We start from the raw sequence: 72,089 nt of genomic DNA, 5'->3' as shown, positions 1-72,089 counted from the left end.
ACCTCATAACATGTGAAACAAGACCGAGACCACATCTTCGGTTATAAACACCTCATAACATGTGAAACACGACCGAGACCACATCTTCGGTTATAAACACCTCATAACATGTGAAACAAGATCGAGACCACATCTTCGGTTATAAACACCTCATAACATGTGAAACAAGACCGAGACCACATCATCGGTTATAAACACCTCATAACATGTGAAACAAGACCGAGACCACATCATCGGTTATAAACACCTCATTACATGTGAAACAAGACTGAGACCACATCTTCGGTTATAAACACCTCATAACATGTGAAACAAGACTGAGACCACATCATTGGTTATAAACGCCTCATAACATGTGAAACAAGACCGAGACCACATCTTCGGTTAAAAACGCCTCATAACATGTGAAACAAGACCGAGACCACATTTTCAGTTCTAAGCACCTCATAACATGTGAAACAAGACCGAGACCACATCTTCGGTTACAAACACCTCATAACATGTCAAACAAGACCGAGACCACATCATCGGTTATAAACACCTCATAACATGTGAAACAAGACCGAGACCACATGTTCAGTTATAAGCACCTCATAACATGTGAAACAAGACCGAGAACACATCTTCGGTTATAAACACCTCATAACATGTGAAACAAGACCGAGACCACGTCTTCGGTTATAAACGCCTCATAACATGTGAAACAAGACCGAGACCACATCTTCGGTTAAAAACGCCTCATAACATGTGAAACAAGACCGAGACCACATCTTCGGTGAAAACGCTTCATAACATGTGAAACAAGACAGAGACCACATCTTCGGTAATAAATGCCTCATAACATGTGAAACAAGACCGAGACCACATCTTCGGTTATAAATGCCTCATAGCATGTGAAACAAGACCGAGACCACATCTTCAGTTATGAACGCCTCATAACATGTGAAAAAAGACCGAGACCACATCTTCGGTTAAAAACGCCTCATAACATGTGAAACAAGACCGAGACCACATCTTCGGTTAAAACGCCTCATAACATGTGAAACGAGACCGAGACTACATCTTCGGTTATAAACACCTCATAACATGTGAAACACCATCGAGACCACATCTTCAGTTATAAACACCTCATAACATGTGAAACAAGACCGAGACCACATCTTCAGTTATAAACACCTCATAACATGTGAAACAAGACCGAGACCACATCTTCGGTTATAAACACCTCATAACATGTGAAACACGACCGAGACCACATCTTCGGTTAAAAACGCCTCATAACATGTGAAACAAGACCGAGACCACATCTTCGGTTATAAACACCTCATAACATGTGAAACAAGACTGAGACCACATCTTCGGTAATAAATGCCTCATAACATGTGAAACAAGACCGAGACCACATCTTCGGTTATAAACGCCTCATAGCATGTGAAACAAGACCGAGACCACATCTTCGGTTAAAACGCCTCATAACATGTGAAACGAGACCGAGACCACATCTTCGGTTATAAACACCTCATAACATGTGAAACAAGACCGAGACCACATCTTGTTATAAACACCTCATAACATGTGAAACAAGACCGAGACCACATCTTCGGTTATAAACACCTCATAACATGTGAAACACGACCGAGACCACATCTTCGGTTATAAACACCTCATAACATGTGAAACAAGATCGAGACCACATCTTCGGTTATAAACACCTCATAACATGTGAAACAAGACCGAGACCACATCTTCGGTTATAAAAGCCTCATAACATGTGAAACAAGACTGAAACCACATCTTCGGTTATAAACACCTCATAACATGTGAAACAAGACCGAGACCACATCTTTGGTTATAAACGCCTCATAGCATGTGAAACAAGACCGAGACCACATATTCGGTTATAAATGCCTCATAACATGTGAAACAAGACCGAGACCACATCTTCGGTAATAAATGCCTCATAACATGTGAAACAAGACCGAGACCACATTATCGGTTATAAACGCCTCATAGCATGTGAAACAAGACCGAGACCACATCTTCGGTTATAAACGCCTCATAACATGTGAAACAAGACAGAGACCACATCTTCGGTTAAAAACTCCTCATAACATGTGAAACAACACCGAGACCACATCTTCGGTTAAAACGCCTCATAACATGTGAAACAAGACCGAGACCACATCTTCAGTTATAAACACCTCATAACATGTGAAACAAGACCGAGACCACATCTTCGGTTATAAACACCTCATAACATGTGAAACAAGACCGAGACCACATCTTCGGTTATAAACGCCTCATAACATGTGAAACAAGACTGAGACCACATCTTTGGTTATAAACACCTCATAACATGTGAAACAAGACCGAGACCACATCTTCGGTTATAAACGCCTCATAGCATGTGAAACAAGACCGAGACCACATCTTCGGTTATAAACGCCTCATAACATGTGAAACAAGACCGAGACCACATCTTCGGTAATAAATTCCTCATAACATGTGAAACAAGACCGAGACCACATCTTCGGTTATAAACGCCTCATAACATGTGAAACAAGACAGAGACCACATCTTCGGTTAAAAACGCCCCATAACATGTGAAACAAGACCGAGACCACATCTTCGGTTAAAACGCCTCATAACATGTGAAACAAGACCGAGACCACATCTTCAGTTATAAACACCTCATAACATGTGAAACAAGACCGAGACCACATCTTCGGTTATAAACGCCTCATAACATGTGAAACAAGACCGAGACCACATCTTCGGTGAAAACGCCTCATAACATGTGAAACAAGACCGAGACCACATCTATGGTTATAAACACCTCATAACATGTGAAACAAGACCGAGACCACATCATCGGTTATAAACACCTCATAACATGTGAAACAAGACCGAGACCACATCATCGGTTATAAACACCTCATAACATGTGAAACAAGACCGAGACCACATCATCGGTTATAAACACCTCATAACATGTGAAACAAGACCGAGACCACATCTTCGGTTATAAACACCTCATAACATGTGAAACAAGACCGAGACCACATCTTCGGTTATAAACGCCTCATAACATGTGAAACAAAACCGAGACCACATTTTCAGTTATAAGCACCTCATAACATGTGAAACAAGACCGAGACCACATCTTCGGTTATAAACACCTCATAACATGTCAAACAAGACCGAGACCACATCATCGGTTATAAACACCTCATAACATGTGAAACAAGACCGAGACCACATCTTCGGTTAAAAACGCCTCATAACATGTGAAACAAGACCGAGACCACATCTTCGGTGAAAACGCCTCATAACATGTGAAACAAGACAGAGACCACATCTTCGGTAATAAATGCCTCATAACATGTGAAACAAGACCGAGACCACATCTTCGGTAATAAACACCTCATAACATGTGAAACAAGACCGAGACCACATTTTCAGTTATAAGCACCTCATAACATGTGAAACAAGACCGAGACCACATCTTCGGTTATAAACACCTCATAACATGTGAAACAAGACTGAGACCACATCTTCGGTTATAAACACCTCATAACATGTGAAACAAGACTGAGACCACATCATTGGTTATAAACGCCTCATAACATGTGAAACAAGACCGAGACCACATCTTCGGTTATAAACGCCTCATAACATGTGAAACAAGACTGAGACCACATCTTCGGTAATAAATTCCTCATAACATGTGAAACAAGACCGAGACCACATCTTCGGTTATAAACGCCTCATAACATGTGAAACAAGACAGAGACCACATCTTCGGTTAAAAACGCCTCATAACATGTGAAACAAGACCGAGACCACATCTTCGGTTAAAACGCCTCATAACATGTGAAACAAGACCGAGACCACATCTTCAGTTATAAACACCTCATAACATGTGAAACAAGACCGAGACCACATCTTCGGTTATAAACGCCTCATAACATGTGAAACAAGACCGAGACCACATCTTCGGTGAAAACGCCTCATAACATGTGAAACAAGACCGAGACCACATCTACGGTTATAAACACCTCATAACATGTGAAACAAGACCGAGACCACATCATCGGTTATAAACACCTCATAACATGTGAAACAAGACCGAGACCACATCATCGGTTATAAACACCTCATAACATGTGAAACAAGACCGAGACCACATCATCGGTTATAAACACCTCATAACATGTGAAACAAGACCGAGACCACATCTTCGGTTATAAACACCTCATAACATGTGAAACAAGACCGAGACCACATCTTCGGTTATAAACGCCTCATAACATGTGAAACAAAACCGAGACCACATTTTCAGTTATAAGCACCTCATAACATGTGAAACAAGACCGAGACCACATCTTCGGTTATAAACACCTCATAACATGTCAAACAAGACCGAGACCACATCATCGGTTATAAACACCTCATAACATGTGAAACAAGACCGAGACCACATCTTCGGTTAAAAACGCCTCATAACATGTGAAACAAGACCGAGACCACATCTTCGGTGAAAACGCCTCATAACATGTGAAACAAGACAGAGACCACATCTTCGGTAATAAATGCCTCATAACATGTGAAACAAGACCGAGACCACATCTTCGGTAATAAACACCTCATAACATGTGAAACAAGACCGAGACCACATTTTCAGTTATAAGCACCTCATAACATGTGAAACAAGACCGAGACCACATCTTCGGTTATAAACACCTCATAACATGTCAAACAAGACCGAGACCACATCATCGGTTATAAACACCTCATAACATGTGAAACAAGACCGAGACCACATTTTCAGTTATAAGCACCTCATAACATGTGAAACAAGACCGAGACCACATCTTCGGTTATAAACACCTCATAACATGTGAAACAAGACCGAGACCACATCTTCGGTGAAAACGCCTCATAACATGTGAAACAAGACAGAGACCACATCTTCGGTAATAAATGCCTCATAGCATGTGAAACAAGACCGAGACCACATCTTCGGTTATAAATGCCTCATAGCATGTGAAACAAGACCGAGACCACATCTTCAGTTATGAACGCCTCATAACATGTGAAACAAGACCGAGACCACATCTTCGGTTAAAAACGCCTCATAACATGTGAAACAAGACCGAGACCACATCTTCGGTGAAAACGCCTCATAACATGTGAAACAAGACAGAGACCACATCTTCGGTAATAAATGCCTCATAACATGTGAAACAAGACCGAGACCACATCTTCGGTTATAAATGCCTCATAGCATGTGAAACAAGACCGAGACCACATCTTCAGTTATGAACGCCTCATAACATGTGAAACAAGACCGAGACCACATCTTCGGTTAAAAACGCCTCATAACATGTGAAACAAGACCGAGACCACATCTTTGGTTAAAACGCCTCATAACATGTGAAACGAGACCGAGACTACATCTTCGGTTATAAACACCTCATAACATGTGAAACACGATCGAGACCACATCTTCAGTTATAAACACCTCATAACATGTGAAACAAGACCGAGACCACATCTTCAGTTATAAACACCTCATAACATGTGAAACACGACCGAGACCACATCTTCAGTTATAAACACCTCATAACATGTGAAACAAGACCGAGACCACATCTTCAGTTATAAACACCTCATAACATGTGAAACACGATCGAGACCACATCTTCAGTTATAAACACCTCATAACATGTTAAACAAGACCGAGACCACATCTTCGGTTATAAACACCTCATAACATGTGAAACACGACCGAGACCACATCTTCGGTTATAAACACCTCATAACATGTGAAACAAGATCGAGACCACATCTTCGGTTATAAACACCTCATAACATGTGAAACAAGACCGAGACCACATCATCGGTTATAAACACCTCATAACATGTGAAACAAGACCGAGACCACATCATCGGTTATAAACACCTCATTACATGTGAAACAAGACTGAGACCACATCTTCGGTTATAAACACCTCATAACATGTGAAACAAGACTGAGACCACATCATTGGTTATAAACGCCTCATAACATGTGAAACAAGACCGAGACCACATCTTCAGTTAAAAACGCCTCATAACATGTGAAACAAGACCGAGACCACATCTTCGGTTATAAACACCTCATAACATGTGAAACAAGACTGAGACCACATCTTCGGTGAAAACGCCTCATAACATGTGAAACAAGACCGAGACCACATCTTCGGTTAAAACGCCTCATAACATGTGAAACGAGACCGAGACCACATCTTCGGTTATAAACACCTCATAACATGTGAAACACGATCGAGACCACATCTTCAGTTATAAACACCTCATAACATGTGAAACAAGACCGAGACCACATCTTGTTATAAACACCTCATAACATGTGAAACAAGACCGAGACCACATCTTCGGTTATAAACGCCTCATAACATGTGAAACAAGACCGAGACCACATCTTCGGTTATAAACACCTCATAACATGTGAAACAAGATCGAGACCACATCTTCGGTTATAAACACCTCATAACATGTGAAACAAGACCGAGACCACATCTTCGGTTATAAACGCCTCATAACATGTGAAACAAGACCGAGACCACATCTTCGGTTAAAAACGCCTCATAACATGTGAAACAAGACCGAGACCACATCTTCGGTGAAAACGCCTCATAACATGTGAAACAAGACAGAGACCACATCTTCGGTTTTAAACGCCTCATAACATGTGAAACAAGACCGAGACCACATCTTCGGTAATAAACGCCTCATAACATGTGAAACAAGACCGAGACCACATTTTCAGTTATAAGCACCTCATAACATGTGAAACAAGACCGAGACCACATCTTCGGTTATAAACACCTCATAACATGTCAAACAAGACCGAGACCACATCATCGGTTATAAACACCTCATAACATGTGAAACAAGACCGAGACCACATCTTCGGTAATAAACGCCTCATAACATGTGAAACAAGACCGAGACCACATCTTCAGTTATAAACACCTCATAACATGTGAAACAAGACCGAGACCACATCTTCGGTAATAAATGCCTCATAACATGTGAAACAAGACCGAGACCACATCTTCGGTAATAAATGCCTCATTACATGTGAAACAAGACCGAGACCACATCTTCGGTTATAAACGCCTCATAGCATGTGAAACAAGACCGAGACCACATCTTCGGTTATAAACGCCTCATAACATGTGAAACAAGACAGAGACCACATCTTCGGTTAAAAACTCCTCATAACATGTGAAACAACACCGAGACCACATCTTCGGTTAAAACGCCTCATAACATGTGAAACAAGACCGAGACCACATCTTCAGTTATAAACACCTCATAACATGTGAAACAAGACCGAGACCACATCTTCGGTTATAAACACCTCATAACATGTGAAACAAGACCGAGACCACATCTTCGGTTATAAACGCCTCATAACATGTGAAACAAGACTGAGACCACATCTTTGGTTATAAACACCTCATAACATGTGAAACAAGACCGAGACCACATCTTCGGTTATAAATGCCTCATAGCATGTGAAACAAGACCGAGACCACATCTTCGGTTAAAACGCCTCATAACATGTGAAACAAGACCGAGACCACATCTTCGGTTATAAACGCCTCATAACATGTGAAACAAGACAGAGACCACATCTTCGGTTAAAAACGCCTCATAACATGTGAAACAAGACCGAGACCACATCTTCGGTTAAAACGCCTCATAACATGTGAAACAAGACCGAGACAACATCTTCAGTTATAAACACCTCATAACATGTGAAACAAGACCGAGACCACATCTTCGGTTATAAACGCCTCATAACATGTGAAACAAGACCGAGACCACATCTTCGGTGAAAACGCCTCATAACATGTGAAACAAGACCAAGACCACATCTACGGTTATAAACACCTCATAACATGTGAAACAAGACCGAGACCACATCATCGGTTATAAACACCTCATAACATGTGAAACAAGACCGAGACCACATCATCGGTTATAAACACCTCATAACATGTGAAACAAGACCGAGACCACATCATCGGTTATAAACACCTCATAACATGTGAAACAAGACCGAGACCACATCTTCGGTTATAAACACCTCATAACATGTGAAACAAGACCGAGACCACATCTTCGGTTATAAACGCCTCATAACATGTGAAACAAAACCGAGACCACATTTTCAGTTATAAGCACCTCATAACATGTGAAACAAGACCGAGACCACATCTTCGGTTATAAACACCTCATAACATGTCAAACAAGACCGAGACCACATCATCGGTTATAAACACCTCATAACATGTGAAACAAGACCGAGACCACATCTTCGGTTAAAAACGCCTCATAACATGTGAAACAAGACCGAGACCACATCTTCGGTGAAAACGCCTCATAACATGTGAAACAAGACAGAGACCACATCTTCGGTAATAAATGCCTCATAACATGTGAAACAAGACCGAGACCACATCTTCGGTAATAAACACCTCATAACATGTGAAACAAGACCGAGACCACATTTTCAGTTATAAGCACCTCATAACATGTGAAACAAGACCGAGACCACATCTTCGGTTATAAACACCTCATAACATGTCAAACAAGACCGAGACCACATCATCGGTTATAAACACCTCATAACATGTGAAACAAGACCGAGACCACATCTTCGGTAATAAACGCCTCATAACATGTGAAACAAGACCGAGACCACATCTTCAGTTATAAACACCTCATAACATGTGAAACAAGACCGAGACCACATCTTCGGTTATAAACACCTCATAACATGTGAAACACGACCGAGACCACATCTTCGGTTATAAACACCTCATAACATGTGAAACAAGACCGAGACCACATCATCGGTTATAAACACCTCATAACATGTGAAACAAGACTGAAACCACATCTTCGGTTATAAACACCTCATAACATGTGAAACAAGACCGAGACCACATCTTCGGTTATAAATGCCTCATAGCATGTGAAACAAGACCGAGACCACATATTCGGTTTTAAACGCCTCATAACATGTGAAACAAGACCGAGACCACATCTTCGGTAATAAATGCCTCATAACATGTGAATCAAGACCGAGACCACATCTTCGGTTATAAACGCCTCATAGCATGTGAAACAAGACCGAGACCACATCTTCGGTTATAAACGCCTCATAACATGTGAAACAAGACAGAGACCACATCTTCGGTTAAAAACTCCTCATAACATGTGAAACAAGACCGAGACCACATCTTCGGTTAAAACGCCTCATAACATGTGAAACAAGACCGAGACCACATCTTCAGTTATAAACACCTCATAACATGTGAAACAAGACCGAGACCACATCTTCGGTTATAAACGCCTCATAACATGTGAAACAAGACCGAGACCACATCTTCGGTGAAAACGCCTCATAACATGTCAAACAAGACCGAGGCCACATCATCGGTTATAAACACCTCATAACATGTGAAACAAGACCGAGACCACATTTTCAGTTATAAGCACCTCATAACATGTGAAACAAGACCGAGACCACATCTTGTTATAAACACCTCATAACATGTGAAACAAGACCGAGACCACATCTTCGGTTATAAACACCTCATAACATGTGAAACACGACCGAGACCACATCTTCGGTTATAAGCACCTCATAACATGTGAAACAAGATCGAGACCACATCTTCGGTTATAAACACCTCATAACATGTGAAACAAGACCGAGACCACATCTTCGGTTATAAAAGCCTCATAACATGTGAAACAAGACTGAAACCACATCTTCGGTTATAAACACCTCATAACATGTGAAACAAGACCGAGACCACATCTTCGGTTATAAAAGCCTCATAGCATGTGAAACAAGACTGAAACCACATCTTCGGTTAAAAACCCCTCATAACATGTGAAACAACACCGAGACCACATCTTCGGTTAAAACGCCTCATAACATGTGAAACAAGACCGAGACCACATCTTCAGTTATAAACACCTCATAACATGTGAAACAAGACCGAGACCACATCTTCGGTTATAAACACCTCATAACATGTGAAACAAGACCGAGACCACATCTTCGGTTATAAACGCCTCATAACATGTGAAACAAGACTGAGACCACATCTTTGGTTATAAACACCTCATAACATGTGAAACAAGACCGAGACCACATCTTCGGTTATAAACGCCTCATAGCATGTGAAACAAGACCGAGACCACATCTTCGGTTATAAACGCCTCATAACATGTGAAACAAGACTGAGACCACATCTTCGGTAATAAATTCCTCATAACATGTGAAACAAGACCGAGACCACATCTTCGGTTATAAACGCCTCATAGCATGTGAAACAAGACCGAGACCACATCTTCGGTTATAAACGCCTCATAACATGTGAAACAAGACAGAGACCACATCTTCGGTTAAAAACGCCTCATAACATGTGAAACAAGACCGAGACCACATCTTCGGTTAAAACGCCTCATAACATGTGAAACAAGACCGAGACCACATCTTCAGTTATAAACACCTCATAACATGTGAAACAAGACCGAGACCACATCTTCGGTTATAAACGCCTCATAACATGTGAAACAAGACCGAGACCACATCTTCGGTGAAAACGCCTCATAACATGTGAAACAAGACCGAGACCACATCTATGGTAAAAACACCTCATAACATGTGAAACAAGACCGAGACCACATCATCGGTTATAAACACCTCATAACATGTGAAACAAGACCGAGACCACATCATCGGTTATAAACACCTCATAACATGTGAAACAAGACCGAGACCACATCATCGGTTATAAACACCTCATAACATGTGAAACAAGACCGAGACCACATCTTCGGTTATAAACACCTCATAACATGTGAAACAAGACCGAGACCACATCTTCGGTTATAAACGCCTCATAACATGTGAAACAAAACCGAGACCACATTTTCAGTTATAAGCACCTCATAACATGTGAAACAAGACCGAGACCACATCTTCGGTTATAAACACCTCATAACATGTCAAACAAGACCGAGACCACATCATCGGTTATAAACACCTCATAACATGTGAAACAAGACCGAGACCACATCTTCGGTTAAAAACGCCTCATAACATGTGAAACAAGACCGAGACCACATCTTCGGTGAAAACGCCTCATAACATGTGAAACAAGACAGAGACCACATCTTCGGTAATAAATGCCTCATAACATGTGAAACAAGACCGAGACCACATCTTCGGTTATAAATGCCTCATAGCATGTGAAACAAGACCGAGACCACATCTTCAGTTATGAACGCCTCATAACATGTGAAACAAGACCGAGACCACATCTTCGGTTAAAAACGCCTCATAACATGTGAAACAAGACCGAGACCACATCTTCGGTTAAAACGCCTCATAACATGTGAAACGAGACCGAGACTACATCTTCGGTTATAAACACCTCATAACATGTGAAACACGATCGAGACCACATCTTCAGTTATAAACACCTCATAACATGTGAAACAAGACCGAGACCACATCTTCAGTTATAAACACCTCATAACATGTGAAACAAGACCGAGACCACATCTTCAGTTATAAACACCTCATAACATGTGAAACAAGACCGAGACCACATCTTCGGTTATAAACACCTCATAACATGTGAAACAAGACCGAGACCACATCTTCGGTTATAAACACCTCATAACATGTGAAACACGACCGAGACCACATCTTCGGTTATAAACACCTCATAACATGTGAAACAAGATCGAGACCACATCTTCGGTTATAAACACCTCATAACATGTGAAACAAGACCGAGACCACATCATCGGTTATAAACACCTCATAACATGTGAAACAAGACCGAGACCACATCATCGGTTATAAACACCTCATTACATGTGAAACAGGACTGAGACCACATCTTCGGTTATAAACACCTCATAACATGTGAAACAAGACTGAGACCACATCATTGGTTATAAACGCCTCATAACATGTGAAACAAGACCGAGACCACATCTTCGGTTAAAAACGCCTCATAACATGTGAAACAAGACCGAGACCACATCTTCGGTTATAAACACCTCATAACATGTGAAACAAGACTGAGACCACATCTTCGGTAATAAATGCCTCATAACATGTGAAACAAGACCGAGACCACATCTTCGGTTATAAACGCCTCATAGCATGTGAAACAAGACCGAGACCACATCTTCGGTTAAAACGCCTCATAACATGTGAAACGAGACCGAGACCACATCTTCGGTTATAAACACCTCATAACATGTGAAACACGATCGAGACCACATCTTCAGTTATAAACACCTCATAACATGTGAAACAAGACCGAGACCACATCTTGTTATAAACACCTCATAACATGTGAAACAAGACCGAGACCACATCTTCGGTTATAAACACCTCATAACATGTGAAACACGACCGAGACCACATCTTCGGTTATAAACACCTCATAACATGTGAAACAAGACCGAGACCACATCTTCGGTGAAAACGCCTCATAACATGTGAAACAAGACAGAGACCACATCTTCGGTAATAAATGCCTCATAACATGTGAAACAAGACCGAGACCACATCTTCGGTTATAAATGCCTCATAGCATGTGAAACAAGACCGAGACCACATCTTCAGTTATGAACTCCTCATAACATGTGAAAAAAGACCGAGACCACATCTTCGGTTATAAACACCTCATAACATGTGAAACAAGACCGAGACCACATCATCGGTTATAAACACCTCATAACATGTGAAACAAGACCGAGACCACATCATCGGTTATAAACACCTCATTACATGTGAAACAGGACTGAGACCACATCTTCGGTTATAAACACCTCATAACATGTGAAACAAGACTGAGACCACATCATTGGTTATAAACGCCTCATAACATGTGAAACAGGACCGAGACCACATCTTCGGTTAAAAACGCCTCATAACATGTGAAACAAGACCGAGACCACATCTTCGGTTATAAACACCTCATAACATGTGAAACAAGACTGAGACCACATCTTCGGTAATAAATGCCTCATAACATGTGAAACAAGACCGAGACCACATCTTCGGTTATAAACGCCTCATAGCATGTGAAACAAGACCGAGACCACATCTTCGGTTAAAACGCCTCATAACATGTGAAACGAGACCGAGACCACATCTTCGGTTATAAACACCTCATAACATGTGAAACACGATCGAGACCACATCTTCAGTTATAAACACCTCATAACATGTGAAACAAGACCGAGACCACATCTTGTTATAAACACCTCATAACATGTGAAACAAGACCGAGACCACATCTTCGGTTATAAACACCTCATAACATGTGAAACACGACCGAGACCACATCTTCGGTTATAAACACCTCATAACATGTGAAACAAGACCGAGACCACATCTTCGGTGAAAACGCCTCATAACATGTGAAACAAGACAGAGACCACATCTTCGGTAATAAATGCCTCATAACATGTGAAACAAGACCGAGACCACATCTTCGGTTATAAATGCCTCATAGCATGTGAAACAAGACCGAGACCACATCTTCAGTTATGAACTCCTCATAACATGTGAAAAAAGACCGAGACCACATCTTCGGTTAAAAACGCCTCATAACATGTGAAACAAGACCGAGACCACATCTTCGGTTAAAACGCCTCATAACATGTGAAACGAGACCGAGACTACATCTTCGGTTATAAACACCTCATAACATGTGAAACACGATCGAGACCACATCTTCAGTTATAAACACCTCATAACATGTGAAACAAGACCGAGACCACATCTTCAGTTATAAACACCTCATAACATGTGAAACAAGACCGAGACCACATCTTCGGTTATAAACACCTCATAACATGTGAAACACGACCGAGACCACATCTTCGGTTAAAAACGCCTCATAACATGTGAAACAACACCGAGACCACATCTTCGGTTAAAACGCCTCATAACATGTGAAACAAGACCGAGACCACATCTTCAGTTATAAACACCTCATAACATGTGAAACAAGACCGAGACCACATCTTCGGTTATAAACACCTCATAACATGTGAAACAAGACCGAGACCACATCTTCGGTTATAAACGCCTCATAACATGTGAAACAAGACTGAGACCACATCTTTGGTTATAAACACCTCATAACATGTGAAACAAGACCGAGACCACATCTTCGGTTATAAACGCCTCATAGCATGTGAAACAAGACCGAGACCACATCTTCGGTTATAAACGCCTCATAACATGTGAAACAAGACTGAGACCACATCTTCGGTAATAAATTCCTCATAACATGTGAAACAAGACCGAGACCACATCTTCGGTTATAAACGCCTCATAGCATGTGAAACAAGACCGAGACCACATCTTCGGTTATAAACGCCTCATAACATGTGAAACAAGACAGAGACCACATCTTCGGTTAAAAACGCCTCATAACATGTGAAACAAGACCGAGACCACATCTTCGGTTAAAACGCCTCATAACATGTGAAACAAGACCGAGACCACATCTTCAGTTATAAACACCTCATAACATGTGAAACAAGACCGAGACCACATCTTCGGTTATAAACGCCTCATAACATGTGAAACAAGACCGAGACCACATCTTCGGTGAAAACGCCTCATAACATGTGAAACAAGACCGAGACCACATCTACGGTAAAAACACCTCATAACATGTGAAACAAGACCGAGACCACATCATCGGTTATAAACACCTCATAACATGTGAAACAAGACCGAGACCACATCATCGGTTATAAACACCTCATAACATGTGAAACAAGACCGAGACCACATCATCGGTTATAAACACCTCATAACATGTGAAACAAGACCGAGACCACATCTTCGGTTATAAACACCTCATAACATGTGAAACAAGACCGAGACCACATCTTCGGTTATAAACGCCTCATAACATGTGAAACAAAACCGAGACCACATTTTCAGTTATAAGCACCTCATAACATGTGAAACAAGACCGAGACCACATCTTCGGTTATAAACACCTCATAACATGTCAAACAAGACCGAGACCACATCATCGGTTATAAACACCTCATAACATGTGAAACAAGACCGAGACCACATCTTCGGTTAAAAACGCCTCATAACATGTGAAACAAGACCGAGACCACATCTTCGGTGAAAACGCCTCATAACATGTGAAACAAGACAGAGACCACATCTTCGGTAATAAATGCCTCATAACATGTGAAACAAGACCGAGACCACATCTTCGGTTATAAATGCCTCATAGCATGTGAAACAAGACCGAGACCACATCTTCAGTTATGAACGCCTCATAACATGTGAAACAAGACCGAGACCACATCTTCGGTTAAAAACGCCTCATAACATGTGAAACAAGACCGAGACCACATCTTCGGTTAAAACGCCTCATAACATGTGAAACGAGACCGAGACTACATCTTCGGTTATAAACACCTCATAACATGTGAAACACGATCGAGACCACATCTTCAGTTATAAACACCTCATAACATGTGAAACAAGACCGAGACCACATCTTCAGTTATAAACACCTCATAACATGTGAAACAAGACCGAGACCACATCTTCAGTTATAAACACCTCATAACATGTGAAACAAGACCGAGACCACATCTTCGGTTATAAACACCTCATAACATGTGAAACAAGACCGAGACCACATCTTCGGTTATAAACACCTCATAACATGTGAAACACGACCGAGACCACATCTTCGGTTATAAACACCTCATAACATGTGAAACAAGATCGAGACCACATCTTCGGTTATAAACACCTCATAACATGTGAAACAAGACCGAGACCACATCATCGGTTATAAACACCTCATAACATGTGAAACAAGACCGAGACCACATCATCGGTTATAAACACCTCATTACATGTGAAACAAGACTGAGACCACATCTTCGGTTATAAACACCTCATAACATGTGAAACAAGACTGAGACCACATCATTGGTTATAAACGCCTCATAACATGTGAAACAAGACCGAGACCACATCTTCGGTTAAAAACGCCTCATAACATGTGAAACAAGACCGAGACCACATCTTCGGTTATAAACACCTCATAACATGTGAAACAAGACTGAGACCACATCTTCGGTAATAAATGCCTCATAACATGTGAAACAAGACCGAGACCACATCTTCGGTTATAAACGCCTCATAGCATGTGAAACAAGACCGAGACCACATCTTCGGTTAAAACGCCTCATAACATGTGAAACGAGACCGAGACCACATCTTCGGTTATAAACACCTCATAACATGTGAAACACGATCGAGACCACATCTTCAGTTATAAACACCTCATAACATGTGAAACAAGACCGAGACCACATCTTGTTATAAACACCTCATAACATGTGAAACAAGACCGAGACCACATCTTCGGTTATAAACACCTCATAACATGTGAAACACGACCGAGACCACATCTTCGGTTATAAACACCTCATAACATGTGAAACAAGACCGAGACCACATCTTCGGTGAAAACGCCTCATAACATGTGAAACAAGACAGAGACCACATCTTCGGTAATAAATGCCTCATAACATGTGAAACAAGACCGAGACCACATCTTCGGTTATAAATGCCTCATAGCATGTGAAACAAGACCGAGACCACATCTTCAGTTATGAACTCCTCATAACATGTGAAAAAAGACCGAGACCACATCTTCGGTTAAAAACGCCTCATAACATGTGAAACAAGACCGAGACCACATCTTCGGTTAAAACGCCTCATAACATGTGAAACGAGACCGAGACTACATCTTCGGTTATAAACACCTCATAACATGTGAAACACGATCGAGACCACATCTTCAGTTATAAACACCTCATAACATGTGAAACAAGACCGAGACCACATCTTCAGTTATAAACACCTCATAACATGTGAAACAAGACCGAGACCACATCTTCGGTTATAAACACCTCATAACATGTGAAACACGACCGAGACCACATCTTCGGTTAAAAACGCCTCATAACATGTGAAACAAGACCGAGACCACATCTTCGGTTATAAACACCTCATAACATGTGAAACAAGACCGAGACCACATCTTTGGTGAAAACGCCTCATAACATGTGAAACAAGACAGAGACGACATCTTCGGTAATAAATGCCTCATAACATGTGAAACAAGACCGAGACCACATCTTCGGTTATAAACACCTCATAACATGTGAAACAAGACCGAGACCACATTTTCAGTTATAAGCACCTCATAACATGTGAAACAAGACCGAGACCACATCTTCGGTTATAAACACCTCATAACATGTCAAACAAGACCGAGACCACATCATCGGTTATAAACACCTCATAACATGTGAAACAAGACCGAGACCACATGTTCAGTTATAAACACCTCATAACATGTGAAACAAGACCGAGACCACATCTTCGGTTATAAACACCTCATAACATGTGAAACAAGACCGAGACCATGTCTTCGGTTATAAACGCCTCATAACATGTGAAACAAGCCCGAGACCACATCTTCGGTTAAAAACGCCTCATAACATGTGAAACAAGACCGAGACCACATCTTCGGTGAAAACGCCTCATAACATGTGAAACAAGACAGAGACCACATCTTCGGTAATAAATGCCTCATAACATGTGAAACAAGACCGAGACCACATCTTCGGTTATAAACACCTCATAACATGTGAAACAAGACCGAGACCACATCTTCAGTTATAAACACCTCATAACATGTGAAACAAGACCGAGACCACATCTTGTTATAAACACCTCATAACATGTGAAACAAGACCGAGACCACATATTCGGTTATAAACGCCTCATAACATGTGAAACAAGACTGAGACCACATCTTTGGTTATAAACACCTCATAACATGTGAAACAAGACCGAGACCACATCTTCGGTTATAAACGCCTCATAACATGTGAAACAAGACTGAGACCACATCTTCGGTAATAAATGCCTCATAACATGTGAAACAAGACCGAGACCACATCTTCGGTGAAAACGCCTCATAACATGTGAAACAAGACAGAGACCACATCTTCGGTAATAAATGCCTCATAACATGTGAAACAAGACCGAGACCACATCTTCGGTTATAAACACCTCATAACATGTGAAACAAGACCGAGACCACATCTTCAGTTATAAACACCTCATAACATGTGAAACAAGACCGAGACCACATCTTGTTATAAACACCTCATAACATGTGAAACAAGACCGAGACCACATCTTCGGTTATAAACGCCTCATAACATGTGAAACAAGACTGAGACCACATCTTCGGTTATAAACACCTCATAACATGTGAAACAAGACCGAGACCACATCTTCGGTTATAAACGCCTCATAACATGTGAAACAAGACTGAGACCACATCTTCGGTAATAAATGCCTCATAACATGTGAAACAAGACCGAGACCACATCTTCGGTTATAAACGCCTCATAGCATGTGAAACAAGACCGAGACCACATCTTTGGTTATAAACGCCTCATAACATGTGAAACAAGACAGAGACCACATCTTCGGTTAAAAACGCCTCATAACATGTGAAACAAGACCGAGACCACATCTTCGGTGAAAACGCCTCATAACATGTGAAACAAGACCGAGACCACATCTACGGTTATAAACACCTCATAACATGTGAAACAAGACCGAGACCACATCATCGGTTATAAACACCTCATAACATGTGAAACAAGACCGAGACCACATCATCGGTTATAAACACCTCATAACATGTGAAACAAGACCGAGACCACATCTTCGGTTATAAACACCTCATAACATGTGAAACAAAACCGAGACCACATTTTCAGTTATAAGCACCTCATAACATGTGAAACAAGACCGAGACCACATCTTCGGTTATAAACACCTCATAACATGTCAAACAAGACCGAGACCACATCATCGGTTATAAACACCTCATAACATGTGAAACAAGACCGAGACCACATTTTCAGTTATAAGCACCTCATAACATGTGAAACAAGACCGAGACCACATCTTCGGTTATAAACACCTCATAACATGTGAAACAAGACCGAGACCACGTCTTCGGTTATAAACGCCTCATAACATGTGAAACAAGACCGAGACCACATCTTCGGTTAAAAACGCCTCATAACATGTGAAACAAGACCGAGACCACATCTTCGGTGAAAACGCCTCATAACATGTGAAACAAGACAGAGACGACATCTTCGGTAATAAATGCCTCATAACATGTGAAACAAGACCGAGACCACATCTTCGGTTATAAACACCTCATAACATGTGAAACAAGACCGAGACCACATTTTCAGTTCTAAGCACCTCATAACATGTGAAACAAGACCGAGACCACATCTTCGGTTACAAACACCTCATAACATGTGAAACAAGACCGAGACCACATCATCGGTTATAAACACCTCATAACATGTGAAACAAGACCGAGACCACATGTTCAGTTATAAGCACCTCATAACATGTGAAACAAGACCGAGAACACATCTTCGGTTATAAACACCTCATAACATGTGAAACAAGACCGAGACCACGTCTTCGGTTATAAACGCCTCATAACATGTGAAACAAGACCGAGACCACATCTTCGGTTAAAAACGCCTCATAACATGTGAAACAAGACCGAGACCACATCTTCGGTGAAAACGCTTCATAACATGTGAAACAAGACAGAGACCACATCTTCGGTAATAAATGCCTCATAACATGTGAAACAAGACCGAGACCACATCTTCGGTTATAAATGCCTCATAACATGTGAAACAAGACCGAGACCACATCTTCGGTTATAAACGCCTCATAGCATGTGAAACAAGACCGAGACCACATCTTCGGTTAAAACGCCTCATAACATGTGAAACGAGACCGAGACCACATCTTCGGTTATAAACACCTCATAACATGTGAAACAAGACCGAGACCACATCTTGTTATAAACACCTCATAACATGTGAAACAAGACCGAGACCACATCTTCGGTTATAAACACCTCATAACATGTGAAACACGACCGAGACCACATCTTCGGTTATAAACACCTCATAACATGTGAAACAAGATCGAGACCACATCTTCGGTTATAAACACCTCATAACATGTGAAACAAGACCGAGACCACATCTTCGGTTATAAAAGCCTCATAACATGTGAAACAAGACTGAAACCACATCTTCGGTTATAAACACCTCATAACATGTGAAACAAGACCGAGACCACATCTTTGGTTATAAACGCCTCATAGCATGTGAAACAAGACCGAGACCACATATTCGGTTATAAATGCCTCATAACATGTGAAACAAGACCGAGACCACATCTTCGGTAATAAATGCCTCATAACATGTGAAACAAGACCGAGACCACATTATCGGTTATAAACGCCTCATAGCATGTGAAACAAGACCGAGACCACATCTTCGGTTATAAACGCCTCATAACATGTGAAACAAGACAGAGACCACATCTTCGGTTAAAAACTCCTCATAACATGTGAAACAACACCGAGACCACATCTTCGGTTAAAACGCCTCATAACATGTGAAACAAGACCGAGACCACATCTTCAGTTATAAACACCTCATAACATGTGAAACAAGACCGAGACCACATCTTCGGTTATAAACACCTCATAACATGTGAAACAAGACCGAGACCACATCTTCGGTTATAAACGCCTCATAACATGTGAAACAAGACTGAGACCACATCTTTGGTTATAAACACCTCATAACATGTGAAACAAGACCGAGACCACATCTTCGGTTATAAACGCCTCATAGCATGTGAAACAAGACCGAGACCACATCTTCGGTTATAAACGCCTCATAACATGTGAAACAAGACTGAGACCACATCTTCGGTAATAAATTCCTCATAACATGTGAAACAAGACCGAGACCACATCTTCGGTTATAAACGCCTCATAACATGTGAAACAAGACAGAGACCACATCTTCGGTTAAAAACGCCTCATAACATGTGAAACAAGACCGAGACCACATCTTCGGTTAAAACGCCTCATAACATGTGAAACAAGACCGAGACCACATCTTCAGTTATAAACACCTCATAACATGTGAAACAAGACCGAGACCACATCTTCGGTTATAAACGCCTCATAACATGTGAAACAAGACCGAGACCACATCTTCGGTTATAAAAGCCTCATAACATGTGAAACAAGACTGAAACCACATCTTCGGTTAAAAACCCCTCATAACATGTGAAACAACACCAAGACCACATCTTCGGTTAAAACGCCTCATAACATGTGAAACAAGACCGAGACCACATCTTCAGTTATAAACACCTCATAACATGTGAAACAAGACCGAGACCACATCTTCGGTTATAAACACCTCATAACATGTGAAACAAGACCGAGACCACATCTTCGGTTATAAACGCCTCATAACATGTGAAACAAGACTGAGACCACATCTTTGGTTATAAACACCTCATAACATGTGAAACAAGACCGAGACCACATCTTCGGTTATAAACGCCTCATAGCATGTGAAACAAGACCGAGACCACATCTTCGGTTATAAACGCCTCATAACATGTGAAACAAGACTGAGACCACATCTTCGGTAATAAACACCTCATAACATGTGAAACAAGACCGAGACCACATCTTCGGTTATAAACGCCTCATAACATGTGAAACAAGACCGAGACCACATCTTCGGTGAAAACGCCTCATAACATGTGAAACAAGACCGAGACCACATCTACGGTAAAAACACCTCATAACATGTGAAACAAGACCGAGACCACATCATCGGTTATAAACACCTCATAACATGTGAAACAAGACCGAGACCACATCATCGGTTATAAACACCTCATAACATGTGAAACAAGACCGAGACCACATCATCGGTTATAAACACCTCATAACATGTGAAACAAGACCGAGACCACATCTTCGGTTATAAACACCTCATAACATGTGAAACAAGACCGAGACCACATCTTCGGTTATAAACGCCTCATAACATGTGAAACAAAACCGAGACCACATTTTCAGTTATAAGCACCTCATAACATGTGAAACAAGACCGAGACCACATCTTCGGTTATAAACACCTCATAACATGTCAAACAAGACCGAGACCACATCATCGGTTATAAACACCTCATAACATGTGAAACAAGACCGAGACCACATCTTCGGTTAAAAACGCCTCATAACATGTGAAACAAGACCGAGACCACATCTTCGGTGAAAACGCCTCATAACATGTGAAACAAGACAGAGACCACATCTTCGGTAATAAATGCCTCATAACATGTGAAACAAGACCGAGACCACATCTTCGGTTATAAATGCCTCATAGCATGTGAAACAAGACCGAGACCACATCTTCAGTTATGAACGCCTCATAACATGTGAAACAAGACCGAGACCACATCTTCGGTTAAAAACGCCTCATAACATGTGAAACAAGACCGAGACCACATCTTCGGTTAAAACGCCTCATAACATGTGAAACGAGACCGAGACTACATCTTCGGTTATAAACACCTCATAACATGTGAAACACGATCGAGACCACATCTTCAGTTATAAACACCTCATAACATGTGAAACAAGACCGAGACCACATCTTCAGTTATAAACACCTCATAACATGTGAAACAAGACCGAGACCACATCTTCGGTTATAAACACCTCATAACATGTGAAACAAGACCGAGACCACATCTTCGGTTATAAACACCTCATAACATGTGAAACAAGACCGAGACCACATCTTCGGTTATAAACACCTCATAACATGTGAAACACGACCGAGACCACATCTTCGGTTATAAACACCTCATAACATGTGAAACAAGATCGAGACCACATCTTCGGTTATAAACACCTCATAACATGTGAAACAAGACCGAGACCACATCATCGGTTATAAACACCTCATAACATGTGAAACAAGACCGAGACCACATCATCGGTTATAAACACCTCATTACATGTGAAACAAGACTGAGACCACATCTTCGGTTTTAAACACCTCATAACATGTGAAACAAGACTGAGACCACATCATTGGTTATAAACGCCTCATAACATGTGAAACAAGACCGAGACCACATCTTCGGTTAAAAACACCTCATAACATGTGAAACAAGACCGAGACCACATCTTCGGTTATAAACACCTCATAACATGTGAAACAAGACTGAGACCACATCTTCGGTAATAAATGCCGCATAACATGTGAAACAAGACCGAGACCACATCTTCGGTTATAAACGCCTCATAGCATGTGAAACAAGACCGAGACCACATCTTCGGTTAAAACGCCTCATAACATGTGAAACGAGACCGAGACCACATCTTCGGTTATAAACACCTCATAACATGTGAAACACGATCGAGACCACATCTTCAGTTATAAACACCTCATAACATGTGAAACAAGACCGAGACCACATCTTGTTATAAACACCTCATAACATGTGAAACAAGACCGAGACCACATCTTCGGTTATAAACACCTCATAACATGTGAAACACGACCGAGACCACATCTTCGGTTATAAACACCTCATAACATGTGAAACAAGACCGAGACCACATCTTCGGTGAAAACGCCTCATAACATGTGAAACAAGACAGAGACCACATCTTCGGTAATAAATGCCTCATAACATGTGAAACAAGACCGAGACCACATCTTCGGTTATAAATGCCTCATAGCATGTGAAACAAGACCGAGACCACATCTTCAGTTATGAACTCCTCATAACATGTGAAAAAAGACCGAGACCACATCTTCGGTTAAAAACGCCTCATAACATGTGAAACAAGACCGAGACCACATCTTCGGTTAAAACGCCTCATAACATGTGAAACGAGACCGAGACTATATCTTCGGTTATAAACACCTCATAACATGTGAAACACGATCGAGACCACATCTTCAGTTATAAACACCTCATAACATGTGAAACAAGACCGAGACCACATCTTCAGTTATAAACACCTCATAACATGTGAAACAAGACCGAGACCACATCTTCGGTTATAAACACCTCATAACATGTGAAACACGACCGAGACCACATCTTCGGTTAAAAACGCCTCATAACATGTGAAACAAGACCGAGACCACATCTTCGGTTATAAACACCTCATAACATGTGAAACAAGACCGAGACCACATCTTTGGTGAAAACGCCTCATAACATGTGAAACAAGACAGAGACGACATCTTCGGTAATAAATGCCTCATAACATGTGAAACAAGACCGAGACCACATCTTCGGTTATAAACACCTCATAACATGTGAAACAAGACCGAGACCACATTTTCAGTTATAAGCACCTCATAACATGTGAAACAAGACCGAGACCACATCTTCGGTTATAAACACCTCATAACATGTCAAACAAGACCGAGACCACATCATCGGTTATAAACACCTCATAACATGTGAAACAAGACCGAGACCACATGTTCAGTTATAAACACCTCATAACATGTGAAACAAGACCGAGACCACATCTTCGGTTATAAACACCTCATAACATGTGAAACAAGACCGAGACCATGTCTTCGGTTATAAACGCCTCATAACATGTGAAACAAGCCCGAGACCACATCTTCGGTTAAAAACGCCTCATAACATGTGAAACAAGACCGAGACCACATCTTCGGTGAAAACGCCTCATAACATGTGAAACAAGACAGAGACCACATCTTCGGTAATAAATGCCTCATAACATGTGAAACAAGACCGAGACCACATCTTCGGTTATAAACACCTCATAACATGTGAAACAAGACCGAGACCACATCTTCAGTTATAAACACCTCATAACATGTGAAACAAGACCGAGACCACATCTTGTTATAAACACCTCATAACATGTGAAACAAGTCCGAGACCACATATTCGGTTATAAACGCCTCATAACATGTGAAACAAGACTGAGACCACATCTTTGGTTATAAACACCTCATAACATGTGAAACAAGACCGAGACCACATCTTCGGTTATAAACGCCTCATAGCATGTGAAACAAGACCGAGACCACATCTTCGGTTATAAATGCCTCATAACATGTGAAACAAGACTGAGACCACATCTTCGGTAATAAATTCCTCATAACATGTGAAACAAGACCGAGACCACATCTTCGGTTATAAACGCCTCATAACATGTGAAACAAGACAGAGACCACATCTTCGGTTAAAAACGCCTCATAACATGTGAAACAAGACCGAGACCACATATTCGGTTAAAACGCCTCATAACATGTGAAACAAGACCGAGACCACATCTTCAGTTATAAACACCTCTTAACATGTGAAACAAGACCGAGACCACATCTTCGGTTATAAACGCCTCATAACATGTGAAACAAGACCGAGACCACATCTTCGGTTATAAAAGCCTCATAACATGTGAAACAAGACTGAAACCACATCTTCGGTTAAAAACCCCTCATAACATGTGAAACAACACCGAGACCACATCTTCGGTTAAAACGCCTCATAACATGTGAAACAAGACCGAGACCACATCTTCAGTTATAAACACCTCATAACATGTGAAACAAGACCGAGACCACATCTTCGGTTATAAACACCTCATAACATGTGAAACAAGACCGAGACCACATCTTCGGTTATAAACGCCTCATAACATGTGAAACAAGACTGAGACCACATCTTTGGTTATAAACACCTCATAACATGTGAAACAAGACCGAGACCACATCTTCGGTTATAAACGCCTCATAGCATGTGAAACAAGACCGAGACCACATCTTCGGTTATAAACGCCTCATAACATGTGAAACAAGACTGAGACCACATCTTCGGTAATAAATTCCTCATAACATGTGAAACAAGACCGAGACCACATCTTCGGTTATAAACGCCTCATAGCATGTGAAACAAGACCGAGACCACATCTTCGGTTATAAACGCCTCATAACATGTGAAACAAGATAGAGACCACATCTTCGGTTATAAATGCCTCATAGCATGTGAAACAAGACCGAGACCACATCTTCAGTTATGAACGCCTCATAACATGTGAAACAAGACCGAGACCACATCTTCGGTTAAAAACGCCTCATAACATGTGAAACAAGACCGAGACCACATCTTTGGTTAAAACGCCTCATAACATGTGAAACGAGACCGAGACTACATCTTCGGTTATAAACACCTCATAACATGTGAAACACGATCGAGACCACATCTTCAGTTATAAACACCTCATAACATGTGAAACAAGACCGAGACCACATCTTCAGTTATAAACACCTCATAACATGTGAAACACGACCGAGACCACATCTTCAGTTATAAACACCTCATAACATGTGAAACAAGACCGAGACCACATCTTCAGTTATAAACACCTCATAACATGTGAAACACGATCGAGACCACATCTTCAGTTATAAACACCTCATAACATGTTAAACAAGACCGAGACCACATCTTCGGTTATAAACACCTCATAACATGTGAAACACGACCGAGACCACATCTTCGGTTATAAACACCTCATAACATGTGAAACAAGATCGAGACCACATCTTCGGTTATAAACACCTCATAACATGTGAAACAAGACCGAGACCACATCATCGGTTATAAACACCTCATAACATGTGAAACAAGACCGAGACCACATCATCGGTTATAAACACCTCATTACATGTGAAACAAGACTGAGACCACATCTTCGGTTATAAACACCTCATAACATGTGAAACAAGACTGAGACCACATCATTGGTTATAAACGCCTCATAACATGTGAAACAAGACCGAGACCACATCTTCAGTTAAAAACGCCTCATAACATGTGAAACAAGACCGAGACCACATCTTCGGTTATAAACACCTCATAACATGTGAAACAAGACTGAGACCACATCTTCGGTGAAAACGCCTCATAACATGTGAAACAAGACCGAGACCACATCTTCGGTTAAAACGCCTCATAACATGTGAAACGAGACCGAGACCACATCTTCGGTTATAAACACCTCATAACATGTGAAACACGATCGAGACCACATCTTCAGTTATAAACACCTCATAACATGTGAAACAAGACCGAGACCACATCTTGTTATAAACACCTCATAACATGTGAAACAAGACCGAGACCACATCTTCGGTTATAAACGCCTCATAACATGTGAAACAAGACCGAGACCACATCTTCGGTTATAAACACCTCATAACATGTGAAACAAGATCGAGACCACATCTTCGGTTATAAACACCTCATAACATGTGAAACAAGACCGAGACCACATCTTCGGTTATAAACGCCTCATAACATGTGAAACAAGACCGAGACCACATCTTCGGTTAAAAACGCCTCATAACATGTGAAACAAGACCGAGACCACATCTTCGGTGAAAACGCCTCATAACATGTGAAACAAGACAGAGACCACATCTTCGGTTTTAAACGCCTCATAACATGTGAAACAAGACCGAGACCACATCTTCGGTAATAAACGCCTCATAACATGTGAAACAAGACCGAGACCACATTTTCAGTTATAAGCACCTCATAACATGTGAAACAAGACCGAGACCACATCTTCGGTTATAAACACCTCATAACATGTCAAACAAGACCGAGACCACATCATCGGTTATAAACACCTCATAACATGTGAAACAAGACCGAGACCACATCTTCGGTAATAAACGCCTCATAACATGTGAAACAAGACCGAGACCACATCTTCAGTTATAAACACCTCATAACATGTGAAACAAGACCGAGACCACATCTTCGGTAATAAATGCCTCATAACATGTGAAACAAGACCGAGACCACATCTTCGGTAATAAATGCCTCATTACATGTGAAACAAGACCGAGACCACATCTTCGGTTATAAACGCCTCATTGCATGTGAAACAAGACCGAGACCACATCTTCGGTTATAAACGCCTCATAACATGTGAAACAAGACAGAGACCACATCTTCGGTTAAAAACTCCTCATAACATGTGAAACAACACCGAGACCACATCTTCGGTTAAAACGCCTCATAACATGTGAAACAAGACCGAGACCACATCTTCAGTTATAAACACCTCATAACATGTGAAACAAGACCGAGACCACATCTTCGGTTATAAACACCTCATAACATGTGAAACAAGACCGAGACCACATCTTCGGTTATAAACGCCTCATAACATGTGAAACAAGACTGAGACCACATCTTTGGTTATAAACACCTCATAACATGTGAAACAAGACCGAGACCACATCTTCGGTTATAAATGCCTCATAGCATGTGAAACAAGACCGAGACCACATCTTCGGTTAAAACGCCTCATAACATGTGAAACAAGACCGAGACCACATCTTCGGTTATAAACGCCTCATAACATGTGAAACAAGACAGAGACCACATCTTCGGTTAAAAACGCCTCATAACATGTGAAACAAGACCGAGACCACATCTTCGGTTAAAACGCCTCATAACATGTGAAACAAGACCGAGACAACATCTTCAGTTATAAACACCTCATAACATGTGAAACAAGACCGAGACCACATCTTCGGTTATAAACGCCTCATAACATGTGAAACAAGACCGAGACCACATCTTCGGTGAAAACGCCTCATAACATGTGAAACAAGACCAAGACCACATCTACGGTTATAAACACCTCATAACATGTGAAACAAGACCGAGACCACATCATCGGTTATAAACACCTCATAACATGTGAAACAAGACCGAGACCACATCATCGGTTATAAACACCTCATAACATGTGAAACAAGACCGAGACCACATCATCGGTTATAAACACCTCATAACATGTGAAACAAGACCGAGACCACATCTTCGGTTATAAACACCTCATAACATGTGAAACAAGACCGAGACCACATCTTCGGTTATAAACGCCTCATAACATGTGAAACAAAACCGAGACCACATTTTCAGTTATAAGCACCTCATAACATGTGAAACAAGACCGAGACCACATCTTCGGTTATAAACACCTCATAACATGTCAAACAAGACCGAGACCACATCATCGGTTATAAACACCTCATAACATGTGAAACAAGACCGAGACCACATCTTCGGTTAAAAACGCCTCATAACATGTGAAACAAGACCGAGACCACATCTTCGGTGAAAACGCCTCATAACATGTGAAACAAGACAGAGACCACATCTTCGGTAATAAATGCCTCATAACATGTGAAACAAGACCGAGACCACATCTTCGGTAATAAACACCTCATAACATGTGAAACAAGACCGAGACCACATTTTCAGTTATAAGCACCTCATAACATGTGAAACAAGACCGAGACCACATCTTCGGTTATAAACACCTCATAACATGTCAAACAAGACCGAGACCACATCATCGGTTATAAACACCTCATAACATGTGAAACAAGACCGAGACCACATCTTCGGTAATAAACGCCTCATAACATGTGAAACAAGACCGAGACCACATCTTCAGTTATAAACACCTCATAACATGTGAAACAAGACCGAGACCACATCTTCGGTTATAAACACCTCATAACATGTGAAACACGACCGAGACCACATCTTCGGTTATAAACACCTCATAACATGTGAAACAAGACCGAGACCACATCATCGGTTATAAACACCTCATAACATGTGAAACAAGACTGAAACCACATCTTCGGTTATAAACACCTCATAACATGTGAAACAAGACCGAGACCACATCTTCGGTTATAAATGCCTCATAGCATGTGAAACAAGACCGAGACCACATATTCGGTTTTAAACGCCTCATAACATGTGAAACAAGACCGAGACCACATCTTCGGTAATAAATGCCTCATAACATGTGAATCAAGACCGAGACCACATCTTCGGTTATAAACGCCTCATAGCATGTGAAACAAGACCGAGACCACATCTTCGGTTATAAACGCCTCATAACATGTGAAACAAGACAGAGACCACATCTTCGGTTAAAAACTCCTCATAACATGTGAAACAAGACCGAGACCACATCTTCGGTTAAAACGCCTCATAACATGTGAAACAAGACCGAGACCACATCTTCAGTTATAAACACCTCATAACATGTGAAACAAGACCGAGACCACATCTTCGGTTATAAACGCCTCATAACATGTGAAACAAGACCGAGACCACATCTTCGGTGAAAACGCCTCATAACATGTCAAACAAGACCGAGGCCACATCATCGGTTATAAACACCTCATAACATGTGAAACAAGACCGAGACCACATTTTCAGTTATAAGCACCTCATAACATGTGAAACAAGACCGAGACCACATCTTGTTATAAACACCTCATAACATGTGAAACAAGACCGAGACCACATCTTCGGTTATAAACACCTCATAACATGTGAAACACGACCGAGACCACATCTTCGGTTATAAGCACCTCATAACATGTGAAACAAGATCGAGACCACATCTTCGGTTATAAACACCTCATAACATGTGAAACAAGACCGAGACCACATCTTCGGTTATAAAAGCCTCATAACATGTGAAACAAGACTGAAACCACATCTTCGGTTATAAACACCTCATAACATGTGAAACAAGACCGAGACCACATCTTCGGTTATAAAAGCCTCATAGCATGTGAAACAAGACTGAAACCACATCTTCGGTTAAAAACCCCTCATAACATGTGAAACAACACCGAGACCACATCTTCGGTTAAAACGCCTCATAACATGTGAAACAAGACCGAGACCACATCTTCAGTTATAAACACCTCATAACATGTGAAACAAGACCGAGACCACATCTTCGGTTATAAACACCTCATAACATGTGAAACAAGACCGAGACCACATCTTCGGTTATAAACGCCTCATAACATGTGAAACAAGACTGAGACCACATCTTTGGTTATAAACACCTCATAACATGTGAAACAAGACCGAGACCACATCTTCGGTTATAAACGCCTCATAGCATGTGAAACAAGACCGAGACCACATCTTCGGTTATAAACGCCTCATAACATGTGAAACAAGACTGAGACCACATCTTCGGTAATAAATTCCTCATAACATGTGAAACAAGACCGAGACCACATCTTCGGTTATAAACGCCTCATAGCATGTGAAACAAGACCGAGACCACATCTTCGGTTATAAACGCCTCATAACATGTGAAACAAGACAGAGACCACATCTTCGGTTAAAAACGCCTCATAACATGTGAAACAAGACCGAGACCACATCTTCGGTTAAAACGCCTCATAACATGTGAAACAAGACCGAGACCACATCTTCAGTTATAAACACCTCATAACATGTGAAACAAGACCGAGACCACATCTTCGGTTATAAACGCCTCATAACATGTGAAACAAGACCGAGACCACATCTTCGGTGAAAACGCCTCATAACATGTGAAACAAGACCGAGACCACATCTATGGTAAAAACACCTCATAACATGTGAAACAAGACCGAGACCACATCATCGGTTATAAACACCTCATAACATGTGAAACAAGACCGAGACCACATCATCGGTTATAAACACCTCATAACATGTGAAACAAGACCGAGACCACATCATCGGTTATAAACACCTCATAACATGTGAAACAAGACCGAGACCACATCTTCGGTTATAAACACCTCATAACATGTGAAACAAGACCGAGACCACATCTTCGGTTATAAACGCCTCATAACATGTGAAACAAAACCGAGACCACATTTTCAGTTATAAGCACCTCATAACATGTGAAACAAGACCGAGACCACATCTTCGGTTATAAACACCTCATAACATGTCAAACAAGACCGAGACCACATCATCGGTTATAAACACCTCATAACATGTGAAACAAGACCGAGACCACATCTTCGGTTAAAAACGCCTCATAACATGTGAAACAAGACCGAGACCACATCTTCGGTGAAAACGCCTCATAACATGTGAAACAAGACAGAGACCACATCTTCGGTAATAAATGCCTCATAACATGTGAAACAAGACCGAGACCACATCTTCGGTTATAAATGCCTCATAGCATGTGAAACAAGACCGAGACCACATCTTCAGTTATGAACGCCTCATAACATGTGAAACAAGACCGAGACCACATCTTCGGTTAAAAACGCCTCATAACATGTGAAACAAGACCGAGACCACATCTTCGGTTAAAACGCCTCATAACATGTGAAACGAGACCGAGACTACATCTTCGGTTATAAACACCTCATAACATGTGAAACACGATCGAGACCACATCTTCAGTTATAAACACCTCATAACATGTGAAACAAGACCGAGACCACATCTTCAGTTATAAACACCTCATAACATGTGAAACAAGACCGAGACCACATCTTCAGTTATAAACACCTCATAACATGTGAAACAAGACCGAGACCACATCTTCGGTTATAAACACCTCATAACATGTGAAACAAGACCGAGACCACATCTTCGGTTATAAACACCTCATAACATGTGAAACACGACCGAGACCACATCTTCGGTTATAAACACCTCATAACATGTGAAACAAGATCGAGACCACATCTTCGGTTATAAACACCTCATAACATGTGAAACAAGACCGAGACCACATCATCGGTTATAAACACCTCATAACATGTGAAACAAGACCGAGACCACATCATCGGTTATAAACACCTCATTACATGTGAAACAGGACTGAGACCACATCTTCGGTTATAAACACCTCATAACATGTGAAACAAGACTGAGACCACATCATTGGTTATAAACGCCTCATAACATGTGAAACAAGACCGAGACCACATCTTCGGTTAAAAACGCCTCATAACATGTGAAACAAGACCGAGACCACATCTTCGGTTATAAACACCTCATAACATGTGAAACAAGACTGAGACCACATCTTCGGTAATAAATGCCTCATAACATGTGAAACAAGACCGAGACCACATCTTCGGTTATAAACGCCTCATAGCATGTGAAACAAGACCGAGACCACATCTTCGGTTAAAACGCCTCATAACATGTGAAACGAGACCGAGACCACATCTTCGGTTATAAACACCTCATAACATGTGAAACACGATCGAGACCACATCTTCAGTTATAAACACCTCATAACATGTGAAACAAGACCGAGACCACATCTTGTTATAAACACCTCATAACATGTGAAACAAGACCGAGACCACATCTTCGGTTATAAACACCTCATAACATGTGAAACACGACCGAGACCACATCTTCGGTTATAAACACCTCATAACATGTGAAACAAGACCGAGACCACATCTTCGGTGAAAACGCCTCATAACATGTGAAACAAGACAGAGACCACATCTTCGGTAATAAATGCCTCATAACATGTGAAACAAGACCGAGACCACATCTTCGGTTATAAATGCCTCATAGCATGTGAAACAAGACCGAGACCACATCTTCAGTTATGAACTCCTCATAACATGTGAAAAAAGACCGAGACCACATCTTCGGTTAAAAACGCCTCATAACATGTGAAACAAGACCGAGACCACATCTTCGGTTAAAACGCCTCATAACATGTGAAACGAGACCGAGACTACATCTTCGGTTATAAACACCTCATAACATGTGAAACACGATCGAGACCACATCTTCAGTTATAAACACCTCATAACATGTGAAACAAGACCGAGACCACATCTTCAGTTATAAACACCTCATAACATGTGAAACAAGACCGAGACCACATCTTCGGTTATAAACACCTCATAACATGTGAAACACGACCGAGACCACATCTTCGGTTAAAAACGCCTCATAACATGTGAAACAACACCGAGACCACATCTTCGGTAAAAACGCCTCATAACATGTGAAACAAGACCGAGACCACATCTTCAGTTATAAACACCTCATAACATGTGAAACAAGACCGAGACCACATCTTCGGTTATAAACACCTCATAACATGTGAAACAAGACCGAGACCACATCTTCGGTTATAAACGCCTCATAACATGTGAAACAAGACTGAGACCACATCTTTGGTTATAAACACCTCATAACATGTGAAACAAGACCGAGACCACATCTTCGGTTATAAACGCCTCATAGCATGTGAAACAAGACCGAGACCACATCTTCGGTTATAAACGCCTCATAACATGTGAAACAAGACTGAGACCACATCTTCGGTAATAAATTCCTCATAACATGTGAAACAAGACCGAGACCACATCTTCGGTTATAAACGCCTCATAGCATGTGAAACAAGACCGAGACCACATCTTCGGTTATAAACGCCTCATAACATGTGAAACAAGACAGAGACCACATCTTCGGTTAAAAACGCCTCATAACATGTGAAACAAGACCGAGACCACATCTTCGGTTAAAACGCCTCATAACATGTGAAACAAGACCGAGACCACATCTTCAGTTATAAACACCTCATAACATGTGAAACAAGACCGAGACCACATCTTCGGTTATAAACGCCTCATAACATGTGAAACAAGACCGAGACCACATCTTCGGTGAAAACGCCTCATAACATGTGAAACAAGACCGAGACCACATCTACGGTAAAAACACCTCATAACATGTGAAACAAGACCGAGACCACATCATCGGTTATAAACACCTCATAACATGTGAAACAAGACCGAGACCACATCATCGGTTATAAACACCTCATAACATGTGAAACAAGACCGAGACCACATCATCGGTTATAAACACCTCATAACATGTGAAACAAGACCGAGACCACATCTTCGGTTATAAACACCTCATAACATGTGAAACAAGACCGAGACCACATCTTCGGTTATAAACGCCTCATAACATGTGAAACAAAACCGAGACCACATTTTCAGTTATAAGCACCTCATAACATGTGAAACAAGACCGAGACCACATCTTCGGTTATAAACACCTCATAACATGTCAAACAAGACCGAGACCACATCATCGGTTATAAACACCTCATAACATGTGAAACAAGACCGAGACCACATCTTCGGTTAAAAACGCCTCATAACATGTGAAACAAGACCGAGACCACATCTTCGGTGAAAACGCCTCATAACATGTGAAACAAGACAGAGACCACATCTTCGGTAATAAATGCCTCATAACATGTGAAACAAGACCGAGACCACATCTTCGGTTATAAATGCCTCATAGCATGTGAAACAAGACCGAGACCACATCTTCAGTTATGAACGCCTCATAACATGTGAAACAAGACCGAGACCACATCTTCGGTTAAAAACGCCTCATAACATGTGAAACAAGACCGAGACCACATCTTCGGTTAAAACGCCTCATAACATGTGAAACGAGACCGAGACTACATCTTCGGTTATAAACACCTCATAACATGTGAAACACGATCGAGACCACATCTTCAGTTATAAACACCTCATAACATGTGAAACAAGACCGAGACCACATCTTCAGTTATAAACACCTCATAACATGTGAAACAAGACCGAGACCACATCTTCAGTTATAAACACCTCATAACATGTGAAACAAGACCGAGACCACATCTTCGGTTATAAACACCTCATAACATGTGAAACAAGACCGAGACCACATCTTCGGTTATAAACACCTCATAACATGTGAAACACGACCGAGACCACATCTTCGGTTATAAACACCTCATAACATGTGAAACAAGATCGAGACCACATCTTCGGTTATAAACACCTCATAACATGTGAAACAAGACCGAGACCACATCATCGGTTATAAACACCTCATAACATGTGAAACAAGACCGAGACCACATCATCGGTTATAAACACCTCATTACATGTGAAACAAGACTGAGACCACATCTTCGGTTATAAACACCTCATAACATGTGAAACAAGACTGAGACCACATCATTGGTTATAAACGCCTCATAACATGTGAAACAAGACCGAGACCACATCTTCGGTTAAAAACGCCTCATAACATGTGAAACAAGACCGAGACCACATCTTGTTATAAACACCTCATAACATGTGAAACAAGACCGAGACCACATCTTCGGTTATAAACACCTCATAACATGTGAAACACGACCGAGACCACATCTTCGGTTATAAACACCTCATAACATGTGAAACAAGACCGAGACCACATCTTCGGTGAAAACGCCTCATAACATGTGAAACAAGACAGAGACCACATCTTCGGTAATAAATGCCTCATAACATGTGAAACAAGACCGAGACCACATCTTCGGTTATAAATGCCTCATAGCATGTGAAACAAGACCGAGACCACATCTTCAGTTATGAACTCCTCATAACATGTGAAAAAAGACCGAGACCACATCTTCGGTTAAAAACGCCTCATAACATGTGAAACAAGACCGAGACCACATCTTCGGTTAAAACGCCTCATAACATGTGAAACGAGACCGAGACTACATCTTCGGTTATAAACACCTCATAACATGTGAAACACGATCGAGACCACATCTTCAGTTATAAACACCTCATAACATGTGAAACAAGACCGAGACCACATCTTCAGTTATAAACACCTCATAACATGTGAAACAAGACCGAGACCACATCTTCGGTTATAAACACCTCATAACATGTGAAACACGACCGAGACCACATCTTCGGTTAAAAACGCCTCATAACATGTGAAACAAGACCGAGACCACATCTTCGGTTATAAACACCTCATAACATGTGAAACAAGACCGAGACCACATCTTTGGTGAAAACGCCTCATAACATGTGAAACAAGACAGAGACGACATCTTCGGTAATAAATGCCTCATAACATGTGAAACAAGACCGAGACCACATCTTCGGTTATAAACACCTCATAACATGTGAAACAAGACCGAGACCACATTTTCAGTTATAAGCACCTCATAACATGTGAAACAAGACCGAGACCACATCTTCGGTTATAAACACCTCATAACATGTCAAACAAGACCGAGACCACATCATCGGTTATAAACACCTCATAACATGTGAAACAAGACCGAGACCACATGTTCAGTTATAAACACCTCATAACATGTGAAACAAGACCGAGACCACATCTTCGGTTATAAACACCTCATAACATGTGAAACAAGACCGAGACCATGTCTTCGGTTATAAACGCCTCATAACATGTGAAACAAGCCCGAGACCACATCTTCGGTTAAAAACGCCTCATAACATGTGAAACAAGACCGAGACCACATCTTCGGTGAAAACGCCTCATAACATGTGAAACAAGACAGAGACCACATCTTCGGTAATAAATGCCTCATAACATGTGAAACAAGACCGAGACCACATCTTCGGTTATAAACACCTCATAACATGTGAAACAAGACCGAGACCACATCTTCAGTTATAAACACCTCATAACATGTGAAACAAGACCGAGACCACATCTTGTTATAAACACCTCATAACATGTGAAACAAGACCGAGACCACATATTCGGTTATAAACGCCTCATAACATGTGAAACAAGACTGAGACCACATCTTTGGTTATAAACACCTCATAACATGTGAAACAAGACCGAGACCACATCTTCGGTTATAAACGCCTCATAACATGTGAAACAAGACTGAGACCACATCTTCGGTAATAAATGCCTCATAACATGTGAAACAAGACCGAGACCACATCTTCGGTGAAAACGCCTCATAACATGTGAAACAAGACAGAGACCACATCTTCGGTAATAAATGCCTCATAACATGTGAAACAAGACCGAGACCACATCTTCGGTTATAAACACCTCATAACATGTGAAACAAGACCGAGACCACATCTTCAGTTATAAACACCTCATAACATGTGAAACAAGACCGAGACCACATCTTGTTATAAACACCTCATAACATGTGAAACAAGACCGAGACCACATCTTCGGTTATAAACGCCTCATAACATGTGAAACAAGACTGAGACCACATCTTCGGTTATAAACACCTCATAACATGTGAAACAAGACCGAGACCACATCTTCGGTTATAAACGCCTCATAACATGTGAAACAAGACTGAGACCACATCTTCGGTAATAAATGCCTCATAACATGTGAAACAAGACCGAGACCACATCTTCGGTTATAAACGCCTCATAGCATGTGAAACAAGACCGAGACCACATCTTTGGTTATAAACGCCTCATAACATGTGAAACAAGACAGAGACCACATCTTCGGTTAAAAACGCCTCATAACATGTGAAACAAGACCGAGACCACATCTTCGGTGAAAACGCCTCATAACATGTGAAACAAGACCGAGACCACATCTACGGTTATAAACACCTCATAACATGTGAAACAAGACCGAGACCACATCATCGGTTATAAACACCTCATAACATGTGAAACAAGACCGAGACCACATCATCGGTTATAAACACCTCATAACATGTGAAACAAGACCGAGACCACATCTTCGGTTATAAACACCTCATAACATGTGAAACAAAACCGAGACCACATTTTCAGTTATAAGCACCTCATAACATGTGAAACAAGACCGAGACCACATCTTCGGTTATAAACACCTCATAACATGTCAAACAAGACCGAGACCACATCATCGGTTATAAACACCTCATAACATGTGAAACAAGACCGAGACCACATTTTCAGTTATAAGCACCTCATAACATGTGAAACAAGACCGAGACCACATCTTCGGTTATAAACACCTCATAACATGTGAAACAAGACCGAGACCACGTCTTCGGTTATAAACGCCTCATAACATGTGAAACAAGACCGAGACCACATCTTCGGTTAAAAACGCCTCATAACATGTGAAACAAGACCGAGACCACATCTTCGGTGAAAACGCCTCATAACATGTGAAACAAGACAGAGACGACATCTTCGGTAATAAATGCCTCATAACATGTGAAACAAGACCGAGACCACATCTTCGGTTATAAACACCTCATAACATGTGAAACAAGACCGAGACCACATTTTCAGTTCTAAGCACCTCATAACATGTGAAACAAGACCGAGACCACATCTTCGGTTACAAACACCTCATAACATGTGAAACAAGACCGAGACCACATCATCGGTTATAAACACCTCATAACATGTGAAACAAGACCGAGACCACATGTTCAGTTATAAGCACCTCATAACATGTGAAACAAGACCGAGAACACATCTTCGGTTATAAACACCTCATAACATGTGAAACAAGACCGAGACCACGTCTTCGGTTATAAACGCCTCATAACATGTGAAACAAGACCGAGACCACATCTTCGGTTAAAAACGCCTCATAACATGTGAAACAAGACCGAGACCACATCTTCGGTGAAAACGCTTCATAACATGTGAAACAAGACAGAGACCACATCTTCGGTAATAAATGCCTCATAACATGTGAAACAAGACCGAGACCACATCTTCGGTTATAAATGCCTCATAACATGTGAAACAAGACCGAGACCACATCTTCGGTTATAAACGCCTCATAGCATGTGAAACAAGACCGAGACCACATCTTCGGTTAAAACGCCTCATAACATGTGAAACGAGACCGAGACCACATCTTCGGTTATAAACACCTCATAACATGTGAAACAAGACCGAGACCACATCTTGTTATAAACACCTCATAACATGTGAAACAAGACCGAGACCACATCTTCGGTTATAAACACCTCATAACATGTGAAACACGACCGAGACCACATCTTCGGTTATAAACACCTCATAACATGTGAAACAAGATCGAGACCACATCTTCGGTTATAAACACCTCATAACATGTGAAACAAGACCGAGACCACATCTTCGGTTATAAAAGCCTCATAACATGTGAAACAAGACTGAAACCACATCTTCGGTTATAAACACCTCATAACATGTGAAACAAGACCGAGACCACATCTTTGGTTATAAACGCCTCATAGCATGTGAAACAAGACCGAGACCACATATTCGGTTATAAATGCCTCATAACATGTGAAACAAGACCGAGACCACATCTTCGGTAATAAATGCCTCATAACATGTGAAACAAGACCGAGACCACATTATCGGTTATAAACGCCTCATAGCATGTGAAACAAGACCGAGACCACATCTTCGGTTATAAACGCCTCATAACATGTGAAACAAGACAGAGACCACATCTTCGGTTAAAAACTCCTCATAACATGTGAAACAACACCGAGACCACATCTTCGGTTAAAACGCCTCATAACATGTGAAACAAGACCGAGACCACATCTTCAGTTATAAACACCTCATAACATGTGAAACAAGACCGAGACCACATCTTCGGTTATAAACACCTCATAACATGTGAAACAAGACCGAGACCACATCTTCGGTTATAAACGCCTCATAACATGTGAAACAAGACTGAGACCACATCTTTGGTTATAAACACCTCATAACATGTGAAACAAGACCGAGACCACATCTTCGGTTATAAACGCCTCATAGCATGTGAAACAAGACCGAGACCACATCTTCGGTTATAAACGCCTCATAACATGTGAAACAAGACTGAGACCACATCTTCGGTAATAAATTCCTCATAACATGTGAAACAAGACCGAGACCACATCTTCGGTTATAAACGCCTCATAACATGTGAAACAAGACAGAGACCACATCTTCGGTTAAAAACGCCTCATAACATGTGAAACAAGACCGAGACCACATCTTCGGTTAAAACGCCTCATAACATGTGAAACAAGACCGAGACCACATCTTCAGTTATAAACACCTCATAACATGTGAAACAAGACCGAGACCACATCTTCGGTTATAAACGCCTCATAACATGTGAAACAAGACCGAGACCACATCTTCGGTTATAAAAGCCTCATAACATGTGAAACAAGACTGAAACCACATCTTCGGTTAAAAACCCCTCATAACATGTGAAACAACACCAAGACCACATCTTCGGTTAAAACGCCTCATAACATGTGAAACAAGACCGAGACCACATCTTCAGTTATAAACACCTCATAACATGTGAAACAAGACCGAGACCACATCTTCGGTTATAAACACCTCATAACATGTGAAACAAGACCGAGACCACATCTTCGGTTATAAACGCCTCATAACATGTGAAACAAGACTGAGACCACATCTTTGGTTATAAACACCTCATAACATGTGAAACAAGACCGAGACCACATCTTCGGTTATAAACGCCTCATAGCATGTGAAACAAGACCGAGACCACATCTTCGGTTATAAACGCCTCATAACATGTGAAACAAGACTGAGACCACATCTTCGGTAATAAACACCTCATAACATGTGAAACAAGACCGAGACCACATCTTCGGTTATAAACGCCTCATAACATGTGAAACAAGACCGAGACCACATCTTCGGTGAAAACGCCTCATAACATGTGAAACAAGACCGAGACCACATCTACGGTAAAAACACCTCATAACATGTGAAACAAGACCGAGACCACATCATCGGTTATAAACACCTCATAACATGTGAAACAAGACCGAGACCACATCATCGGTTATAAACACCTCATAACATGTGAAACAAGACCGAGACCACATCATCGGTTATAAACACCTCATAACATGTGAAACAAGACCGAGACCACATCTTCGGTTATAAACACCTCATAACATGTGAAACAAGACCGAGACCACATCTTCGGTTATAAACGCCTCATAACATGTGAAACAAAACCGAGACCACATTTTCAGTTATAAGCACCTCATAACATGTGAAACAAGACCGAGACCACATCTTCGGTTATAAACACCTCATAACATGTCAAACAAGACCGAGACCACATCATCGGTTATAAACACCTCATAACATGTGAAACAAGACCGAGACCACATCTTCGGTTAAAAACGCCTCATAACATGTGAAACAAGACCGAGACCACATCTTCGGTGAAAACGCCTCATAACATGTGAAACAAGACCGAGACCACATCTTCGGTAATAAATGCCTCATAACATGTGAAACAAGACCGAGACCACATCTTCGGTTATAAATGCCTCATAGCATGTGAAACAAGACCGAGACCACATCTTCAGTTATGAACGCCTCATAACATGTGAAACAAGACCGAGACCACATCTTCGGTTAAAAACGCCTCATAACATGTGAAACAAGACCGAGACCACATCTTCGGTTAAAACGCCTCATAACATGTGAAACGAGACCGAGACTACATCTTCGGTTATAAACACCTCATAACATGTGAAACACGATCGAGACCACATCTTCAGTTATAAACACCTCATAACATGTGAAACAAGACCGAGACCACATCTTCAGTTATAAACACCTCATAACATGTGAAACAAGACCGAGACCACATCTTCGGTTATAAACACCTCATAACATGTGAAACAAGACCGAGACCACATCTTCGGTTATAAACACCTCATAACATGTGAAACAAGACCGAGACCACATCTTCGGTTATAAACACCTCATAACATGTGAAACACGACCGAGACCACATCTTCGGTTATAAACACCTCATAACATGTGAAACAAGATCGAGACCACATCTTCGGTTATAAACACCTCATAACATGTGAAACAAGACCGAGACCACATCATCGGTTATAAACACCTCATAACATGTGAAACAAGACCGAGACCACATCATCGGTTATAAACACCTCATTACATGTGAAACAAGACTGAGACCACATCTTCGGTTATAAACACCTCATAACATGTGAAACAAGACTGAGACCACATCATTGGTTATAAACGCCTCATAACATGTGAAACAAGACCGAGACCACATCTTCGGTTAAAAACACCTCATAACATGTGAAACAAGACCGAGACCACATCTTCGGTTATAAACACCTCATAACATGTGAAACAAGACTGAGACCACATCTTCGGTAATAAATGCCGCATAACATGTGAAACAAGACCGAGACCACATCTTCGGTTATAAACGCCTCATAGCATGTGAAACAAGACCGAGACCACATCTTCGGTTAAAACGCCTCATAACATGTGAAACGAGACCGAGACCACATCTTCGGTTATAAACACCTCATAACATGTGAAACACGATCGAGACCACATCTTCAGTTATAAACACCTCATAACATGTGAAACAAGACCGAGACCACATCTTGTTATAAACACCTCATAACATGTGAAACAAGACCGAGACCACATCTTCGGTTATAAACACCTCATAACATGTGAAACACGACCGAGACCACATCTTCGGTTATAAACACCTCATAACATGTGAAACAAGACCGAGACCACATCTTCGGTGAAAACGCCTCATAACATGTGAAACAAGACAGAGACCACATCTTCGGTAATAAATGCCTCATAACATGTGAAACAAGACCGAGACCACATCTTCGGTTATAAATGCCTCATAGCATGTGAAACAAGACCGAGACCACATCTTCAGTTATGAACTCCTCATAACATGTGAAAAAAGACCGAGACCACATCTTCGGTTAAAAACGCCTCATAACATGTGAAACAAGACCGAGACCACATCTTCGGTTAAAACGCCTCATAACATGTGAAACGAGACCGAGACTATATCTTCGGTTATAAACACCTCATAACATGTGAAACACGATCGAGACCACATCTTCAGTTATAAACACCTCATAACATGTGAAACAAGACCGAGACCACATCTTCAGTTATAAACACCTCATAACATGTGAAACAAGACCGAGACCACATCTTCGGTTATAAACACCTCATAACATGTGAAACACGACCGAGACCACATCTTCGGTTAAAAACGCCTCATAACATGTGAAACAAGACCGAGACCACATCTTCGGTTATAAACACCTCATAACATGTGAAACAAGACCGAGACCACATCTTTGGTGAAAACGCCTCATAACATGTGAAACAAGACAGAGACGACATCTTCGGTAATAAATGCCTCATAACATGTGAAACAAGACCGAGACCACATCTTCGGTTATAAACACCTCATAACATGTGAAACAAGACCGAGACCACATTTTCAGTTATAAGCACCTCATAACATGTGAAACAAGACCGAGACCACATCTTCGGTTATAAACACCTCATAACATGTCAAACAAGACCGAGACCACATCATCGGTTATAAACACCTCATAACATGTGAAACAAGACCGAGACCACATGTTCAGTTATAAACACCTCATAACATGTGAAACAAGACCGAGACCACATCTTCGGTTATAAACACCTCATAACATGTGAAACAAGACCGAGACCATGTCTTCGGTTATAAACGCCTCATAACATGTGAAACAAGCCCGAGACCACATCTTCGGTTAAAAACGCCTCATAACATGTGAAACAAGACCGAGACCACATCTTCGGTGAAAACGCCTCATAACATGTGAAACAAGACAGAGACCACATCTTCGGTAATAAATGCCTCATAACATGTGAAACAAGACCGAGACCACATCTTCGGTTATAAACACCTCATAACATGTGAAACAAGACCGAGACCACATCTTCAGTTATAAACACCTCATAACATGTGAAACAAGACCGAGACCACATCTTGTTATAAACACCTCATAACATGTGAAACAAGTCCGAGACCACATATTCGGTTATAAACGCCTCATAACATGTGAAACAAGACTGAGACCACATCTTTGGTTATAAACACCTCATAACATGTGAAACAAGACCGAGACCACATCTTCGGTTATAAACGCCTCATAGCATGTGAAACAAGACCGAGACCACATCTTCGGTTATAAATGCCTCATAACATGTGAAACAAGACTGAGACCACATCTTCGGTAATAAATTCCTCATAACATGTGAAACAAGACCGAGACCACATCTTCGGTTATAAACGCCTCATAACATGTGAAACAAGACAGAGACCACATCTTCGGTTAAAAACGCCTCATAACATGTGAAACAAGACCGAGACCACATATTCGGTTAAAACGCCTCATAACATGTGAAACAAGACCGAGACCACATCTTCAGTTATAAACACCTCTTAACATGTGAAACAAGACCGAGACCACATCTTCGGTTATAAACGCCTCATAACATGTGAAACAAGACCGAGACCACATCTTCGGTTATAAAAGCCTCATAACATGTGAAACAAGACTGAAACCACATCTTCGGTTAAAAACCCCTCATAACATGTGAAACAACACCGAGACCACATCTTCGGTTAAAACGCCTCATAACATGTGAAACAAGACTGAGACCACATCTTCAGTTATAAACACCTCATAACATGTGAAACAAGACCGAGACCACATCTTCGGTTATAAACACCTCATAACATGTGAAACAAGACCGAGACCACATCTTCGGTTATAAACGCCTCATAACATGTGAAACAAGACTGAGACCACATCTTTGGTTATAAACACCTCATAACATGTGAAACAAGACCGAGACCACATCTTCGGTTATAAACGCCTCATAGCATGTGAAACAAGACCGAGACCACATCTTCGGTTATAAACGCCTCATAACATGTGAAACAAGACTGAGACCACATCTTCGGTAATAAATTCCTCATAACATGTGAAACAAGACCGAGACCACATCTTCGGTTATAAACGCCTCATAGCATGTGAAACAAGACCGAGACCACATCTTCGGTTATAAACGCCTCATAACATGTGAAACAAGATAGAGACCACATCTTCGGTTAAAAACGCCTCATAACATGTGAAACAAGACCGAGACCACATCTTCGGTTAAAACGCCTCATAACATGTGAAACAAGACCGAGACCACATCTTCAGTTATAAACACCTCATAACATGTGAAACAAGACCGAGACCACATCTTCGGTTATAAACGCCTCATAACATGTGAAACAAGACCGAGACCACATCTTCGGTGAAAACGCCTCATAACATGTGAAACAAGACCGAGACCACATCTACGGTAAAAACACCTCATAACATGTGAAACAAGACCGAGACCACATCATCGGTTATAAACACCTCATAACATGTGAAACAAGACCGAGACCACATCATCGGTTATAAACACCTCATAACATGTGAAACAAGACCGAGACCACATCATCGGTTATAAACACCTCATAACATGTGAAACAAGACCGAGACCACATCTTCGGTTATAAACACCTCATAACATGTGAAACAAGACCGAGACCACATCTTCGGTTATAAACACCTCATAACATGTGAAACAAAACCGAGACCACATTTTCAGTTATAAGCACCTCATAACATGTGAAACAAGACCGAGACCACATCTTCGGTTATAAACACCTCATAACATGTCAAACAAGACCGAGACCACATCATCGGTTATAAACACCTCATAACATGTGAAACAAGACCGAGACCACATCTTCGGTTAAAAACGCCTCATAACATGTGAAACAAGACCGAGACCACATCTTCGGTGAAAACGCCTCATAACATGTGAAACAAGACAGAGACCACATCTTCGGTAATAAATGCCTCATAACATGTGAAACAAGACCGAGACCACATCTTCGGTTATAAATGCCTCATAGCATGTGAAACAAGACCGAGACCACATCTTCAGTTATGAACGCCTCATAACATGTGAAACAAGACCGAGACCACATCTTCGGTTAAAAACGCCTCATAACATGTGAAACAAGACCGAGACCACATCTTCGGTTAAAACGCCTCATAACATGTGAAACGAGACCGAGACCACATCTTCGGTTATAAACACCTCATAACATGTGAAACACGATCGAGACCACATCTTCAGTTATAAACACCTCATAACATGTGAAACAAGACCGAGACCACATCTTCAGTTATAAACACCTCATAACATGTGAAACAAGACCGAGACCACATCTTCAGTTATAAACACCTCATAACATGTGAAACAAGACCGAGACCACATCTTCGGTTATAAACACCTCATAACATGTGAAACAAGACCGAGACCACATCTTCGGTTATAAACACCTCATAACATGTGAAACACGACCGAGACCACATCTTCGGTTATAAACACCTCATAACATGTGAAACAAGATCGAGACCACATCTTCGGTTATAAACACCTCATAACATGTGAAACAAGACCGAGACCACATCATCGGTTATAAACACCTCATAACATGTGAAACAAGACCGAGACCACATCATCGGTTATAAACACCTCATTACATGTGAAACAAGACTGAGACCACATCTTCGGTTATAAACACCTCATAACATGTGAAACAAGACTGAGACCACATCATTGGTTATAAACGCCTCATAACATGTGAAACAAGACCGAGACCACATCTTCGGTTAAAAACGCCTCATAACATGTGAAACAAGACCGAGACCACATCTTCGGTTATAAACACCTCATAACATGTGAAACAAGACTGAGACCACATCTTCGGTAATAAATGCCTCATAACATGTGAAACAAGACCGAGACCACATCTTCGGTTATAAACGCCTCATAGCATGTGAAACAAGACCGAGACCACATCTTCGGTTAAAACGCCTCATAACATGTGAAACGAGACCGAGACCACATCTTCGGTTATAAACACCTCATAACATGTGAAACACGATCGAGACCACATCTTCAGTTATAAACACCTCATAACATGTGAAACAAGACCGAGACCACATCTTGTTATAAACACCTCATAACATGTGAAACAAGACCGAGACCACATCTTCGGTTATAAACACCTCATAACATGTGAAACACGACCGAGACCACATCTTCGGTTATAAACACCTCATAACATGTGAAACAAGACCGAGACCACATCTTCGGTGAAAACGCCTCATAACATGTGAAACAAGACAGAGACCACATCTTCGGTAATAAATGCCTCATAACATGTGAAACAAGACCGAGACCACATCTTCGGTTATAAATGCCTCATAGCATGTGAAACAAGACCGAGACCACATCTTCAGTTATGAACTCCTCATAACATGTGAAAAAAGACCGAGACCACATCTTCGGTTAAAAACGCCTCATAACATGTGAAACAAGACCGAGACCACATCTTCGGTTAAAACGCCTCATAACATGTGAAACGAGACCGAGACTACATCTTCGGTTATAAACACCTCATAACATGTGAAACACGATCGAGACCACATCTTCAGTTATAAACACCTCATAACATGTGAAACAAGACCGAGACCACATCTTCAGTTATAAACACCTCATAACATGTGAAACAAGACCGAGACCACATCTTCGGTTATAAACACCTCATAACATGTGAAACACGACCGAGACCACATCTTCGGTTAAAAACGCCTCATAACATGTGAAACAAGACCGAGACCACATCTTCGGTTATAAACACCTCATAACATGTGAAACAAGACCGAGACCACATCTTTGGTGAAAACGCCTCATAACATGTGAAACAAGACAGAGACGACATCTTCGGTAATAAATGCCTCATAACATGTGAAACAAGACCGAGACCACATCTTCGGTTATAAACACCTCATAACATGTGAAACAAGACCGAGACCACATTTTCAGTTATAAGCACCTCATAACATGTGAAACAAGACCGAGACCACATCTTCGGTTATAAACACCTCATAACATGTCAAACAAGACCGAGACCACATCATCGGTTATAAACACCTCATAACATGTGAAACAAGAACGAGACCACATGTTCAGTTATAAACACCTCATAACATGTGAAACAAGACCGAGACCACATCTTCGGTTATAAACACCTCATAACATGTGAAACAAGACCGAGACCATGTCTTCGGTTATAAACGCCTCATAACATGTGAAACAAGCCCGAGACCACATCTTCGGTTAAAAACGCCTCATAACATGTGAAACAAGACCGAGACCACATCTTCGGTGAAAACGCCTCATAACATGTGAAACAAGACAGAGACCACATCTTCGGTAATAAATGCCTCATAACATGTGAAACAAGACCGAGACCACATCTTCGGTTATAAACACCTCATAACATGTGAAACAAGACCGAGACCACATCTTCAGTTATAAACACCTCATAACATGTGAAACAAGACCGAGACCACATCTTGTTATAAACACCTCATAACATGTGAAACAAGACCGAGACCACATATTCGGTTATAAACGCCTCATAACATGTGAAACAAGACTGAGACCACATCTTTGGTTATAAACACCTCATAACATGTGAAACAAGACCGAGACCACATCTTCGGTTATAAACGCCTCATAACATGTGAAACAAGACTGAGACCACATCTTCGGTAATAAATGCCTCATAACATGTGAAACAAGACCGAGACCACATCTTCGGTGAAAACGCCTCATAACATGTGAAACAAGACAGAGACCACATCTTCGGTAATAAATGCCTCATAACATGTGAAACAAGACCGAGACCACATCTTCGGTTATAAACACCTCATAACATGTGAAACAAGACCGAGACCACATCTTCAGTTATAAACACCTCATAACATGTGAAACAAGACCGAGACCACATCTTGTTATAAACACCTCATAACATGTGAAACAAGACCGAGACCACATCTTCGGTTATAAACGCCTCATAACATGTGAAACAAGACTGAGACCACATCTTCGGTTATAAACACCTCATAACATGTGAAACAAGACCGAGACCACATCTTCGGTTATAAACGCCTCATAACATGTGAAACAAGACTGAGACCACATCTTCGGTAATAAATGCCTCATAACATGTGAAACAAGACCGAGACCACATCTTCGGTTATAAACGCCTCATAGCATGTGAAACAAGACCGAGACCACATCTTTGGTTATAAACGCCTCATAACATGTGAAACAAGACAGAGACCACATCTTCGGTTAAAAACGCCTCATAACATGTGAAACAAGACCGAGACCACATCTTCGGTGAAAACGCCTCATAACATGTGAAACAAGACCGAGACCACATCTACGGTTATAAACACCTCATAACATGTGAAACAAGACCGAGACCACATCATCGGTTATAAACACCTCATAACATGTGAAACAAGACCGAGACCACATCATCGGTTATAAACACCTCATAACATGTGAAACAAGACCGAGACCACATCTTCGGTTATAAACACCTCATAACATGTGAAACAAAACCGAGACCACATTTTCAGTTATAAGCACCTCATAACATGTGAAACAAGACCGAGACCACATCTTCGGTTATAAACACCTCATAACATGTCAAACAAGACCGAGACCACATCATCGGTTATAAACACCTCATAACATGTGAAACAAGACCGAGACCACATTTTCAGTTATAAGCACCTCATAACATGTGAAACAAGACCGAGACCACATCTTCGGTTATAAACACCTCATAACATGTGAAACAAGACCGAGACCACGTCTTCGGTTATAAACGCCTCATAACATGTGAAACAAGACCGAGACCACATCTTCGGTTAAAAACGCCTCATAACATGTGAAACAAGACCGAGACCACATCTTCGGTGAAAACGCCTCATAACATGTGAAACAAGACAGAGACGACATCTTCGGTAATAAATGCCTCATAACATGTGAAACAAGACCGAGACCACATCTTCGGTTATAAACACCTCATAACATGTGAAACAAGACCGAGACCACATTTTCAGTTCTAAGCACCTCATAACATGTGAAACAAGACCGAGACCACATCTTCGGTTACAAACACCTCATAACATGTGAAACAAGACCGAGACCACATCATCGGTTATAAACACCTCATAACATGTGAAACAAGACCGAGACCACATGTTCAGTTATAAGCACCTCATAACATGTGAAACAAGACCGAGAACACATCTTCGGTTATAAACACCTCATAACATGTGAAACAAGACCGAGACCACGTCTTCGGTTATAAACGCCTCATAACATGTGAAACAAGACCGAGACCACATCTTCGGTTAAAAACGCCTCATAACATGTGAAACAAGACCGAGACCACATCTTCGGTGAAAACGCTTCATAACATGTGAAACAAGACAGAGACCACATCTTCGGTAATAAATGCCTCATAACATGTGAAACAAGACCGAGACCACATCTTCGGTTATAAATGCCTCATAACATGTGAAACAAGACCGAGACCACATCTTCGGTTATAAACGCCTCATAGCATGTGAAACAAGACCGAGACCACATCTTCGGTTAAAACGCCTCATAACATGTGAAACGAGACCGAGACCACATCTTCGGTTATAAACACCTCATAACATGTGAAACAAGACCGAGACCACATCTTCGGTTAAAACGCCTCATAACATGTGAAACAAGACCGAGACCACATCTTCAGTTATAAACACCTCATAACATGTGAAACAAGACCGAGACCACATCTTCGGTTATAAACGCCTCATAACATGTGAAACAAGACCGAGACCACATCTTCGGTGAAAACGCCTCATAACATGTGAAACAAGACCGAGACCACATCTACGGTAAAAACACCTCATAACATGTGAAACAAGACCGAGACCACATCATCGGTTATAAACACCTCATAACATGTGAAACAAGACCGAGACCACATCATCGGTTATAAACACCTCATAACATGTGAAACAAGACCGAGACCACATCATCGGTTATAAACACCTCATAACATGTGAAACAAGACCGAGACCACATCTTCGGTTATAAACACCTCATAACATGTGAAACAAGACCGAGACCACATCTTCGGTTATAAACGCCTCATAACATGTGAAACAAAACCGAGACCACATTTTCAGTTATAAGCACCTCATAACATGTGAAACAAGACCGAGACCACATCTTCGGTTATAAACACCTCATAACATGTCAAACAAGACCGAGACCACATCATCGGTTATAAACACCTCATAACATGTGAAACAAGACCGAGACCACATCTTCGGTTATAAACGCCTCATAACATGTGAAACAAGACTGAGACCACATCTTTGGTTATAAACACCTCATAACATGTGAAACAAGACCGAGACCACATCTTCGGTTATAAACGCCTCATAGCATGTGAAACAAGACCGAGACCACATCTTCGGTTATAAACGCCTCATAACATGTGAAACAAGACTGAGACCACATCTTCGGTAATAAATTCCTCATAACATGTGAAACAAGACCGAGACCACATCTTCGGTTATAAACGCCTCATAGCATGTGAAACAAGACCGAGACCACATCTTCGGTTATAAACGCCTCATAACATGTGAAACAAGATAGAGACCACATCTTCGGTTAAAAACGCCTCATAACATGTGAAACAAGACCGAGACCACATCTTCGGTTAAAACGCCTCATAACATGTGAAACAAGACCGAGACCACATCTTCAGTTATAAACACCTCATAACATGTGAAACAAGACCGAGACCACATCTTCGGTTATAAACGCCTCATAACATGTGAAACAAGACCGAGACCACATCTTCGGTGAAAACGCCTCATAACATGTGAAACAAGACCGAGACCACATCTACGGTAAAAACACCTCATAACATGTGAAACAAGACCGAGACCACATCATCGGTTATAAACACCTCATAACATGTGAAACAAGACCGAGACCACATCATCGGTTATAAACACCTCATAACATGTGAAACAAGACCGAGACCACATCATCGGTTATAAACACCTCATAACATGTGAAACAAGACCGAGACCACATCTTCGGTTATAAACACCTCATAACATGTGAAACAAGACCGAGACCACATCTTCGGTTATAAACGCCTCATAACATGTGAAACAAAACCGAGACCACATTTTCAGTTATAAGCACCTCATAACATGTGAAACAAGACCGAGACCACATCTTCGGTTATAAACACCTCATAACATGTCAAACAAGACCGAGACCACATCATCGGTTATAAACACCTCATAACATGTGAAACAAGACCGAGACCACATCTTCGGTTAAAAACGCCTCATAACATGTGAAACAAGACCGAGACCACATCTTCGGTGAAAACGCCTCATAACATGTGAAACAAGACAGAGACCACATCTTCGGTAATAAATGCCTCATAACATGTGAAACAAGACCGAGACCACATCTTCGGTTATAAATGCCTCATAGCATGTGAAACAAGACCGAGACCACATCTTCAGTTATGAACGCCTCATAACATGTGAAACAAGACCGAGACCACATCTTCGGTTAAAAACGCCTCATAACATGTGAAACAAGACCGAGACCACATCTTCGGTTAAAACGCCTCATAACATGTGAAACGAGACCGAGACTACATCTTCGGTTATAAACACCTCATAACATGTGAAACACGATCGAGACCACATCTTCAGTTATAAACACCTCATAACATGTGAAACAAGACCGAGACCACATCTTCAGTTATAAACACCTCATAACATGTGAAACAAGACCGAGACCACATCTTCAGTTATAAACACCTCATAACATGTGAAACAAGGCCGAGACCACATCTTCGGTTATAAACACCTCATAACATGTGAAACAAGACCGAGACCACATCTTCGGTTATAAACACCTCATAACATGTGAAACACGACCGAGACCACATCTTCGGTTATAAACACCTCATAACATGTGAAACAAGATCGAGACCACATCTTCGGTTATAAACACCTCATAACATGTGAAACAAGACCGAGACCACATCATCGGTTATAAACACCTCATAACATGTGAAACAAGACCGAGACCACATCATCGGTTATAAACACCTCATTACATGTGAAACAAGACTGAGACCACATCTTCGGTTATAAACACCTCATAACATGTGAAACAAGACTGAGACCACATCATTGGTTATAAACGCCTCATAACATGTGAAACAAGACCGAGACCACATCTTCGGTTAAAAACGCCTCATAACATGTGAAACAAGACCGAGACCACATCTTCGGTTATAAACACCTCATAACATGTGAAACAAGACTGAGACCACATCTTCGGTAATAAATGCCTCATAACATGTGAAACAAGACCGAGACCACATCTTCGGTTATAAACGCCTCATAGCATGTGAAACAAGACCGAGACCACATCTTCGGTTAAAACGCCTCATAACATGTGAAACGAGACCGAGACCACATCTTCGGTTATAAACACCTCATAACATGTGAAACACGATCGAGACCACATCTTCAGTTATAAACACCTCATAACATGTGAAACAAGACCGAGACCACATCTTGTTATAAACACCTCATAACATGTGAAACAAGACCGAGACCACATCTTCGGTTATAAACACCTCATAACATGTGAAACACGACCGAGACCACATCTTCGGTTATAAACACCTCATAACATGTGAAACAAGACCGAGACCACATCTTCGGTGAAAACGCCTCATAACATGTGAAACAAGACAGAGACCACATCTTCGGTAATAAATGCCTCATAACATGTGAAACAAGACCGAGACCACATCTTCGGTTATAAATGCCTCATAGCATGTGAAACAAGACCGAGACCACATCTTCAGTTATGAACTCCTCATAACATGTGAAAAAAGACCGAGACCACATCTTCGGTTAAAAACGCCTCATAACATGTGAAACAAGACCGAGACCACATCTTCGGTTAAAACGCCTCATAACATGTGAAACGAGACCGAGACTACATCTTCGGTTATAAACACCTCATAACATGTGAAACACGATCGAGACCACATCTTCAGTTATAAACACCTCATAACATGTGAAACAAGACCGAGACCACATCTTCAGTTATAAACACCTCATAACATGTGAAACAAGACCGAGACCACATCTTCGGTTATAAACACCTCATAACATGTGAAACACGACCGAGACCACATCTTCGGTTAAAAACGCCTCATAACATGTGAAACAAGACCGAGACCACATCTTCGGTTATAAACACCTCATAACATGTGAAACAAGACCGAGACCACATCTTTGGTGAAAACGCCTCATAACATGTGAAACAAGACAGAGACGACATCTTCGGTAATAAATGCCTCATAACATGTGAAACAAGACCGAGACCACATCTTCGGTTATAAACACCTCATAACATGTGAAACAAGACCGAGACCACATTTTCAGTTATAAGCACCTCATAACATGTGAAACAAGACCGAGACCACATCTTCGGTTATAAACACCTCATAACATGTCAAACAAGACCGAGACCACATCATCGGTTATAAACACCTCATAACATGTGAAACAAGACCGAGACCACATGTTCAGTTATAAACACCTCATAACATGTGAAACAAGACCGAGACCATGTCTTCGGTTATAAACGCCTCATAACATGTGAAACAAGCCCGAGACCACATCTTCGGTTAAAAACGCCTCATAACATGTGAAACAAGACCGAGACCACATCTTCGGTGAAAACGCCTCATAACATGTGAAACAAGACAGAGACCACATCTTTGGTTATAAACACCTCATAACATGTGAAACAAGACCGAGACCACATCTTCGGTTATAAACGCCTCATAGCATGTGAAACAAGACCGAGACCACATCTTCGGTTATAAATGCCTCATAACATGTGAAACAAGACCGAGACCACATCTTCGGTTATAAACGCCTCATAGCATGTGAAACAAGACCGAGACCACATCTTCGGTTATAAATGCCTCATAACATGTGAAACAAGACTGAGACCACATCTTCGGTAATAAATTCCTCATAACATGTGAAACAAGACCGAGACCACATCTTCGGTTATAAACGCCTCATAACATGTGAAACAAGACAGAGACCACATCTTCGGTTAAAAACGCCTCATAACATGTGAAACAAGATCGAGACCACATCTTCGGTTAAAACGCCTCATAACATGTGAAACAAGACCGAGACCACATCTTCAGTTATAAACACCTCATAACATGTGAAACAAGACCGAGACCACATCTTCGGTTATAAACGCCTCATAACATGTGAAACAAGACCGAGACCACATCTTCGGTTATAAAAGCCTCATAACATGTGAAACAAGACTGAAACCACATCTTCGGTTAAAAACCCCTCATAACATGTGAAACAACACCGAGACCACATCTTCGGTTAAAACGCCTCATAACATGTGAAACAAGACCGAGACCACATCTTCAGTTATAAACACCTCATAACATGTGAAACAAGACCGAGACCACATCTTCGGTTATAAACACCTCATAACATGTGAAACAAGACCGAGACCACATCTTCGGTTATAAACGCCTCATAACATGTGAAACAAGACTGAGACCACATCTTTGGTTATAAACACCTCATAACATGTGAAACAAGACCGAGACCACATCTTCGGTTATAAACGCCTCATAGCATGTGAAACAAGACCGAGACCACATCTTCGGTTAAAATGCCTCATAACATGTGAAACAAGACCGAGACCACATCTTCAGTTATAAACACCTCATAACATGTGAAACAAGACCGAGACCACATCTTCAGTTATAAACACCTCATAACATGTGAAACAAGACCGAGACCACATCTTCGGTTATAAACACCTCATAACATGTGAAACAAGACCGAGACCACATCTTCGGTTATAAACGCCTCATAACATGTGAAACAAGACTGAGACCACATCTTTGGTTATAAACACCTCATAACATGTGAAACAAGACCGAGACCACATCTTCGGTTATAAACGCCTCATAGCATGTGAAACAAGACCGAGACCACATCTTCGGTTATAAACGCCTCATAACATGTGAAACAAGACTGAGACCACACCTTCGGTAATAAATTCCTCATAACATGTGAAACAAGACCGAGACCACATCTTCGGTTATAAACGCCTCATAGCATGTGAAACAAGACCGAGACCACATCTTCGGTTAAAATGCCTCATAACATGTGAAACAAGACCGAGACCACATCTTCAGTTATAAACACCTCATAACATGTGAAACAAGACCGAGACCACATCTTCGGTTATAAACGCCTCATAACATGTGAAACAAGACCGAGACCACATCTTCGGTTATAAACTCCTCATAACATGTGAAACAAGACCGAGACCACATCTTCAGTTATAAACACCTCATAACATGTGAAACAAGACCGAGACCACATCTTCGGTTATAAACACCTCATAACATGTGAAACAAGACCGAGACCACATCTTCGGTTATAAACGCCTCATAACATGTGAAACAAGACTGAGACCACATCTTTGGTTATAAACACCTCATAACATGTGAAACAAGACCGAGACCACATCTTCGGTTATAAACGCCTCATAGCATGTGAAACAAGACCGAGACCACATCTTCGGTTATAAACGCCTCATAACATGTGAAACAAGACAGAGACCACATCTTCAGTTATAAACACCTCATAACATGTGAAACAAGACCGAGACCACATCTTCGGTTATAAACGCCTCATAACATGTGAAACAAGACCGAGACCACATCTTTGGTGAAAACGCCTCATAACATGTGAAACAAGACCGAGACCACATCTATGGTTATAAACACCTCATAACATGTGAAACAAGACCGAGACCACATCTTCGGTTAAAACGCCTCATAACATGTGAAACAAGACCGAGACCACATCTTCAGTTATAAACACCTCATAACATGTGAAACAAGACCGAGACCACATCTTTGGTGAAAACGCCTCATAACATGTGAAACAAGACCGAGACCACATCATCGGTTATAAACACCTCATAACATGTGAAACAAGACCGAGACCATATCATCGGTTATAAACACCTCATAACATGTGAAACAAGACCGAGACCACATCATCGGTTATAAACACCTCATAACATGTGAAACAAGACCGAGACCACATCTTCGGTTATAAACACCTCATAACATGTGAAACAAGACCGAGACCACATCTTCGGTTATAAACGCCTCATAACATGTGAAACAAAACCGAGACCACATTTTCAGTTATAAGCACCTCATAACATGTGAAACAAGACCGAGACCACATCTTCGGTTATAAACACCTCATAACATGTCAAACAAGACCGAGACCATATCATCGGTTATAAACACCTCATAACATGTGAAACAAGACCGAGACCACATCTTCGGTTATAAACACCTCATAACATGTCAAACAAGACCGAGACCACATCATCGGTTATAAACGCCTCATAACATGTGAAACAAGACCGAGACCACATCTTCGGTTATAAACGCCTCATAACATGTGAAACAAGACAGAGACCACATCTTCAGTTATAAACACCTCATAACATGTGAAACAAGACCGAGACCACATCTTCGGTTATAAACGCCTCATAACATGTGAAACAAGACCGAGACCACATCTTTGGTGAAAACGCCTCATAACATGTGAAACAAGACAGAGACCACATCTTCAGTTATAAACACCTCATAACATGTGAAACAAGACCGAGACCACATCTTCGGTTATAAACGCCTCATAACATGTGAAACAAGACCGAGACCACATCTTCGGTTAAAACGCCTCATAACATGTGAAACAAGACCGAGACCACATCTTCAGTTATAAACACCTCATAACATGTGAAACAAGACCGAGACCACATCTTCGGTTATAAACGCCTCATAACATGTGAAACAAGACCGAGACCACATCTTCGGTTATAAACGCCTCATAACATGTGAAACAAGACCGAGACCACATCTTCAGTTATAAACACCTCATAACATGTGAAACAAGACCGAGACCACATCTTCGGTTATAAACACCTCATAACATGTGAAACAAGACCGAGACCACATCTTCGGTTATAAACGCCTCATAACATGTGAAACAAGACTGAGACCACATATTTGGTTATAAACACCTCATAACATGTGAAACAAGACCGAGACCACATCTTCGGTTATAAACGCCTCATAGCATGTGAAACAAGACCGAGACCACATCTTCGGTTATAAACGCCTCATAACATGTGAAACAAGACTGAGACCACATCTTCGGTAATAAATTCCTCATAACATGTGAAACAAGACCGAGACCACATCTTCGGTTATAAACGCCTCATAGCATGTGAAACAAGACCGAGACCACATCTTCGGTTATAAACGCCTCATAACATGTGAAACAAGACAGAGACCACATCTTCGGTTAAAAACGCCTCATAACATGTGAAACAAGACCGAGACCACATCTTCGGTTAAAACGCCTCATAACATGTGAAACAAGACCGAGACCACATCTTCAGTTATAAACACCTCATAACATGTGAAACAAGACCGAGACCACATCTTCGGTTATAAACGCCTCATAACATGTGAAACAAGACCGAGACCACATCTTCGGTGAAAACGCCTCATAACATGTGAAACAAGACCGAGACCACATCTACGGTAAAAACACCTCATAACATGTGAAACAAGACCGAGACCACATCATCGGTTATAAACACCTCATAACATGTGAAACAAGACCGAGACCACATCATCGGTTATAAACACCTCATAACATGTGAAACAAGACCGAGACCACATCATCGGTTATAAACACCTCATAACATGTGAAACAAGACCGAGACCACATCTTCGGTTATAAACACCTCATAACATGTGAAACAAGACCGAGACCACATCTTCGGTTATAAACGCCTCATAACATGTGAAACAAAACCGAGACCACATTTTCAGTTATAAGCACCTCATAACATGTGAAACAAGACCGAGACCACATCTTCGGTTATAAACACCTCATAACATGTGAAACAAGACCGAGACCACATCATCGGTTATAAACACCTCATAACATGTGAAACAAGACCGAGACCACATCTTCGGTTATAAACACCTCATAACATGTGAAACAAGACCGAGACCACATCTTCTGTGAAAACGCCTCATAACATGTGAAACAAGACAGAGACCACATCTTCGGTAATAAATGCCTCATAGCATGTGAAACAAGACCGAGACCACATCTTCGGTTATAAACACCTCATAACATGTGAAACACGATCGAGACCACATCTTCAGTTATAAACACCTCATAACATGTGAAACAAGACCGAGACCACATCTTCAGTTATAAACACCTCATAACATGTGAAACAAGACCGAGACCACATCTTCGGTTATAAACACCTCATAACATGTGAAACACGACCGAGACCACATCTTCGGTTATAAACACCTCATAACATGTGAAACAAGATCGAGACCACATCTTCGGTTATAAACACCTCATAACATGTGAAACAAGACCGAGACCACATCATCGGTTATAAACACCTCATAACATGTGAAACAAGACCGAGACCACATCATCGGTTATAAACACCTCATTACATGTGAAACAAGACTGAGACCACATCTTCGGTTATAAACACCTCATAACATGTGAAACAAGACTGAGACCACATCATTGGTTATAAACGCCTCATAACATGTGAAACAAGACCGAGACCACATCTTCGGTTAAAAACGCCTCATAACATGTGAAACAAGACCGAGACCACATCTTCGGTTATAAACACCTCATAACATGTGAAACAAGACTGAGACCACATCTTCGGTAACAAATGCCTCATAACATGTGAAACAAGACCGAGACCACATCTTCAGTTATAAACACCTCATAACATGTGAAACACGATCGAGACCACATCTTCAGTTATAAACACCTCATAACATGTGAAACAAGACCGAGACCACATCTTGTTATAAACACCTCATAACATGTGAAACGAGACCGAGACCACATCTTCGGTTATAAACACCTCATAACATGTGAAACACGACCGAGACCACATCTTCGGTTATAAACACCTCATAACATGTGAAACAAGATCGAGACCACATCTTCGGTTATAAACACCTCATAACATGTGAAACAAGACCGAGACCACATCATCGGTTATAAACACCTCATAACATGTGAAACAAGACCGAGACCACATCATCGGTTATAAACACCTCATTACATGTGAAACAAGACTGAGACCACATCTTCGGTTATAAACACCTCATAACATGTGAAACAAGACTGAGACCACATCATTGGTTATAAACGCCTCATAACATGTGAAACAAGACCGAGACCACATCTTCGGTTAAAAACGCCTCATAACATGTGAAACAAGACCGAGACCACATCTTCGGTTATAAACACCTCATAACATGTGAAACAAGACTGAGACCACATCTTCGGTAATAAATGCCTCATAACATGTGAAACAAGACCGAGACCACATCTTCAGTTATAAACACCTCATAACATGTGAAACACGATCGAGACCACATCTTCAGTTATAAACACCTCATAACATGTGAAACAAGACCGAGACCACATCTTGTTATAAACGCCTCATAACATGTGAAACGAGACCGAGACCACATCTTCGGTTATAAACACCTCATAACATGTGAAACACGATCGAGACCACATCTTCAGTTATAAACACCTCATAACATGTGAAACAAGACCGAGACCACATCTTGTTATAAACACCTCATAACATGTGAAACAAGACCGAGACCACATCTTCGGTTATAAACACCTCATAACATGTGAAACACGACCGAGACCACATCTTCGGTTATAAACACCTCATAACATGTGAAACAAGATCGAGACCACATCTTCGGTTATAAACACCTCATAACATGTGAAACAAGACCGAGACCACATCTTCGGTTATAAACGCCTCATAACATGTGAAACAAGACTGAAACCACATCTTCGGTTATAAACACCTCATAACATGTGAAACAAGACCGAGACCACATCTTCGGTTATAAACGCCTCATAGCATGTGAAACAAGACCGAGACCACATATTCGGTTATAAACGCCTCATAACATGTGAAACAAGACCGAGACCACATCATCGGTTATAAACACCTCATAACATGTGAAACAAGATCGAGACCACATCTTCGGTTATAAACACCTCATAACATGTGAAACACGACCGAGACCACATCTTCGGTTATAAACACCTCATAACATGTGAAACAAGATCGAGACCACATCTTCGGTTATAAACACCTCATAACATGTGAAACAAGACCGAGACCACATCTTCGGTTATAAACGCCTCATAACATGTGAAACAAGACTGAAACCACATCTTCGGTTATAAACACCTCATAACATGTGAAACAAGACCGAGACCACATCTTTGGTTATAAACGCCTCATAGCATGTGAAACAAGACCGAGACCACATATTCGGTTATAAACACCTCATAACATGTCAAACAAGACCGAGACCACATCATCGGTTATAAACACCTCATAACATGTGAAACAAGATCGAGACCACATTTTCAGTTATAAGCACCTCATAACATGTGAAACAAGACCGAGACCACATCTTCGGTTATAAACACCTCATAACATGTGAAACAAGACCGAGACCACATCTTCGGTGAAAACGCCTCATAACATGTGAAACAAGACCGAGACCACATCTTCGGTGAAAACGCCTCATAGCATGTGAAACAAGACCGAGACCACATCATCGGTTATAAACACCTCATAACATGTGAAACAAGACCGAGACCACATCTTCGGTTATAAACACCTCATAACATGTGAAACAAGACCGAGACCACATCTTCGGTTATAAACGCCTCATAACATGTGAAACAAAACCGAGACCACATTTTCAGTTATAAGCACCTCATAACATGTGAAACAAGACCGAGACCACATCTTCGGTTATAAACACCTCATAACATGTCAAACAAGACCGAGACCACATCATCGGTTATAAACACCTCATAACATGTGAAACAAGACCGAGACCACATCTTCGGTTATAAACACCTCATAACATGTCAAACAAGACCGAGACCACATCATCGGTTATAAACGCCTCATAACATGTGAAACAAGACCGAGACCACATCTTCGGTTATAAACGCCTCATAACATGTGAAACAAGACAGAGACCACATCTTCAGTTATAAACACCTCATAACATGTGAAACAAGACCGAGACCACATCTTCGGTTATAAACGCCTCATAACATGTGAAACAAGACCGAGACCACATCTTTGGTGAAAACGCCTCATAACATGTGAAACAAGACAGAGACCACATCTTCAGTTATAAACACCTCATAACATGTGAAACAAGACCGAGACCACATCTTCGGTTATAAACGCCTCATAACATGTGAAACAAGACCGAGACCACATCTTCGGTTAAAATGCCTCATAACATGTGAAACAAGACCGAGACCACATCTTCAGTTATAAACACCTCATAACATGTGAAACAAGACCGAGACCACATCTTCGGTTATAAACGCCTCATAACATGTGAAACAAGACCGAGACCACATCTTCGGTTATAAACTCCTCATAACATGTGAAACAAGACCGAGACCACATCTTCAGTTATAAACACCTCATAACATGTGAAACAAGACCGAGACCACATCTTCGGTTATAAACACCTCATAACATGTGAAACAAGACCGAGACCACATCTTCGGTTATAAACGCCTCATAACATGTGAAACAAGACTGAGACCACATCTTTGGTTATAAACACCTCATAACATGTGAAACAAGACCGAGACCACATCTTCGGTTATAAACGCCTCATAGCATGTGAAACAAGACCGAGACCACATCTTCGGTTATAAACGCCTCATAACATGTGAAACAAGACTGAGACCACACCTTCGGTAATAAATTCCTCATAACATGTGAAACAAGACCGAGACCACATCTTCGGTTATAAACGCCTCATAGCATGTGAAACAAGACCGAGACCACATCTTCGGTTATAAACGCCTCATAACATGTGAAACAAGACAGAGACCACATCTTCGGTTAAAAATGCCTCATAACATGTGAAACAAGACCGAGACCACATCTTCGGTTAAAACGCCTCATAACATGTGAAACAAGAGCGAGACCACATCTTCAGTTATAAACACCTCATAACATGTGAAACAAGACCGAGACCACATCTTCGGTTATAAACGCCTCATAACATGTGAAACAAGACCGAGACCACATCTTCGGTGAAAACGCCTCATAACATGTGAAACAAGACCGAGACCACATCTACGGTAAAAACACCTCATAACATGTGAAACAAGACCGAGACCACATCATCGGTTATAAACACCTCATAACATGTGAAACAAGACCGAGACCACATCATCGGTTATAAACACCTCATAACATGTGAAACAAGACCGAGACCACATCATCGGTTATAAACACCTCATAACATGTGAAACAAGACCGAGACCACATCTTCGGTTATAAACACCTCATAACATGTGAAACAAGACCGAGACCACATCTTCGGTTATAAACGCCTCATAACATGTGAAACAAAACCGAGACCACATTTTCAGTTATAAGCACCTCATAACATGTGAAACAAGACCGAGACCACATCTTCGGTTATAAACACCTCATAACATGTCAAACAAGACCGAGACCACATCATCGGTTATAAACACCTCATAACATGTGAAACAAGACCGAGACCACATCTTCGGTTAAAAACGCCTCATAACATGTGAAACAAGACCGAGACCACATCTTCGGTGAAAACGCCTCATAACATGTGAAACAAGACAGAGACCACATCTTCGGTAATAAATGCCTCATAACATGTGAAACAAGACCGAGACCACATCTTCGGTTATAAATGCCTCATAGCATGTGAAACAAGACCGAGACCACATCTTCAGTTATGAACGCCTCATAACATGTGAAACAAGACCGAGACCACATCTTCGGTTAAAAACGCCTCATAACATGTGAAACAAGACCGAGACCACATCTTCGGTTAAAACGCCTCATAACATGTGAAACGAGACCGAGACTTCATCTTCGGTTATAAACACCTCATAACATGTGAAACACGATCGAGACCACATCTTCAGTTATAAACACCTCATAACATGTGAAACAAGACCGAGACAACATCTTCGGTTATAAACACCTCATAACATGTGAAACAAGACCGAGACCACATCTTCGGTTATAAACGCCTCATAGCATGTGAAACAAGACCGAGACCACATCTTCGGTGAAAACGCCTCATAGCATGTGAAACAAGACCGAGACCACATCTTCGGTTATAAACACCTCATAACATGTCAAACAAGACCGAGACCACATCATCGGTTATAAACACCTCATAACATGTGAAACAAGATCGAGACCACATTTTCAGTTATAAGCACCTCATAACATGTGAAACAAGACCGAGACCACATCTTCGGTTATAAACACCTCATAACATGTGAAACAAGACCGAGACCACATCTTCGGTGAAAACGCCTCATAACATGTGAAACAAGACCGAGACCACATCTTCGGTGAAAACGCCTCATAGCATGTGAAACAAGACCGAGACCACATATTCGGTTATAAACGCCTCATAACATGTGAAACAAGACCGAGACCACATCTTCGGTAATAAATGCCTCATAACATGTGAAACAAGACCGAGACCACATCTTCGGTTATAAACGCCTCATAGCATGTGAAACAAGACCGAGACCACATCTTCGGTTATAAACGCCTCATAACATGTGAAACAAGACAGAGACCACATCTTCGGTTAAAAACTCCTCATAACATGTGAAACAAGACCGAGACCACATCTTCGGTTAAAACGCCTCATAACATGTGAAACAAGACCGAGACCACATCTTCAGTTATAAACACCTCATAACATGTGAAACAAGACCGAGACCACATCTTCGGTTATAAACGCCTCATAACATGTGAAACAAGACCGAGACCACATCTTCGGTTATAAACGCCTCATAACATGTGAAACAAGACAGAGACCACATCTTCAGTTATAAACACCTCATAACATGTGAAACAAGACCGAGACCACATCTTCGGTTATAAACGCCTCATAACATGTGAAACAAGACCGAGACCACATCTTTGGTGAAAACGCCTCATAACATGTGAAACAAGACCGAGACCACATCTTCAGTTATAAACACCTCATAACATGTGAAACAAGACCGAGACCACATCTTTGGTGAAAACGCCTCATAACATGTGAAACAAGACCGAGACCACATCATCGGTTATAAACACCTCATAACATGTGAAACAAGACCGAGACCACATCTTCGGTTATAAACGCCTCATAACATGTGAAACAAGACCGAGACCACATCTTCGGTTATAAACGCCTCATAGCATGTGAAACAAGACCGAGACCACATCTTCGGTTATAAACGCCTCATAACATGTGAAACAAGACCGAGACCACATCTTCGGTTATAAACGCCTCATAACATGTGAAACAAGACCGAGACCACATCTTCAGTTATAAACACCTCATAACATGTGAAACAAGACCGAGACCACATCTTCGGTTATAAACACCTCATAACATGTGAAACAATACCGAGACCACATCTTCGGTTATAAACGCCTCATAACATGTGAAACAAGACTGAGACCACATCTTTGGTTATAAACACCTCATAACATGTGAAACAAGACCGAGACCACATCTTCGGTTATAAACGCCTCATAGCATGTGAAACAAGACCGAGACCACATCTTCGGTTATAAACGCCTCATAACATGTGAAACAAGACTGAGACCACACCTTCGGTAATAAATTCCTCATAACATGTGAAACAAGACCGAGACCACATCTTCGGTTATAAACGCCTCATAGCATGTGAAACAAGACCGAGACCACATCTTCGGTTATAAACGCCTCATAACATGTGAAACAAGACAGAGACCACATCTTCGGTTAAAAATGCCTCATAACATGTGAAACAAGACCGAGACCACATCTTCGGTTAAAACGCCTCATAACATGTGAAACAAGAGCGAGACCACATCTTCAGTTATAAACACCTCATAACATGTGAAACAAGACCGAGACCACATCTTCGGTTATAAACGCCTCATAACATGTGAAACAAGACCGAGACCACATCTTCGGTGAAAACGCCTCATAACATGTGAAACAAGACCGAGACCACATCTACGGTAAAAACACCTCATAACATGTGAAACAAGACCGAGACCACATCATCGGTTATAAACACCTCATAACATGTGAAACAAGACCGAGACCACATCATCGGTTATAAACACCTCATAACATGTGAAACAAGACCGAGACCACATCATCGGTTATAAACACCTCATAACATGTGAAACAAGACCGAGACCACATCTTCGGTTATAAACACCTCATAACATGTGAAACAAGACCGAGACCACATCTTCGGTTATAAACGCCTCATAACATGTGAAACAAAACCGAGACCACATTTTCAGTTATAAGCACCTCATAACATGTGAAACAAGACCGAGACCACATCTTCGGTTATAAACACCTCATAACATGTCAAACAAGACCGAGACCACATCATCGGTTATAAACACCTCATAACATGTGAAACAAGACCGAGACCACATCTTCGGTTAAAAACGCCTCATAACATGTGAAACAAGACCGAGACCACATCTTCGGTGAAAACGCCTCATAACATGTGAAACAAGACAGAGACCACATCTTCGGTAATAAATGCCTCATAACATGTGAAACAAGACCGAGACCACATCTTCGGTTATAAATGCCTCATAGCATGTGAAACAAGACCGAGACCACATCTTCAGTTATGAACGCCTCATAACATGTGAAACAAGACCGAGACCACATCTTCGGTTAAAAACGCCTCATAACATGTGAAACAAGACCGAGACCACATCTTCGGTTAAAACGCCTCATAACATGTGAAACGAGACCGAGACTTCATCTTCGGTTATAAACACCTCATAACATGTGAAACACGATCGAGACCACATCTTCAGTTATAAACACCTCATAACATGTGAAACAAGACCGAGACCACATCTTCGGTTATAAACACCTCATAACATGTGAAACAAGACCGAGACCACATCTTCGGTTATAAACGCCTCATAGCATGTGAAACAAGACCGAGACCACATCTTCGGTGAAAACGCCTCATAGCATGTGAAACAAGACCGAGACCACATCTTCGGTTATAAACACCTCATAACATGTCAAACAAGACCGAGACCACATCATCGGTTATAAACACCTCATAACATGTGAAACAAGATCGAGACCACATTTTCAGTTATAAGCACCTCATAACATGTGAAACAAGACCGAGACCACATCTTCGGTTATAAACACCTCATAACATGTGAAACAAGACCGAGACCACATCTTCGGTGAAAACGCCTCATAACATGTGAAACAAGACCGAGACCACATCTTCGGTGAAAACGCCTCATAGCATGTGAAACAAGACCGAGACCACATATTCGGTTATAAACGCCTCATAACATGTGAAACAAGACCGAGACCACATCTTCGGTAATAAATGCCTCATAACATGTGAAACAAGACCGAGACCACATCTTCGGTTATAAACGCCTCATAGCATGTGAAACAAGACCGAGACCACATCTTCGGTTATAAACGCCTCATAACATGTGAAACAAGACAGAGACCACATCTTCGGTTAAAAACTCCTCATAACATGTGAAACAAGACCGAGACCACATCTTCGGTTAAAACGCCTCATAACATGTGAAACAAGACCGAGACCACATCTTCAGTTATAAACACCTCATAACATGTGAAACAAGACCGAGACCACATCTTCGGTTATAAACGCCTCATAACATGTGAAACAAGACCGAGACCACATCTTCGGTTATAAACGCCTCATAACATGTGAAACAAGACAGAGACCACATCTTCAGTTATAAACACCTCATAACATGTGAAACAAGACCGAGACCACATCTTCGGTTATAAACGCCTCATAACATGTGAAACAAGACCGAGACCACATCTTTGGTGAAAACGCCTCATAACATGTGAAACAAGACCGAGACCACATCTATGGTTATAAACACCTCATAACATGTGAAACAAGACCGAGACCACATCTTCGGTTAAAACGCCTCATAACATGTGAAACAAGACCGAGACCACATCTTCAGTTATAAACACCTCATAACATGTGAAACAAGACCGAGACCACATCTTTGGTGAAAACGCCTCATAACATGTGAAACAAGACCGAGACCACATCATCGGTTATAAACACCTCATAACATGTGAAACAAGACCGAGACCACATCATCGGTTATAAACACCTCATAACATGTGAAACAAGACCGAGACCACATCATCGGTTATAAACACCTCATAACATGTGAAACAAGACCGAGACCACATCATCGGTTATAAACACCTCATAACATGTGAAACAAGACCGAGACCACATCATCGGTTATAAACACCTCATAACATGTGAAACAAGACCGAGACCACATCATCGGTTATAAACACCTCATAACATGTGAAACAAGACCGAGACCACATCATCGGTTATAAACACCTCATAACATGTGAAACAAGACCGAGACCACATCATCGGTTATAAACACCTCATAGCATGTGAAACAAGACCGAGACCACATATTCAGTTATAAACGCCTCATAACATGTGAAACAAGACCGAGACCACATCTTCGGTAATAAATGCCTCATAACATGTGAAACAAGACCGAGACCACATCTTCGGTTATAAACGCCTCATAGCATGTGAAACAAGACCGAGACCACATCTTCGGTTATAAACGCCTCATAACATGTGAAACAAGACAGAGACCACATCTTCGGTAATAAATGCCTCATAACATGTGAAACAAGACCGAGACCACATCTTCGGTTATAAACGCCTCATAGCATGTGAAACAAGACCGAGACCACATCTTCGGTTATAAACGCCTCATAACATGTGAAACAAGACCGAGACCACATCTTCGGTTATAAACGCCTCATAACATGTGAAACAAGACCGAGACCACATCTTTGGTGAAAACGCCTCATAACATGTGAAACAAGACCGAGACCACATCTATGGTTATAAACACCTCATAACATGTGAAACAAGACCGAGACCACATCTTCGGTTAAAACGCCTCATAACATGTGAAACAAGACCGAGACCACATCTTCAGTTATAAACACCTCATAACATGTGAAACAAGACCGAGACCACATCTTTGGTGAAAACGCCTCATAACATGTGAAACAAGACCGAGACCACATCATCGGTTATAAACACCTCATAACATGTGAAACAAGACCGAGACCACATCATCGGTTATAAACACCTCATAACATGTGAAACAAGACCGAGACCACATCATTGGTTATAAACACCTCATAACATGTGAAACAAGACCGAGACCACATCATCGGTTATAAACACCTCATAACATGTGAAACAAGACCGAGACCACATCATCGGTTATAAACACCTCATAACATGTGAAACAAGACCGAGACCACATCATCGGTTATAAACACCTCATAACATGTGAAACAAGACCGAGACCACATCTTCGGTTATAAACACCTCATAACATGTGAAACAAGACCGAGACCACATCTTCGGTTATAAACACCTCATAACATGTGAAACCAGACCGAGACCACATCTTCGGTTATAAACACCTCATAACATGTGAAACAAGACCGAGACCACATCTTCGGTTATAAACACCTCATAACATGTCAAACAAGACCGAGACCACATCATCGGTTATAAACACCTCATAACATGTGAAACAAGATCGAGACCACATTTTCAGTTATAAGCACCTCATAACATGTGAAACAAGACCGAGACCACATCTTCGGTTATAAACACCTCATAACATGTGAAACAAGACCGAGACCACATCTTCGGTGAAAACGCCTCATAACATGTGAAACAAGACCGAGACCACATCTTCGGTGAAAACGCCTCATAGCATGTGAAACAAGACCGAGACCACATATTCGGTTATAAACGCCTCATAACAATTGAAACAAGACCGAGACCACATCTTCGGTAATAAATGCCTCATAACATGTGAAACAAGACCGAGACCACATCTTCGGTTATAAATGCCTCATAGCATGTGAAACAAGACCGAGACCACATCTTCGGTTATAAACGCCTCATAACATGTGAAACAAGACAGAGACCACATCTTCGGTTAAAAACTCCTCATAACATGTGAAACAAGACCGAGACCACATCTTTGGTGAAAACGCCTCATAACATGTGAAACAAGACCGAGACCACATCATCGGTTATAAACACCTCATAACATGTGAAACAAGACCGAGACCACATCATCGGTTATAAACACCTCATAACATGTGAAACAAGACCGAGACCACATCATCGGTTATAAACACCTCATAACATGTGAAACAAGACCGAGACCACATCATCGGTTATAAACACCTCATAACATGTGAAACAAGACCGAGACCACATCATCGGTTATAAACACCTCATAACATGTGAAACAAGACCGAGACCACATCATCGGTTATAAACACCTCATAACATGTGAAACAAGACCGAGACCACATCATCGGTTATAAACACCTCATAGCATGTGAAACAAGACCGAGACCACATATTCGGTTATAAACGCCTCATAACATGTGAAACAAGACCGAGACCACATCTTCGGTAATAAATGCCTCATAACATGTGAAACAAGACCGAGACCACATCTTCGGTTATAAACGCCTCATAGCATGTGAAACAAGACCGAGACCACATCTTCGGTTATAAACGCCTCATAACATGTGAAACAAGACAGAGACCACATCTTCGGTAATAAATGCCTCATAACATGTGAAACAAGACCGAGACCACATCTTCGGTTATAAACGCCTCATAGCATGTGAAACAAGACCGAGACCACATCTTCGGTTATAAACGCCTCATAACATGTGAAACAAGACCGAGACCACATCTTCGGTTATAAACGCCTCATAACATGTGAAACAAGACCGAGACCACATCTTTGGTGAAAACGCCTCATAACATGTGAAACAAGACCGAGACCACATCTATGGTTATAAACACCTCATAACATGTGAAACAAGACCGAGACCACATCTTCGGTTAAAACGCCTCATA

This window comes from Myxine glutinosa, chromosome 14, assembly GCF_964187855.1.
Source record: "Myxine glutinosa chromosome 14, kmMyxGlut1.1, whole genome shotgun sequence".
In the NCBI taxonomy this organism is placed as follows: Eukaryota; Metazoa; Chordata; class Myxini; order Myxiniformes; family Myxinidae; genus Myxine; species Myxine glutinosa.
Note: the sequence above shows the minus strand (reverse complement) of the source record.